The sequence below is a fragment of the Eretmochelys imbricata genome, chromosome 27 (genome assembly GCF_965152235.1).
Source record: "Eretmochelys imbricata isolate rEreImb1 chromosome 27, rEreImb1.hap1, whole genome shotgun sequence".
NCBI lineage: Eukaryota > Metazoa > Chordata > Testudines > Cheloniidae > Eretmochelys > Eretmochelys imbricata.
Genome location: NC_135598.1, coordinates 9586062 through 9658150, shown reverse-complemented (window position 1 = coordinate 9658150; position 72089 = coordinate 9586062). Strand labels below are relative to the sequence as shown.

Genomic DNA, 72089 nt, shown 5'->3' with positions numbered 1-72089 from the left:
CTTTGCAAGAGCGGAGACATTATTTTGAGCAGAGAATAGGAAACAATGGAGTTTTTCAACAAGCCCACTAGTAATCAACCAACCACTCTCCTACAGGCCAGGCTTCAGTGAATCCTGGCCTAAGCAACGTCAGAATGTCCCACAAGAAATATCCAATTGCTTGTAAAACCAGACTGCACAAAATACTAGAAACACGGTGTGGGGAGAGATCCTGCACCAGCTCCAGGGACACGGACTGGATGATTATGATTTGCATGACAGTAGCACACACAGTGCTAGGTACTGTACAAACACATAGTACAAGTAAGAGATGACAAGGAGTTTTTACCCACGAAAGCTTATGCTCAAATAAATCTGTTAGTCTTTAAGGTGCCACTGGACTCCTTGTTAGTTTTGTGGATACAGACTAACACGGCCACCCCCCTGATAGTCAGAGATGGTCCCTGGCCCAAAGAGCTGACAGTTGAAATAGACAAGACAGAGAGGGGAAAACAGAAGCACAGAGTGGGGAAGTGACCTCCCCACTGTCACACAGGTCAGTGGTAAAGCTGAGAATGAAACCTAGGTCTCCAAAATCCCAGCCCAGCACCCCTCCCACTGGACAAGCTACCTCTCCTAAGAGTGCTTTTCCTTCTCCAACTTCCACACCTCTGTCCATTTTTAAAATGTCCCCTGTGAGGAGGGTCAAGGCCCCATGGTGTGAAATGAATTCAGCAGGAAAAGGGAAGGAGTATCTTTCTCTAGATGAGGAAGGAGTGGGTTGCCACTAGAACTGGCCACATTAGAGGAATCCATCAGGACTAATTCCAGAAAGCCTCTGGACCACCCACCAGGTGGCTCTGCAGCTCTGGATTAGACAAACTGGTCCTGAGCCCTGCTCAACCAGCGCTTCTGAAAAGCGAATGCCTCTACGCTGCAACTCTGCAAACACAACGGGTGAAATGATTCGGGATGTAACATTGCACCAGCTCTTCCTGCTTGCCAGGGGACACTCTCAACGTCCTCCACCTCCCCTCTCCACGGACTCCCACCGAGGAAAGAGCAACAATTCTCCATATGAATCATAGTGGTTAGAGACATGCAAGCCATGAGGACATATAATCCGCCCACCAGGGGCGAGGACAGGATCATTCACAAATGCTCTGTCCAATGAGGTTTTAAATGTCACACTTCCACCATTTCTCTTGGATGAGTATTCTGCAGTTTAATCTTTGCTAGGAAGATTTCCCCCAGGATTCATCCTTGGTTGGGTCCCATTGCTCCTGGTATATCTACTAGGATCATCCAACACAATTCCTCCCTCCCCTTTCAGTTTAGAGGGTGCTCTCGCCCACCTCCTTCCTCCAAAAGAAAATCTCAACACTGTCTGTAAACTCAACACCAAAACCATAACATGGGGCATTAAGCTTCCATGACAAGTTGTCACCCTAACTAAACATCGATGACAGGATGACTCAATCCCCAGTGAAACTCCCTAGGCATCAAGGTGAGATTAAAATGTCCCTTATTTATTCACCTTCATTTAAGGTTTAAAAACCCACAAGGTTATATATCCCCACACAAGCAGCAGAAAGAGCACTCTGAATGCATGACTAACTCAGCATCTGCTAAAAATTATGCCAGATCTTTGTCCTTTTTGATAGGTCTCAGGCCCTTTGGGGCCAGGGGCAACCTTTCGAGAGACAGCCTCTCTTCCTGTGTCACATTGCCACAAGGCAGCACCGGAGCTGGGGCCCCATTGGTATAAAGATGGGGCTGCTGGCAGGGCATTTTCCACAAGTACCCCCTGCCAATGCCTTTAGAATTCGCCCTCCTTGAGCCATAGTTTGTTAACCTTCAGGATGTGCTGCGAGGCTCATCTTTTCTACCTGGTTCATGAGGAGGAGAGAGATTAGTGAGGATGCAGAGGGAGAGAGAGGTATTTCTGGTGGGATTATTGTGGGAGACACTGTGGTTTAGTAGCTAAAGCACTAGATTGGGACTCAGGAGATCTGAGTTTTATTGTTGGCTCTGCCACTGCTCTGCTGCCGTAACCTTGGGCAAGTCATTTTCCCCCTTTCTGTGCCTCAGTTTCCTCATCTGTGAAATGAGCATAATGATACCACCTAGAGCTACTGATTTAAAACACTGCTCCGTTTTCTCTCTTAGTTGTGGCTGGAAGCAATCAGTGGGGGCTGTTTATTTTACTGGAGAATTCTATATTTTTAAAGAGGGTCAGAGTCTGGGGTGGCTGCTTTAATTTTGGGATAATATAAATACAAATAAAGTGGCTTTGGGGGAATTAAGTTACATTTCTTCAGTTCCTTGCCTCTTGTGAATTTCAGACACAGGAGGGAGAGGAGATCAGGCCAGAGCTAAAATTACGACAAAAAATGGAAAGAGGAGGGGTCAAAGTTATGATTGTGCATTGGGGTAGGTTATTCACTATGCTGATTTCCTGTGGTGTTTTCCAAGCCAGTCAGTGATCAGCAGGGCTTACAGCTGAAATTCAAAATACATAAAGTCTTGTGAACCTCTAGTGGCCAGGTCAACTACACAAAAACACCACAAAAGTTAACTACTGTTCTTTCAAGGTTTCTGGACATTGGAAGATATGGTAAACTAAGCTCTCCTAGCTTTATCTTAGAGCACTTCATATGTTATGAACAATTGACAAGCTAAATGACAAGTTGAATAGATGCCTACTTTGGACCTGATCCTATGCACATTGAAGACAATGGCAAAGCTCTCATTGGACTTTGATAGTACAGGACCAGGGCTTTCATAGGCAATATATTCACTAGTGGTAGTATTATGGTAGTGCCTGAAATCAAGGCTAGGCGCTGTACGTACACATAAAAGAGAGACACCCTGCCCTGAGGAGTTTATAAATAGACAAGACACCCAAAGGGGTGGCAGGGAAAACAGAGGGGGAAGTGACTGCCTCAAGGTCACACAATAAGTCAGTGACACAGCTGGGAACAGATCTCCAGACTCTCAGCCCAATGGGCAAGGCACTGGACCGCACTGCTTCTCAAGTCTCTTAGAAGAATACAGGTTCCATTCCTGGACTATTCACCTGGAGATCATCTCTCTGAATTTATTCCACGCTTATTTTTTCAAATCTCTTCCCTCCCCAACTTTATCCGCTCTTGTGCAAGAAATAGTGACAAGGAACAATTATATTGGGCCCAGTTCTGCACTTCCATACACCTAAATAAGTCACTTACACCTGTATGCAAGGGGAGTTTAAAATACCTCAGAAATCAGAATGACTGCATTTTATATCCACACTGCAAGTGGCTGCACAAAGCAGTGGCGATTCAAGAACCAGTGATTTTAGAGGAAGGTTGATTTCTTATTATTTAAGCACTGTTTACATTTCCCCTCTTTCCATTCCTATAGAATCTCCCCTGAATGAGTCAAATAGCTTCTAAACAACACAACTACCCCTCCCCAAAGGGGACAGGTTTCCTGTCCTGCAAAAATGTCAAATGTTTTTTCACCATCCTGAATGGGACAGAGAAATAAAGCTCAAAAAATTTCATGAACCAACAACCTAAACAAATAACCTGCTTTTACTGTAATTAGCTTAAACCTCTAAACAAAAAGTCATTATGAAAATGTCAAAACATTTGAATAACTGATACTTTCCCCCCAAGCCTAATCATTCACCCAAAACCAACCTTTTTTCCTGAACAGTGTCCATTTCTGTGAATCCCCGTTTGCAGATGAAACACATTTTGGTTGAAAAAATTCCCCACCGGTTCTAACGGTGATCATTGAATTCATGAAATAGGTCCCAGCCAAGTCTTGACTACCCTTCCCCCAGGGGCGCCCCAAACTTTGTTTCCTGTTATGTGGGCCTAGGACTCAAAAGGTTGGAAGTCAGGGCAGCAGGGCAATGGGAGACCAGTTCCTCCAAGTACAGAGCCTAAAGATAAAATCCTGGCTTGGAGGACAATCCGTTGTCCTGGGTTTGCTTTCCCCAAACTTTCATTGGCTTCCTTACCTTTCACAGTTCATCCTCCTTTGTTCAGCATTGGCCTGTTGATCTCATAGTGCCTGGGGGAGCTCAGGCGCACAAAGATCTTTCCTGCTCCTGATTCTCGTGTCCCCCCCCCCGCCAAGATGTTTCAGGCACCGATAGGGACGCCTGGTCTCAAGTCATATTTGGGAGCATTCCCCACACTGAGCCCCCCAAGCCTGCCAGGAACCCTGCCCTCTGGAGCGTCCAGCTGCGGTGCAGGCAGGGAAGGGTTAAGCCTGGAGGTACTGCCGGTACCTGCCGGTGGGAGGGGGCGAACAGTGCCCCGGGGGGGTGTGGGCTGGGGGGGGGGGTGGAGAGATCGTCACATGGAGGGAGCCAGCGGCGGCAGCAGGTGTAAGGGGCGGCCGCTGGCGCCTGCCTCTGCCCAGCAGCGAGATCTGGAGGGGAGTTGCCAGACCGATCATGGGATTGGGGGTGGGGGGGCCGTAGGAGCCAGGAGCCCCGCTTATAAGAGGACCCACACCTCCCCGCCCCCCTTCACTTCCAGGCGCCGGCTGAAAATGCAGCTGTCTGGCTCCTGCCTGCTCTTCCTGGTCCAGGGGAGCATCTCCCTGCTGGTGAGTGATGGGGGGGGGGGCAGGGGGAAGCTCCCGGGGGCCGGCTGGGGAAAAGGGATGGGAGGGAGGGGGAGAGAGACTCTTTAAAAGTATAAGGAGGCATTTGCAAGAAGCCTTTAACCCCCCCCCACCCCAAAAAAAAAAACAACTTGTGTGACGGTGCAGCTGGTATTGGAGTGGGTGGGTGCGTGGAAGGGGGGAGGGAATCTGGTTGATGGGGAGGGGGCTGTGGGGAAAGGAAAGGAGGCAGCTCCCCCAAAGTGTGGGGAGTTCAAGGACTCGTGTGACCAATTCCTCCCCCCCCTCCCCGCCCCCCAGCCCGAGGGAGCGAGGGCGAGTTGAAGAGGGCGGAGGGCACCTTTCCCCCGTGGGAGCGTGCCCCGTTGTCCCCCCCTGCCTGCCCGCTGGGGGGGGGGGTTGGGGGGCGGCACAGGGCGCTGACCCTAGGTGGCTCCCCCCATCCCGGGCATCCTCCTCCGCCAGGTGAGCGCGGAAAGCCCGCAGGGTCCCAGCCAGCCCTCCCGTCTCCCCCGGCGGACACGCACCGAGCGGTGTGGCTGAAATCACCACGGCAACCTGACATCTGCATCTCTCACCTGCCTCCCGGCCAGATGTTGCCCTCCCCTCCCACCAGCGAGAGCGCTCCGCGGGCCGGGGCAGAAAGCCAGCCTAGGGCTGAGCTGGTACCAGACCTTGCAGGGGGTTGGGGGGAGGGGGGGGGGCACTGCCCCCCCCCCCCCCCGGCTTCAGAACTGGACCTTGCCAAGGACTGGCTCTGTCACTGCCTGTCCACAGCTGACCCCTGCTTCTGTCTTTCCCTCTCACCCACTGCCTGACTGCCACAGCAGGGCCAGGGGATGGGGCTATAGTCAACTGAACCATAGGGGTGGTGGGGGAGGGAGGAGGGGGAAGTCTGGGTAACTGAGGAAAGGCTACAAGACCAGCATTCTTAAAACAGTGATTGGTGTTAGTCCATTACATCCAGCCAGCACTAACCCAATCCCCTGCCCATCTCTTCTACGCCCCTCTCCACCAGCTTTAAGCAGAGATCCCAGGGAATTGACCTCAGCTGACATTTTTGGAAAGTCGGAGGGATTAGGTTTCCCGCTAAGCAAAAGGGCACACAAAATCCCAGCGTCTCACGGGGAAGAAAGAGAGTTACTCAGGGCAGAAAGGAAGGATGAGTGGAGAGAGAGAATAAGGTAGATGGACTGACAAGGTTATTCAGAGGAAGGTCAGAGAAAAAAGAAGCATGTAAGAGAAAGGGGATCAGCAAACCAAGAAGGAGAAAGAGGGGAGACTTGTGATGACATGTCTAGAGGTAAGTGGAAAGAGGGTAGAGTACAAGAACAGCAGGAGGAAGAAAATACATCTGTTATTCTCACCTCTTGTCTTGTTCAGGTGATCTGTGGACAGGAACAAGGGGAGGATGCTGCGCAAGGTGAAAATGAAATTCAAGACAAATCTCAACTGCAGAAGAAGAGGGAGCACCTCTCCCCGAAGTCTCTACTAACTCAAACCCCACTGCAGAATTTGACTCACCTAGAGTTGGTCTCTAGTTCACAAGAGTTCTGGGAAGTCCTGGACAACCTGTCTGAGCTGGACCAGGGGCCACACTCTCGAGGACGCAGAGAACCCGTGGCAAACACAGGAAAGTTTAAGAAAATTTTTGGCTGGGGTGATTTTTATTCCAACATCAAGACAGTAAAACTGAACCTCTTGATCACTGGGAAGGTCGTTGATCATGGTAACGGTACCGTTAACGTCTTCTTCCGGCACAACTCCACTGGACAGGGGACTATCTCCGTCAGCCTCGTCCCTCCCACCAAGACAGTGGAGTTTGACCTGGAGCAGCAGATCTTCATTGAGGCCAAAGAATCCAAGATCTTCAACTGCCGGGTGGATTATGAGAAAGTGGATCGTGCCAAGAAAACCACACTCTGTACTTACGACCCTTCCAAAACCTGCTACTATGAGCACACCCAGAGTCATGTCTCCTGGGTCTGTTCCAAACCCTTCAAAGTCATTTGCATCTACATCACCTTCTACAGCATAGACTACAGGCTAGTGCAGAAGGTGTGTCCTGACTATAACTACCACAGCGACGTACCTTATTACCCCTCTGGATAATAGACCTCTTCCATCTCAGGATAGCCCAGAGACCTGTGTCCTGGGGAAACGGTTTTGTAAGCTGAAGCAGAGTGCAGGGGTCTCTAGAAACCAGAGTTCTGATGCAGGACAGAAAAGGAAGGAGTACTGATTTTCCCTAAAAGCCTAAGCATTGAAGAAAGGAATTCTAGACTCAGGGTACTGGCGTTTCTAAACCTGACCCAGAGCTGTGGTCTTTAGAGACTGGGCTATGTAGAAGACACCTGGACATGAAGTACAGAAATCAACATCAGGATTTGGGTTTCTCAACATAAGAATATTTGCCTGGACCTAGGTCACATGGCCAAGAAATGAAGGCCTGGACATTGGGTCAAGGGATCTTCAGACACATGCTTTAAAAACCAAACAAACTGTGGCCTGGCTCTAGAGTAAGAGGTCTCGCTGGAGATGAGGATATTAAAGGGGACTCATGCTAGTGTATTAAAGATGGCTGTTTGACATCAGTGGGTAACCATGTACTTAGAACTCTACCAAAGTATGAGCTGGAGTTGACTATTGGGTCTTATGTGTACAATCTGTATTTGGGAGTGCAGGTGCCTCCAGAGACTAAGAACTAAAAGCTCAGAAGTAGAAATGTTTGGAGGATCCTCTGCCACAACTAGGCAGTAACCAAGAAGGGAAATTAGATTGTCTGGGGATGACAAGTTTCCAGATGAAGTGTCATCTCTCCTCCCTGGGGGGTTTTCAGACTTAGGCACTCCTGACAGCTGGAGTTTTTACAGAATCTCAGCCCTGTGGATTGACAGATAAAGAAAGCCTCGTCAACTCAGTCAAAATCGCTGACACAGTATATAGGATTCACAAATTTCCCTTCATCAAATCCATGACCCACATCACTTCTGTTCTCCCCTTGTATCTGCATTCTCAGTCATGTCAGCACACCACATTCTTCCTGCTCTCCATTATTGGTCTACCTCCAGCAGATCTCTTCCACCCGTCACTGAGCTCCATAGCATCTCAGACCTATACACTACGTAGCTTCTGTATTATTATTTTGGTGAAAAGAGGTAGGGTGTGTGTGTGTGTGTGTGTGTGTGTGTGTGTGTGTGTGTGTGTGTGTGTGTGTGTGTGTGTGTGTGTGTGTGTGTGTGTGTGTGTGTGTGTGTGTGTGTGTGTGTGTGTGTGTGTGTGTGTGTGTGTGAGAGAGAGAGAGAGAGAGAGAGAGAGAGAGAGAGAGAGAGAGAGAGAGAAGTCAAGTGCTGCCTATATCATTTAATTTATTTAAAAAAAAAAATCTTGTCCTTGAAATGGAGAATAAAGTTTCCCCAGTGCTAAGAGGGCAGGGTAAGTGTTTTCACTGAGAACCATCTGGTCTTTAAGAGAGTCTCTTCCCTGGCTAAAAAACAAAATCTTCACAGTTATGAATGAGAAATGCAAAATGCACAATCCATTCTCCTAGCATGCCCTCTCCCAACCCCACTGCCCATATATACTATTCTGTTCAGGTTCTTCCCCTACACTCATTTTTCTACTATCTGAGCATTGGATACATTTTTATTAGCCTGCAGGACTTGAATGTGTGACCTTTAGCATTTTAAATCAAGCACAGTATGGGGTTGAAACTCTGCAGTGGATGTGTGGCTTCTGAGTTTCTAAACGGGGCTTCATAGCCTCAAATCTCTCTGCCTTTCCCCATACATTAAAACCACATAAAGTTCACCTTGACGCACAGAACGCACAGACCCAGCGAGCACTCCATTCTGTCCTGTCCCACCCCCACACTGTGCCAAGGTCTCACATTACAAAGACTTTATCACATCAGTAAACTCCTATTCAAGTACATTTACTACTGTATTATGCATTGAAACTGACTGACAGTTAAAGTAGGTTTTGTTATCCAGTGTGGTGCTGTTTTGCTTTTATTTTTAAATGTTTCTTTACCTGGTTGCTAATTCACGATGGATCTTCTGGTTATTACAGAAAGTCAGCGAGGCTCTTTATATGTATCTGAACATTTACAGAGTAACACAGAGAATCCAGCCAGACTACATCACTCAAAAAAAAAAAAAAATTAAAAAAATTTGCTTTAGTTGAATAACCAAAGAATTTTTACTCTTCACAAACCAGAGCACAAAATACCTTGAAAGTTCAGTTGTAAAAACCAACACAAAAAACAAACAGTCATAATATCTGATATTTTGAAATGATTGCTTTCATCTCTCGGGGAACAAGCTGAGGTACATCCCCAGAAGATTTCATGCTTCCTTTGAAAAGAAATAAAGAAAAATCTGTTAACCCCTTCCCTCCCACCGTAAGAGGAAAAAAAATACACAAAAGTTGCTCACTTGGAGATATTTCTGAAAATTTTAATTTTCAGAGCATCAAAAACAGACAGCCAGGCTATACGGGATGCAGTATTTTAGAAAGCAATCGGGCAGTTGGTGGTTACTAGGAGACCAGCACCATCTATTATTCTAGATTAGAATCATCTCCTCCCAACTAACCAAGCAACACAAGATGTTCAAAAGAGAATTTCACTAAACTAAACGGCAAACAAAAGAAGGTAAAACACACAAGCTAGATACACATTCTATCAACTATGTGGCTCACCCCTCTTTGTTCCAACTAGATCCGAATGAGACCCTTTGTAATAATTTATTCACCTTATGTTCAAGGAAATGTCTGAGAATACATGGAGATTTCCTTGAATTTATTGAGCTCTATTTTGTAATTAATTTGGTTTGCTCTGTGGCTTACTCTTCAAGCTGCACTATGAAGTGGAGATTGGCCACACAATGTTGTTCTTGTTCCCAGACGAGATGAGTCTAGCACTCATGATGGAATATCTGCTGCAAATGCATACAAAAAGCAAGTGTAAGTTATTTTCCCATGAGTACATACACTTGAAAGACACTATTATTACTGCAAATGCGAACAATAAAAAGTCAGTTCCAGGAACAACTGTGGAAAGCAAAACCAAAAGTCATGCATCCATGACAGGGGGAGTTCATTAAAAAAATTCATAGCAATATTTATGAAACATTTTTGCAGTTAATCATCCATCTCTGTTTATAAACAGACTCCCACCATGCAGAGTAACTCAATGGGAGTGGAAGCTGATATCTATGTCTCAGGAGAAAGAACAGCTCTCGATTGCATCTGCTATTGGCTGAGATGTAGAACCACACAGTACATGGCAGTGATTTCCTCCATCTCCAGTATGGAATTCCCAGTTGGCTAATAGAGTCTCTTCCTTCCCCACCAAATCCTTCTAATTGTTTTAATGAGTCTCAAAGATGCATCTCAACCTTTGCTTTAGCTTGTTCAGAAACTCAGCCTCCCACAATGAATTGCCCCATGCCAAAGTCAACCACCCTTGCCCTGCTATTAACATAACTCATTTTTTCAACAGTCAACATGGTCAGAACTCCAGGGGAGAAAGAAGCCAGCTGGCCACTGCTCCAAGGACAAGAAGAATCAGGAAAATCAGAAGCTACTGAGAAACAAATCAAATGTAGTTATTACAGAACAGCGACATGATACTTTTCGCTGATGAAAAGGGTCTACAGAATCACAGGAATTGGAGATGGAGACCACCTATAGTGTTGTCATTTTCTCTATTCCCCCTGCCACTGAGGGCTTCTTCTCTATTCCCCCTGCCACTGAGGGCTTCTTCTCTATTCCCCCTGCCACTGAGGGCTTCTTCTGTGCACTGTAAATTCTCTGGTTCTATCCTGTCCATTTTCAGTGGTTCAGATGATGGGGCTTCCACCATTTCCCTTACAAGACTATTTTACACTTGAATAGTTAGTACGTCTTCCCCATCCCTACATTCAGCCTAAACGTTCCTTTGTTTAGTTTCTCATCTCATTACTCCTAATTACATCCCAGGGTACCTGCCTAAACCAAACCCTAAATCCATCTCCTTTATTGGGGAGCATTTAGACCCTTTACATACTTGTAGACGTAGCTTTCCCTTGCCATCATCTGATCAATGACACATTTTTAATTTTTTTGGTCTTTCCTCTCAAGTCACCACACTCAGCTCTGCCACTGCTAGTTTTGGATATGTTAAATGGGATATTTACTTGACATTAAGGGACTGATTATGCAACCCTAAGTCATATTTACCGTAGTTCCTTACTCTGAGTGGTCTAATTCAGTGTTTTCCAACAACTGGTCTGTGGACCAACACCGGTCCCAGAGATGTCCCCAACACAGTTTAGGAAGGCAGCAAGCCGGTCCCTAGTACCAAAAAGGTTGAGAAATGCTGGTCAAGTTGATTACAATGGGACTAGTCGCAAAGAAAGGCCCATTTCAACGTAAGGATGGCAGACTCTGAAGCTTAACGAAAATATGGAATCCCTTGAAACACCAAGGCTCCTATTATAGCCCATAATGTCCTCAAGACTCTTCAATAAATGTTCTACAAATATTCCAGCCAGATGCCAAGATTTTGAATGAGAAGGAATTATTAGTATTAATTTGTAAGTAAAGCTTTTTTGCCACAAGCGTCATAGTTAATGGGATACAACTTCTTTTTATAATCCTAAAGTTGATGTGTTGCCAGTTGTTGTAATCTTATCATCAGTCTTGCAGTATTTGGGGTTTTTTTTGGCACAACTCTGGCTACTGGAGTCATTTTATTGTCTAAGAATCTCAACTTTCAATTAAAAAACCAAAAAGTTTCTAGCCCTGATGGCTGCAGAAAAAAAAAAAGCCCGAAAGTATATATAATTATTATATAAATCCATGGTACGCCCACATCTTGAATACTGCATACAGATGTGGTCTCCTCATCTCAGAAAAGTTATACTGGCATTAGAAAAGATTCAGAGAAGAGCAACTAAAATGATTAGGCGTTTGGAACGGGTCCCATATGAAGAGAGATTAAAGAGGCTAGGACTTTTCAGCTTGGAAAAGAGGAGACTAAGGGGGGGATATGATAGAGGTCTATAAAATCACGAGTGGTGTGGAGAAAGTGAATAAGGAAAAGTTATTTACTTGTTCCCATAATATAAGAACTAGAGGCCACCAAATGAAATTAATGGGCAGCAGGTTTAAAACAAATAAAGGAAGTTCTTCACACAACACACAGTCAACCTGTGGAACTTATTGTCTGAGAAGGTTGTGAAGGCTAGGACTATAACAGGGTTTAAAAGAGAACTAGATAAATTCATGGAGCTTAAGTCCATTAATGGCTATTAGCCAGGATGGGTAAGGAATGGTGTCCCTAGCCTCTGTTTGTCAGAGGGTGGAGATGGATGGCAGGAGAGAGATCACTTGATCATTACCCTGTTAGTTCACTCCCTCTGGGGCACCTGGCATTGGCCACTGTTGGCCGACAGTATACTGGGCTGGATGGACCTTTGGTCTGACCCAGTAGGCCTTCTTACGTTCCAAGTAGCACAACTTCAAACTACACAGCTCGCTGAACCTCAGCAAGGAGTAGTTATGCTAATTTCATTTTAAATATTGAAAGATTTCTAAGCAGTTAAAATAGTTCACTGAATTTATTACTTAAGATTTCTTTGGGGGAAATGTCCAAGTCTCAGTAGTCGCTGCCCCTTCCATTTTGACCTGGCTGGGGCTGAGAGCCATTGTTACAATGTAAGCTCTTTGGAACAGGAGCTTTTTGTTTTGCGTTTGTACAGCATGTAATATGTTGCAGTCCTGGTTCAAAATGCGGTTCCTAAGTGCTACCACAATACAAATCAATGTATGTGACTGTTTTATATTCTTGAAATATCCAATGGTTAAGATAGACTTTGAAGATCTATAGTCCATGAGAACTGTAGGAAATATAATAACCCAGTATTTTCAGTTGAGATTGTTAGCTTGTATTTATGAATTGTGCGGTTATTTTGTTAGTTTTGTTTTTAAAGCTGTAGGTGTCTCCATGAATTTATATTCCTTGCTTCAGTTGTTTCTCTGGTAACTTATTCTACCCATTTATTACTCTGCATAAAGCAGCTGTGGCCAAGTTTGTTTATTATTAATATTACCATAGTGCTTTAAAAACCCCAACCAGAACAAGGCCCTGTTGTGTTAGGCACTGTACATATGCACAATGAGAAAGTCCCTGCCTTGAAGAGCTTACAGACAAAAGAGACAAAGGGTAGGAGGGGGAAACAGAAGTGACTTGCCCAAGTCACACAGCAGGTCAGTGGCAGGACTGAGAATATAACCCATGTTGCCTGATTCCAGCCACTGAACCACACTCAATTTATCTAATTGTAAGGCTAAATACTCTACTTTTGGTGAAGTGACAAAATGGTGAAAGTTTCTTTTAGGTCATTCTGGAGTCTTCCCTGTTATTTGATGTCATCCCTACCCTCTTCCTCTGCATTGTCCTCTAATAAGGCAATATACTTCCTTTTCATATACCACATCTGCTGCAATACCTAGGCATAACCAGGACAGCATTTTATTAAGTCAGTGCCGTCTAGTAGTTCAAAAAGCACAGTTCCTGGGCCCTATTCCTGACATAGTTACTGGCTTGCTAGGTGACCTTGGGACCAAGTCATTCTGTTTGTGTGTTTCTAGTTGGCCCCCATCTATATGGGGATAATACTCGGCTGCTTTCCAGGGATGTGGTGAGCTTTAGCATTTGTAAGCATTTTACAGATCCTCAGAGAAAGGGGGGAAATGCAAGGACAAATTATTTCTATTAATAAGACTCCAAACACGGTGGCTTGCTATTCCACACGTCAGACCCGAAACGTGCTTGTGTGTTGGAAGTATGGCGTTTGATCTAAAGAAATGACTATGGCTTCGTCGCCAATTATACTGAGGTACAGTCCCCAAGTAGGACTGCTTCCACTACACCGCTTAGCACCAGCTGCTATCTCACAGACACAAGCTTCCCCTCATGCTTTAAACAAACTCCAGCAGCAGCAGGTTTCTGATCGTTTTCTCTCCAATTAACAGCCGAGCACACTGCTCACTGAGAAAGAAGATAGGAGGTCGCATTACGAAAACAAATCATCCCATCACTGGAAATTCTTCCCGTGCAAAAAACATACCCACTGTTGGGTAGGATCAGGGTGAAAGAACAGTCCCCCGCCATGCCACCCAAAACCACCACACTCTGACCTGGAAGCTGGGGTGTTTGCCAACCAAGCCAATTTCTGCGGCAGAAAGGACAGAAGTTGACAGTTAAGAAAACAGCCTGTTTGCTGTTTAATGCATTGGTGGCATGATGGCACTCATCCAAGTGCTAGAGGGATGGGGCATTCTAATCCCATGGGAGAGCTCAGCTTGTACTTCTTGTTCTGCAAAATGAGGCTTGGAACCCTCCTGGTGGGAGGAAAGAATTCACTTTTTGTGATGGATTCCCAGACCTCACAGAGCACCCATCTGGTACCAGAGTCTCCTCTTCCTGGTGACTTGTGCCCAAGGAGGTTGAGGGAGGAGAGGCTCAGAAACGTGACCCCTGGCTCTCCTTCAGATCCCCAGCTGCACTGTGACTTAAACAATGCTAGAAATAACGGCTTGAGCAGATGGTGTTAGCAGGATTGTAGCATGGGGTTCTCTTGTTTTCTTACATTGTAAACTAACAGTTGAAGAGTGTGTGTGTGTAAATAAATCACACTACCAGTGACAGACATATCCTTATTTAAGCATCTTTCAGAGGTAGCAGCCAGCCCTAAATTGTCAACACACTATCTTTAACAAAACTGTATGAAAGCTTTGGAACTGACATGGGTGGGCAGATCAAGTGAGAAAAAACTGTCACACACGAGCTAAAACCTGCCCATGGGACTGGACAAGAGCCAACTCCAACAGATCTTCAGGCTCCTGGACAATTAGAATGGGTTCACAGTGGAGCTGCACTCAGCATCCTGTTTAACTGGCATCTGCATCACGCAGATTTTAGGGCTCCTCTCCGTACTCCAGTACAAATAGGCACGACAAAGGGTGAAGAGTGTGCTGCCTTCAGTATTCCAGTTACTGCTTAAAGCAGGTTAGGAGTGTGACGGGATCCCACCACGGTCCAGCCTGGGACTGTGGACCGCTGTGCCCCCTTAACTCTCCGGCCTAGGGGTAGTCTCTCACAACGCCTTGCTAGTGACACGCATGCAAACCCCTCCTAGGTGCTGCGATCACTCAGCACAACTGCATTTGGAGCCCCCAACACTCAGCTAGATTGCATGAGTGCTTCTCACAGCATCTCATGAATCTCACAGAAAAAAAGGCACCAGCCAAATCCCCCTCCAGCTCCCAGTTACTGTACCTCAGGAATTATACTGTCTAATTTATTAATTGGTTCACACTTCAACAATGGAAAGTGACATACACCAGCCTGTGTCACACCTGAGCAGATTTGCCCCCACACTTCATACCAACTCACTGGTAAAGATAAACAGTTAAACAAATTATTGACTATAAAAGATAGATTTTAAGTGATAGGCAAAAAGTCGTAGTTACCAAATAAAATAAAATATAAGAACGCAGTCTAAACTCTCAACCCTATTAGACTGGGCAGTAACTAGATGAAGCAGTTTTTTCTCACTCCACTGGATATTGCAGTCCTTAATATACAGATTTGCTCCTTAAAACTGGGCCAATCTCCTCTGTTGGAGTCTTGTCTTCTTCTCAGATGTCCTGGTTGCGTGCAGCATAGGTGGGGGCAGGAGAAGGGCCCAGTATGTGTCCACGGTCTGTTTTATACCCTCAGTCCATGTGCTTGGAAAACACAAGTCCAGGCATGTCTGGGGGCATTGCTGAGTCTCTCCACCCAAGGTCCAGCAATTCCCCTGGTGTGGCCTCATGCAGGTGAGTCATTGCATTATAGCTCCCTTGCTGGACAATGGTTGTTGATGGGTTGTTTGACACCCCGCCAAGGGGCTGGTGACTTCCTTGCTGGTGCCTCTGGGGAGCTAATGTCTGGCTGATTCCACAATTTACAGCATGTTTTAGTGACACACCATACTACACAATTCTCACAACTTCATATGCATTTATGATACACGTATATGGATAGAGAAATGACTTCCAGCAGGTCATTACCTTTCCCTGATACATATAAAGCATGCCTTGTAAGGTAAGATCACAATATTATACAAATAAGGAATATGGGGGTTCCAAGATGCTCCCCCACAAGGTATAAAATGTCACTAGGTGTCAACACACCCCCTGACTCCTCCCCTACCAGCACTCAGTTAATAAAAGACACTTCTTCCAAGCCATCTCGTCTTTGGAAGTGCTTCCTCCCTTCACAAAACTAGATGACCTCCCTCTTTTTTCTAATCCTTCCTTAAGGGAGGAGAGGGAAGACCACCACTTCTCCTGCCAAGCCTTTTGATATCTGCTCAATTTCTAGTTGAACTAGCATCGATGTGTACAGTTGAACTGCACTGTCAGAGTCTGCATTAGATCGCAAAGCCCCCTGGGACAAGGACCACATCTTCTAATGTTTGTACAAAGCGTCACGAATGCTGTCAGTGCTCAACAGATCGTTACAACAGCTTCAGAAGAGTTGTTTCAGCAGGTGAAGTATCAGAAGCAAATACACAGAGTGTGAAGCTATGGTGGGGAGTAAGATAGGGAAGGAGAATTCAAAAGAAAAGGTTGTCTAAGAGGAGTCAAGAAGGCAGGGATGAAAAACCTGTCCTGTTCTTTGAAATCCCACAAGGCACTAACCTCTCCACAGAGGATTCCAAACCCAAAACTGTTTCACAGTATGCACCTGCTTGCACTAAAAAAACCCCCCAACATGCTAATAATTCAGTTTTCCTTGTATGCTCTGAGCTGTGGAATTCTCCCAGTTCCTGATGCATTTGGATGCTTGTGCAGTGTTTTGATGAGAGACTGGATAAATGATTAACATTTTTCACTGGGGTGAAGGGGGAGGGAGAGTCAATGCATCTGGTCAATAAAATGATCTATGCCAGCAGACTGGTTTGTCGTCACTGCTGTTCTCTGACAAGCTATGTAATGTCCACATCAGTGTGGTGACTTACACATGTAGGGAGTAGAGATATATCATGCATACGATAAAGCAGATCGGGTAGGGAGGACTCGTGTTTTCCACTTGCCAGGCTTATCTGATCTGGGGCAGATGTGTTTCTGCTTTCACACTGCATCAAGAAATGCCGACTTTTATCTATTTTCCTCACTGGGAAATAGTCCCATACATTAAAAAAAATTCTCTTCTTTATGCTGCATCTACTCTATAGGGACACCAACATAGCTACACCAACATAATCCTGTAGTCTAGACTCATCCTACAGCAGCAGAAGGGTTTTTTCCATCATCCTACGAACACCACGTCCCCAAACAATGGTAACTACATTGACAGAAGCATTCTTCTGTCAGCCTGCTTGTGCCTACACACTGGGGATTAAGTCTGCACAGTTACAGCACGAACGGTTGCGGATTTTTCACATTCCTGAGTGCCCTAAGTATGTCAACCTTAAATTTAAGTGTGGACCAAGACATTCTACTCAAAGTATCTTGCCTCCAAGGTCATGTGCCTGGAACTTCTACACATTCCTTTATTACGTTTTTTTACCCAGTGGTTCTCCATTTTCCCTGCCCTTTTGCCAACTGTTCTGAAAGATCCCCTTCTTGGATCCCACCCTTACCCTCTTCTTGCTTCCTGAAAACACTTCATTCTGCAGGCCACCCGGAAATCCCTCGGTGGATACTCTTAAATTTGTTCTTCCTGAAGACTAGACACTGATTCAATGAATCATAGAATATCAGGGTTGGAACGGACCTCAGGAGGTCATATAGTCCAACCCCATGCTCAAAGCAGGACCAATCCCCAACTAAATCATCCCAGCCAGGGCTTTGTCAAGCCTGACCACTTAATGGTCAGATCAAATGGTGCCAAAGGGATGCCAATTACCACCTACCCCAGTGTAGAGACCACCCTCTCTACCAAGGCTTATTCCCCTCCAGAACTGACAACAGGATGGAGATTTCTGCTTCAGAACAGGGACAAACTGGAGAGCAGAGGGGAAAAGCACTAATACCGTAGCACATTGAGAACTGCACTGGGTTAAATCCCTAGGAAATACGTAGGCTGTGTCTATACTAGAAGCTCTTGACCAGTCTAGGAATACCGGTACACTATACTGGCAAATCGCTGCTATTGTAGACACAGCTATACTGTCAAAGCTGTGGTTGGTACCAATAGAGTAAAACCATCCTCCCTTTCCCCCCATATGAGGGAAACAAGTTATTCTAGTAAAAGCAGTTTTGCCATTACAACCATCTACACTATGGGCTTCTCCTTGCACAGTTATGTCAGTCAGGGATCATGCCTCTTTATGCCTCTGGCCAACACAGCTATAAACAGGAGAACTCCAGACAGTAGATATGCTCATACTTAGCTACCAAATCTGAATCTCTCAAGTCAGAAATGGAGCTTCACACAAACCATAAAACAACCTGGGGGCTTCCCTACAGTCAGGAACAGTATCTTTTAAGTGGGCCTGTCTATATCATCTCGTTTACATACATCCTCTCATCAAAAAAGGATCAAATCTCTGCACGAACTGCACACATTAAGGAATAAACTTGCATACACTACTGAAATGCAGCCACCTCTGAAGTGTAACAAAGCAGCTGTTTTAACAGATCACAGAAACATTACACAACATTTTAGGATCTGAAACAAAGAACACTGCATCCAACTGAAACTATAGGAAGGAAATTAGATGATTAATCACATTCTACCTATATTGGAATTTAGCCAGGACAGCTAGGTTAATACTATCTCTTGGGGAGAGTTTTGCTCAGATACCACAGTGATAGGCACTGCATAAATCAAGTTAGAGATCTTTATCAGCAGGCAGACCGACTCTCAGTTTTCTCTCTCATCTGAAAGACAGTGAGCACAAGGTGTCCAGAGGAGTCTCTTCAATAAATACTATAAAGCGATGTTGGACTGAGTTCTAAATAGGAGAGTGAAGACAGCACAAGGTAAAATAGCCTGGGAGCCTATCACACCTGATACCAGCCCAAGAGTTCGCTAGTGGTTTATGAGTTTTTCAGAAAGGCTACCTGAAGAGAGAGGAAAGCAAAAAACAGTGGTTGATATTTTCCACCTCAAATCTGACTCTGGCCCACTGAGACAATGGTCTAATGCGGAAATACACCCATTGCTATCTGACAGATTTACTGGCCGAGCCATCTCCATTACTACAGGAGCCTCTCTCTGAGCACGCCTGCACTCAGCTGGAATAAATGTCGGTTTACAGGACCCGAGCAGGCCTAGCTGCTCTCCTAGTTGTTACCACAAGAAAGTGTTGCTTACCTTGCGTGTTCCTTTTTTTGATCTCTGTAGTCCTCTGGACGTCTGGCAGCCTCTATTGGGAGGAAAGCTATTTGCTTATACAATTGGTAACCAGCCTTCTGCTTCCAGCCTCCATTCCAAGTTTTGAGCTGGGAGTGATGTCTCTGCTACACTCAGAATTACTGCTGGGACCACTGGGCTGTCCCCCTATGCTTCGATTTAAAATTTTTATTTCATACCAGAAATAAGGCATAGAAAGAGAAGGAGGGAGGATGCACATCACTGGTTGAAAGCCTCTGGCTCTCAGATTTGGCTAGCACAGAACTCTGCGTCACTCAATCCTACAGAAATAGCGTACTGGCCAAATGAACATTGCCAACTTTTGTTTTGCAATATTATCTACCCAACCATCCATTTTCAGGAACAGGTGCACTTTGGGCAGTAGCAGTACAAGCTTCCCCCACCTTATCTATTGCAAGGAGTGGGTAACGGTCACCACGATCCATTCAAAACTTGGCCTCTCTGCTGAGATTTCAAGGGGACCATTAAGCACCCGCAGTTTTCTGTGACCTATCAAGGACAGAGACCCCCAAATTATTTCAGGTAAGCCACTAAGGCGCTGAAACTGAGTATCAAATACCAGTAACATACAAATACATAATAGGTTTCAGAGTAGCAGCCATGTTAGTCTGTATTTGCAAAAAGAAAAGGAGAACTTGTGGCACCTTAGAGACTAACCAATTTATTCGAGCATAAGCTTTCGTGAGCTACAACTCACTTCATCAGATGCATTCAGTGGAAAACTGAATTCCACTGAATGCATCCGATGAAGTGAGCTGTAGCTCACGAAAGCTTATGCTCAAATAAATTGGTTAGTCTCTAACGTGCCACAAATACGCCTTTTCTTTTTGCAAATGTATAATAGTACTCCTTCCCGTTCTACTTACCAATTCCCTGGGCTCTCCTGCTGCTTTCTGATTTAGCATCTATTTCTCTTCCTCTCAATTTCCCACACACACACACACCATATGTACATTACCCCTAGATCACATGGCACGAATACCTGATACTTGTTCACTCACAGGACAAGTTTTCTTAGAGCTAAAATTTGGGAGACAGCTTCTTCTTCTGTTTGCAATGAGCTGAGTGCGCTACCCTGAGTAGCAGTTGCCATAGCCAACACTAATGTGCGAGCCCAAACAGCTGTGGTTTTTTTAACTCACACAACGCTTTCATCTCCTTGATGCTACCCACTGCCAAGTCCTGCTCTGCTGACACTCCAGAATACATAATTCTGCATCATCAGAACTTCCATTCTAGCCCCCGTGGAGAGCAGAGCTGGGTCTCAGGTAAGCGGCATTTATTATAGAGGATGGTTTTGCAAAATTAATTCCAACCACAAAGGGTATATGACATCTTTCAAAAACCACATCAATATAATAAAAATGCCACTTACCTTAGCTACAAATAGCCTGGCTCCATGCCATAGCATGGCCCCAGGGATAATTATGACATCACCAAATGATGCATTCTAGGGCATTCTAACAGCCCTGGAGTTGGATGGAATGATTTCTGGGGGGGCTGAAATGAATAAAAAGGTTGGTTTAGAAACTCACTGCATGCTAAATGCCCCCTTTTATCTTTACTGTTTGAGGCTTCAGCACCCAGGAATACATTTAGCTCATTAAAGAAAATTTTGCAGTTCAGCTTTGTTTACAGGCCTCAGATAAGAGACTGCTGCTGCCTAATTTCAGATTTTACCATCTGCCGTATCACATTAGAGATCAGATCTGCAAGTCTGTTTGTTTTTACTTTTGTTTTAAATTGAGCAGGATAAGTGGTGGCATTACCTAAGCCAGAACAATGCAGGAGACGGGGGAAAGCCACGAAGAAAAATAAACTTCAGGACCACTAGGAATGGAAAGGATTACAATCAGCAACACTTACAGCACTTTTCATCCACAGACCTCTAAAGGCTTTAGAAAGGTATCATTAGCCCCATTTTTCTTAAGGAGGTATGAAACAAAATAGTTTGCCCAAGGTCCCACAACGTAAGACCATAGCAGAAGTGGGAATACAAACGCCCAACTTCCAGTTCCCTGGCCTCTCTGCCGGACAAGTCGCCAACTCCAGAAGTTGTGCTATATCATTGTGTCATTACTACCAACGTGCTAGCTAATACAGAGGAGCACACTTCATTTCTGGGGTCATCTGGACTCTTTGTCTATTGTCTATACGCTACAGTTTTATACCATTTCCAAATACTAATGCTGAAGCTCTCACTTTAAAGTGTCATGCTTCATCTAGACTCATCTTGCAAATCAGATGAGAACTTCTGTCAAGTTCCATAGTCCTAATATATTTCATAGATGTTAGAGGCAGAAAATACCTATTCGATTTGGCTGATAATTTTCAAACCCTGGTCCATGAAGTACTGCCAGGTGCCTGCAATGTTACATCTGTTGCAGTGGTGAAGTATCCGTTAACTTCAATGAGTGATTCATCCTGCTAGTTGTAACCCAGTGCAGGACTCTTTCAGAGAAGTTAATTAACTCAAGATCCTGTGTAGCTGGTTTGTGTCTGTCATGTGTTTCCTTGGCATAAGTTGAACAATGAGGAAATTTGACAATGACACCAAGACTAGAAGGGTAGGGGGGAAAAAAGGTGGGGGAGCAGGACCAAAGTAACATGGCCTGGATAGATTAGTTCAGGAGGGGCCACAGGCAATGAAAGAAGATTCAGCCCTAATAAATGCAGTCCTGTTCTGGAAGGACAAAATAATACAAGTAAAAAATGGAGGGGGGAGGTAACAAAATACCCTAAATCAAGGAGCCATAACCATCTTAATAGAGTTCACGTTCACATTGTCTCCCCACGACTGTCCTACTGGTATTTTTCCAGATAACCAAATACTGTTGCCATCACAGAAAAGATGTAAGATAAAGGGAGGAGGCTGATGCATAAAAGGATGAGCTCCACAGTATGAAAAAAATCACTGGAGGACCACTGTTTTAGGTAGGTCACTACGTCCATCCAAGCCAGCTTCATCCATTCCCCACTGTATACTGAAGTGCTTTGTCTAGTCTAGTTTTGAATTAATTAAAAGCGATGGGATACCCCCCGCTTCTGAGAGACTAGTCTAGAACCTCAGTAACAGGAAAGGTTTCCTGACAGTCAGACGAGGTTTTAATTTGTTCAGTTTCATCCCATTAGTCCTAGTTATACACCCCTGCCTGTCTGAACACTGGATTCATCTCCTCCTTGCTCTTTGTACAAACAGTAAACCGTTACATTCCCAACATTCCCTTGCCAAATGGCAATCATTTTAGCTAATCTTTGAGTTTTCGTCTCAGAATTCCGTCCAAATCAATGTGTTTCTAGTAGCTGAGGTAAATATAGTATTCTTAGCTTTCGTCTCATCAATGCTGGTGCAGAGAGAACACCATGGACACAGCCCATGAAGCAACACCTCTGCTCATGCAACCCAAAGTCGTCTTTATCTTGGTTTCCTTACTGCATTGTAACCTGCTATCTAAGTCCTCCTTTTCTTTTTGCGAATACAGACTAACAGGGCTGTTACTCTGAAACCTATCCAATACACTGTTCACCATCTCCCCTAGCTTTCTTTTGGCATCATTATCTTATCATTATCTTCTTTCCAAAGAATCTCCGAGTTTCTGATGATTATTGCCCAGGTGCATTCTCTTGTATTACCCCTGACTGAATGACAATTGCCTCTGTCCCCTCCCAATACTTCTATTACAGTTCTTCTTCCAGTGAATTTAGTGACTGAGTCCTGGAGACTAAAATCCTAGGTACCAAATAAGTACAGCAAAAATCAGTAATGCAAACTTCTTCAAACCACTCTCTGCCAAACAAATCTCAACTCTGACCTGAAGGGACAACTTCTATTGGAAAAAAGTCTAATTCACAGTTCTCATTGGGTTATTTCATGTCTATATTTTTAGCCTCTCTAGACCCCTATGTATTATTTCTCCAACTCCATGACATTTTCCACTGTCTCCCAATTTCTTTGGCCTAGTTTAATGTACAGTCAAACTTGGCATTAATCTGCTTAAACCACCCATTCCTGTGCACACTAAAGCAGAACCACTGGTGCTTTTAAGCTTAATTTTGTGATAATTAACACAAACAAGAATTGCCAAGTCAGAATTTACTGCTGCATGTGTCTGGAATCAAAGGCAAAGCTCCAAGTGGCAGGAGGTTGGGGGAGGAGGAGAAGCAGGGAGAGACACCTTGTATAATTAAATACTTTCATATTAAATTAACTGAAAAGTCATTCGAAATAAAGAATTTAAGTAATTCTGAATCACAAGTTTGAAGGAAGTCACGAGAGAGAGAGAGGGGAGATCTGCATGGCCCAAATTGATTAAACAAAATAATTATTTTAGCAAAGTCTTTGCAGAAAACATGGCACTGAACTTGAGAAAGTCTTCTGAAACAAAGGAAAGTGGAAGGAGCCATAACAGATATTTTACAAAGATAGTATGTTATCCTTAACAGCAGTTTTAAAGCCAGAACAAAGCAAGAGACAGTTTCAAAGCACAGCATTTCTCCCTGCTCAGTTGTTTTTTTCCAGATGAAAGGAAACAGCTTGTCTGCAAACACTTACACAAAAAGGAGAAAAATACCTCAGTAGACTCTAAAAAGAAAAGGAGTACTTGTGGCACCTTAGAGACTAACAAATTTATTTGAGCATAAGCTTTTGTGAGCTACAGCTCACTTCATCGGATGCAGTGAGCTGAAGCTCACGAAAGCTTATGCTCAAATAAATTTGTTAGTCTCTAACAGTCCTCCTTTTCTTTTTGCGAATACAGACTAACACGGCTGCTACTCTGAAACCTGTCAGCAGACTCTGACGCTATAATAAACAGAAAGCCCAAGGGGCAGTCGGTGAGAGATCTCTTTGGCCAGCAACGGATTATTTTGTGCTTGGATGCTCAGAAAAAGCAGACACTGCTTCTGGGCTTAGGCTGATGTATACCTTACTGCTGCCTGAAGAAGCTAATAAGTTCATGCAGGTATTTCTCATTCCCCCTGAGAAAGTAGCAGCCCCTAGCTCAGTGTGGAAGCAACTGGAGGAAGTATGAGCAGGGAGATAAAACGCAGATGGAGACAGATGTGTGACTACACAAAAGCTTGGGTATATCCCTGTAACGTTGTATTAAGGTGGGAGAAGTTGGGGGAAGGAAGAAGAAATTGGGGCCACAGGGCCAAGACCAAAGACTTAATTCGGCCCTCAGCATAGCCGCACTGTGGCCGAGAAGATTCTGTAAAAACGTCTCTCTGAAATATTGTTTTGATAAAAATGCCTCTCCTTGTGGAATTCAAATCTCCAACTGTTCCACTGGCACCAACATCTCTGCAGTAACGACACATGCCACAGATTGCGAGTTAACTCAAATTACATTTCAGATCTGGGGAGGGGAGGATGTCAGTGGGAGGTTTATGAACAGTATGCTCCAGCTCTGATGTTGTTATAACCAGATGGCTTCAGCTGTATCATTTACAATTTAAAAAAAAAAAAAAGAGAGAGTGAAGTTGACAAATAAAGTGTTAATTCAACTGGAACAATCTGAACAAGTAGCCACTTTCATGCATCTGAATTCAGAGAACTTTCATGACACAGAGCGTACCCTGGAGACACATCTGGCCCTACAGGAAAGGCTGGGACAGACAAGTCCCAGAACTGATTATCTTCCTGCAGGTATATCTCCATCCCTCTGGGAAAGAGGCTGCCAAATCTGTATTTGCTTTCCAGTAAGTACCTCCCCAAAGAAAGGATGGGACCAGTGACGCCAAGACCCATTTACCTTCTGGTAGGCATGTCTGAATCCCCAGGAAAGGCTGAGCCAGGGAGACTCCCAGAACAGTTGGTCATGCTATCCCAACAGGGTTGAAAGCTTTGTGGTTTTAACTTTTCAGTAAACAATAAAGCTTCCTTAGAATAATTAGACAGCTTTATGCCTCTCAATTAGCTGGCAGCAAACTTTTAAAGTTAGAATGTAGTTATAACTTGGGGATGCCAGTTTGCAGCTCTTACAAGGCTGGAGCAGTGGGAGAATGTGAACAGTTGGCTCCATGCTTCACTCTACCTAAAAAGGAAGTGCATACTAAATCCCACACAGGTTGAGTCAGAGTTTAAGCAACAGATATATTATGGGAATTTACGAGCCAAGTAAAATGTGGAAAAGGCAGCGTGTATGGTAATGACCTAGCAAACAGGGGAGGATGGGGGGAAACACTTTCCTGCAAGTCACCATTTGATAAAAATATAGACAGCATCAGGATTTAAAAAAAACAGAACAAAACAAAAAAAAACAGGAGCATTTGAGTGGAGGTTCTCTCTTTCACACAAGGGACAAAGGCTGTGAAAGGGAATCATAACAGAATCAGAAATTAGAAACAAAAGTCATCTAATCCATTTCCCAGACAAAGCTAAATTGTTCTCTATAGTATATTTCATGCCTTAGTCTGGACATCTTGAAGTCACAACAGTTTCCCACCATCCTGAAGCAGTGTGCTTCAATTTAATCTCCCTGGATATCTGGGCCTAAAGATGGCCCAAACAGATTACCTCTCTCCCCTGCATTCAGCCATCCAGCCTTTCATACTGCTGTTATAAACCAGATCAGTTGAACAACTGCACTCCCTTCCCATATTTATATATAAATACAGACACAGGTAAGGCTAGGGATCAACTTTATGCAGCTAGTATTAAAACAAAATGTTAGCAGATATTGTCAAAATACCTGAGAAGAGGAATAAAATGTAATTTGGCATTGCAGCTCTGTGCACAACCTCCCTTAATAAATCCCATTTGAATTCTGGGAATGGCGTGTCAGTTTATACCCTATAGCAGACTGAAACGGAACCCTTTGGGAATTGGTTTTCAACTGGGAAGAGTCTAAAAATAGAGGGAACAAGAAAGACAAAAAAAAGATACCACACAGTACAAAATAGTAATTATTTATATTTTCAAAAAGAAAAAAATTACCAGCTATTTTGGAACTTCTTCACTGTAAGAAGAGTGACTAATAGAAAGGAACAGGACTGGCTCCTAGACAGTCAGCAAGTCAGGTACAAACAGTTGATAAGAATCATTTAGCAACTCAGGACAGGGACCTTTGACGCAGCATTCATGAACAATAAAACTTCTCCTTTTTTTTTTTTTTAAAAAAAGGGGGAAAAAATAAAGCAGGGAAAAATGCCAAAAAACATTTCCCACAATATCTAAAAACAGGTAACCATTGTCCTCGTCAGACAGCACACTTCAGAGCAAGGATTTCCCGGTCCTGGAAAGCCAATGTAGATTTGCAAAGGCTGCCTTTAGTCTATTCACATCCTCCTCAGCACACAGCCTTTTGCTGTCCCTTTTCACTTCAACTTGTCATTCAGTATAAAGATTTTTTTTTTTTTTTTTTTTGCTATCAACATACAAGTGCTACTAACAGAGAAACTGATCTTCTTGTTGCTGAATGGCATTAAGGAGTTACACAAATGTCCAGTTTTTAGCACAACTGGAAGGACTTAAATTCTTTTATATAAATACTACTGGAGCTCCCACCATGTATTTCCTCTTCGGAACCTCACTGGAAATTCTCTTCTTTTCCGACTCTCTCCAAAACTAAAACGTCCTCTTTGCTCCAGGTGTCTGACGATTTGTTCTGTGCTGTCAGACACAGAAACGTTATTTCCCGCCAGTACCACTACTGGGATAGTCTGAGTGGGCAGGTGCTTATACAGAACCCCGTAGTTTTTGACTCAGCCAAGTCGAAGGGAACACACAGACGATGCAGCGACAGGGATTCGTTAGGTTGAACAGCCCCTGAGCCCCAGGCCCACCCTCCCCCCTCTCCCCAAGTTACTTGGTGCTGTTTTTAAAAGTCTGGGTGTCATGAAGCAGTCTTTCCCCCCACAACAGAGTAAAAGCTCCTCAGATTGCGCTGTCTACCTGATGGTCAAGGTCAGAGCAGCAATGGCTGCTGCTGCTTCCAGAAAAACATGGGGTCATGTGACAGGCACGGCCTTATGATTGCTTCAGTCGCTTACGTGGTGGTCCCAGGAAGGGACACTGTGCAGAGGCCAAAGAGCGATATGCCTCAGCCACCAAATGGGGATGTGATACCACCATAGACTTCCAGCCTGAGGTCTCCATGACATCAGAAGCATGACTAGAAAGAAAACAGAACATTACAAATCTGGAGTTATTGATTTTGCTGGGTAAACAATATTAAAACAGATTTTTTTCACATGCCCTGAGGATGTTCTCTCTCTCTTGTTTTGGAATCTCTCTTGTTTAGTGCACATGTTATCACTTACAGTATGTTCACAAGTTTTGGTCCTGCAGGTTTAGCTTTTGCTTTGCACTGTCCCTTCAGCATGATAAGATTTAATAATTCAAACATGAATGTTCCAAGGCCAGAAAGACACAATGCATCTCTTTTAACCCCCATACATGACAAGAGATATGATTTCTCCACATAGCTGGGAGACAAGAGAATTATCAGCTAGCACCACAAGAGATTTCAGACATCGATATAGTCAATTTTACTTAGGAAAATATCTGCTATATTAACATTTACAAATATTAATGACTTCTATTTCCCTCTAGTGGTATTTTACATTTTAAGTTCTCACCAACACAGAAATGGCAAGACAGTTCGATAGTCTACAGAAAACTCCTCCCCTGAACTGACCCAGAGATAACTCATTAATTCATCCTTAGAAACAACGGCATTTTCTAGGATGCCAGACAAATGTATGTTTGTATTTGGGTACTAAAGACCTATAAGGTTAAAGAAGATCACTAGTCCCATCCTCTGGGTTTATTAATCACAAGAAGACTGGAGTAAATTTAGGAGTTTGTTTTCTCCTCCAAATGTGTTTCATTCCTGCCCCAAGGGTAAGACTGGAGCAAACTTACTAGTTAATGAAGTCCACAGCTTGAGTTTTTAGCTGATCAGCACTGTGTAGGTCAGCCAGGATGAGAATCTCAGCTGCGTTTTCCACAGACAGGTTACTGCACAGTGCATCCTCGCACATCACCTTCAAGCGTTCCAGAGCATACTGTAAAAAAGAAGCCAAATTATGGTTACAATGGAGAAAGCCTTAATTTGATCTGCACTGAAGCTTTATTTATGTTGCTTCTCCCTTCAGTTACAAAGACTATGCTATCATGCTGCACAGACCTCTCCACTTTATTAGTTACACACACAATCTGTATTCATAAGAGGCTTCTGATCAGCAAAAGAGTAGAGTAATTATGTGCCCACCCTGAGTAGAGCAATGGACAGGCATCATATCAGCCATAACTCTTATCCCGGCCTTCTTGTGTTACAGCATTACTGGTGTTGTCATGCTTAAGGATGACCTGGAACTCTAATTTTAAACTCCTATTATCTCAGATATTTCACACCACGTATTGCTGAAACCTAGTGCTTCTCTTACCCCATTGCTACACATTTGGTTCTTGTTCAGTGGACAAACCTATTCTGTGGTAAATGCTCCATAGGTGTTCTTATGTTCCAGTAATGCTTTGGCAGCTTTCACTCAGTTTGTTTGCCATTAATGCTCTGCAAGTCAAGATGAACCTTGCTCAAACACAAAGTACTGCTTTTATATTAAGATGTTAAACAGAGGCCCTTTCTACCTGTTTCTTTTGGTAATCCAAGTAGAAACTGAAAGTATCATAGCACGTCTGAAAAGCATGGTCGAAAGCCCTACTCTAGCTTCTGTTTCTCAAACAGTTTCTAGTCATCCTGTGTTGCAACAGTCTCAGTAGGGCCAGGTCAGTAGTCTGATAAGAAACTGAAAGGGAACACTAAGAAGAAGAGCAGCTATCAAATCTCATACACCACTTTCTGCAGCACCTGAATCTGAACTGAAACAATCTGTAGACACTATGATCCAGGTTTTGAAAAGCAACCAGTGATCTGGAGTGCTGAACTTGACAGCTTAAAAGAATCTGATTTTTAGAAAGTGCTGAGCATCCAGCCTCTTAAAACAAGACTTAAAGTCTTTCAGTTGGGCACCAAAAAGTTAAGGTACCTAGAATCACTAGTTACTTTTGAAAATCTTGGCCTGTGTGATCTGATCCTGGAGTTGATGTCTTTTGGATGAAACAAAACTGAGGTTCTAACTCATTATGAATCTCATGATGCCCTTCACAAGTATAAGGCCAGGAATCCCAGTATTCTGCCCAAATTCTAACTTGCGTAGTTACATTCAGACTACATAAATTCTCCTAATACTTAAACATGGTAAGGTTTCCTCACTTCTTATCTTAAAATGATGAGTATCATTACTGAGTGTTGTTAAAGAGATGCTGCTTTTCATCTGAGAGGTAACTACACTTCAGTGGTGGATACAGTGATCCTTGTGTATAGTTTATAATGCTTTTTGGAACCCTTTGGGATGAGAAGATGTATTAATGGCAGATCCTCATTAATATGTGAGAGACTGTGTATGAACTACTTCTGGACTCATAAGGGCTGCTTAGTTTACCTACAGTCACTACAGTGCTGGTGTCCACCTCACTTTTGAAGCTCACAGTATGAAAAGCATTGTGTAAAACTAATTTTTAGACATTCTGGTGGAATTTATTCCATTACAGTTAAGGTCAAAATCAATGGCTTCATATGAGAAGACGTCATTTTTCATTTATAAAAAAACTTGATCATAATGGTCCTTTCAGTTTGAACCATGGCACTCACAGCAAGGACAGTTTTCCCCTGCCAAAGAATCTAAGCGAGGATGGCAAGTCTGTTTAATAGTTTGACCTCTCTGTGAGAAAGGGAAATATACAAATTAATCTAGTAAATTCTAACAAAGTGTTTCAACTAGGGGTCAAGGAGGACGTTTTGCAAGCAGTTATTCCATATTACTGTCTGTGTTAATAGAAGCTTAAAATTATTGTGTATACTGAATAAATTTCTTTCCCCCGCATACAATTTTCATATGGATTTTCACTACGAATAACAGCTCCCAGTTATGTAACTGGACACAAAGTAGACATTCTGGTCTCTCAGGTACAAAGTTAGTTAGTTAGTTTCTTTTTCTTTCTTTCTTACACTTTTGAAAAAACTGCCTAATAGCATCCTTACTCAAGAGACTGAAATAGGGTCTCCTGGGTTTAGAAGACACGTTTTGTTTTGTTTTGGGTCTAATTACATGTTTTCTCCCAAGAGACTGGAAGAGTTCAGAAGAAGCTGTTTCAGGTCTCTTGGGCAAATATTAGATGTTTTATATGCTTTCACGAAAGATTCTGTTTCTGCTTTTAAAAAAGACACACGAGGAGTTTAAAAGGAAAAGCTATATTAAAAGCCAAGAAATTCAAACGTAAAGCTGACTCTCTGCCCTCAATATACTTCTGCTCTTTATTTACTCTTGCCTCAGTTAAAGATGATATATGAGCTTTCAATCAATACTCTTTAAATACAGAATAAAACACATGGCAATGGTTATACTGTGCCCGTGGATCTGCTTGTATTATTCCCCATTTTAATTCTAGTTATGGGGTTACGAAGTCCCCATACGGAGCATTTCACCTCCACATCACCGGTTTCAATTAGGCCCTGGTCAGTAGCAACAGGAAGTAGTTACTATTTGATGGCTGCATGGTGGTTTGTGTGGAACAAAGTTACATGCATCCACATCTTAAAATCCACCACGCTAATTGGCACCCACAAGAGAATCCAAGGACTGAAGAAGCATGGAGACTGAACTACGCTCTCACCCCTAGAGGTGGTCCCTCCAGGTCAGAGTTGAGGCACAATGGCAGGGCAGTGTGGAGAATCTTGCACTGCTGCTACCCGTGCTGAACCTGTTTGGTGGATAAATAGAGGACTTTAGTCTCCAGTGCTGTCAAACTGGCACCTTTCACCAGCACTAAGTTCACTTTTAAAAGCAAAAGAAAGGAAATAAAAATTCTGGTTATAGATTAAGAATTTCCACCAGTAAATATGACTCATAGGCCAGCAACGCATCTTCTGTCCTTGGTGCTCCAAAGGGAGGTGGACAGAGGCTGGCAGGCTAGGCCACTGCAGTGCTCTTGCCAGACAAGGACTACCACCAGCCCTCTAGCCAAAATATCCCCCATACCTCCCTGCATTAGCCCTGCAAAGTCACAGCAGGGTTAAGGCAAGAAGCTTCTTCCAGTGCATCCATTTCTCCTCAAACTGCAAACATCATTCTCCATCTCCCTTATGTTCAGGGCATCCCTGCTAGAAGCTGCCACTACCAGCCAGCCCAGAGGGAAAAAGCAAAGACTAAGACTATGATCCCTGTCTGGCAAAACAGAATGCTACTTCTGAGATTTAGGGGCCCTGGCCACTTATTTCTGGTTCCATTCTGAACTTGCCTCCTACCTCATCCCCAGCTCATACGCTAGACTATGACAAACGGAGATGAACCCTGAGTTCTAGGACAGTTTTTCAAAGGAGCACTTGGGACAAATATTTATGACCCTCACGAATTTAATAGAACAGAGGTGCTCTATTTCCTCTCACTACTTGAGCTGAGGACAGAGTGGTTTGCATTAATTCCTCTTAAGAGTTACATTTTGTATTTCTATCATTTTTTCTATGTTATATAAAGACCAGGTCCAGCTAATAGGAGCAGTTCAACAGAACTGCCTAGGTGTATTTTTCAGCAATAAACACATGTGCATGAGAGCACGTTCACACACACGCTCATTTAACCTCACCCAACACTCCCTTAGTACAGTTCAAGGATCTCTGAGAAAACATCAATGCAGCCATCTCCAAGGCTCATCATGTAAAACAAAGCATATGTCATTGCCAATCCCCCGAACAACCACAAATCCCAACTGCACCTTGTCTGCAGCTGCCAGCAGATCGTCAGCCATTTTGTCGAGGTTTGGTGCCTTCCCCGTGTAAATAAAGCACATCATTTCCTTAAAAACTTCAGGTTCCACATCATTGATTTCAACCCGATTCTGTTTCAGGAGAATGAAGATTATTAAGATCCTGACATGATGCTAGAGACAGATCTCTTTACACTAGAGTTTTCTGAATTTTGAAATTATTTATACAGAGAACTCTTAAGCAAGATGTACTACTCACAAAAGTGCGTAGAGGGAGTAAAAAAGGTTCTGTTTTATTTAATATCCTCTAATTGTCCCTCTCCTACCGCACACTCTTTCTCAAGGGTAACAAAGATCACAACTGTCTCATTGATTTTTCTTCCTCCCTCCAGGGCAGCTAAAGCAGAGTCCTGTATCCAATATGAAAAAAACCCAAAATGTTCAAAAATTTGCACTCATGAGTTACATCAGCTGCTACCTGACATTCTCAAGTCATCAAGGATATTAAGAATTGACCTGAGATCTAGTCACCCAGCTGAGAAAGCTCCTTCTCTCTTTAGACACTTACCTTTTTACTTTCTTCCATCTCATGTTCAAACATGGCACTGAAAACTGGGGAACGTGCTGGGTGGGGTGGGGTGGGGTGGGGGAAAAAATAAAACAAATACAATTAAAATACTAGAGATATAACCTTCAGCTCCTCTGGGGGAGAAGGGGTAATAACCAATAGCTTTCCCTCCCCAATTTCCCTGGTATTAAGACAGGAAATATTACAAGATAGCAGCAGTCAAAAACTCAAAATACTATTACACCTATAAACTTCTTTGGTTACCCAGTGCCAATGTAACTTCCAAATGTGTAAGTCAGGGTTTCCTGTGGCCCTTCAGACAAGGCTGAAGAGCAAATGCAGAGATCTAATGCAGTCAAATATATTTCATGGCACTGAACAAAGATGCTTCAGAAAAAGCTGGTAACCTCCCTCCACAGCTGCTCTGGGGGACACATTACAGTGTCAGTCACAAACATCCCTCCCCACCATTCTCATCTAGTGAGGAAGCAGGCAATTCCATTAAAGGGGAAGAGAACCCCCACCGCAGCAACATTATGGCAGTAAATTAGCTGCCATATTCAAAGCAGGATCTTTCACTATAGAACTATAGTTGGCAGGGATCTGAGGCACCTTTTGCTGCTATTTCCTGGAGCATTTTCCTAAAAGCAGAAGTATCTCAAAGACTTCTTATGAGAGCACTCCATCTGCCATGATGCTGCTGTCTCCCATCCTGCTAAGACCTGCACAAGTCAATACCGACCTGCCAGTATGGCTTTGTGAGCCTGGAACTCCTGGCCTGCAACACACAGACAGCAGTCCGTGAAGCGAGAATTCTCCCAGAGTCCTCCTAACTCATCCGCCAAGCGGCACTCAGGTACCTTCACCATGTTCATGGTGTTCTGGCCAGAGATATTGACTGAGTCCTGTACCACACTCACCTGAAAAAAAGCAGAGTGTTAATTTGTCTACAACAGGCTTCACTTTCCAGGACATGTGAAGGGAGACAGAGATCAGACCCTCATTGCCCAAATGAAACACAGTGGAACTAGATATAGGCACAATTGAAGAGCCATCTATATCAGAGACAGTCTCCATCCAAGTCCTCCCCTGCTAGATCCCAAACTAAAGCCGCCTCCATCCAATTTGGCAACACCCTCAATAGGGCTGGAAAACAGTCCCCATCTTCTGGACACCACTCCTGACCTAGTTCTTTCTCTAGATCAACTTTTTGGAGTCTACCCCATAGAGAAGCTTTTTCACAGACAATGCTACAAGCAGCTGTCAGAGACAGTGATACACAGGAAAAGTCACAGATGTACAAATGTCTTCTATAATCTAGCACTTGATCCACAGAGCTCATAACAAAAGAAGAGTCTGACCAACATAAGACATATTCTGTGCACCTAATGAGTTGTCTACTCTACAGATTTTTCCACCATTGCCGTCTCTGGTTCAGCTCCAGTATTCCTCTTGCAAAGTTCAGCACCCCCACTTCTTTTACAATGATACATATCTACAAGCAATGAATTTCTATCTTGGGTAAGAAAAATAGTTACAACTAGTGAGAGGATTGGAGAACTCAGGGGATTTGGAGAGGATCCCTGGTCACTAGCTCTAATCTCAGCCAAGTTAGGTAGGAACCAAAAGTAGCTACCATGTGATGGCTGTGGAAGCCTATGTGAAATGAGTTAGTAATGTCTAAGGATATTATTTTGTCAGAGAGACCACGGATTCTGTGACTTTCAAAGACCTCAGTGACATTTTCTACTTCAGCTCTATGCCCTTGGGCAACGGGTGCCCCGGAGCTCCCAGCAGCTGCGGGGGCTATTGTGCTGTTAGCTGCACCCCCCCACCCCCCAGTTTTTAGTAAAAGGCACAGACAGGTCACGGGCAATAAACAAAAATTCACAGAAGCCCATGACCTGTCTGTGCCTTTTACTAAAAATAATCATGACAAAATGTGAACCTTAGTGATATCTTTTCAATTTCTAGTGGATAGGAATCCATACTGCAAGATGACAAATGACACCTTTTTTGGCAGACTCAGATTGGGCAAAGACTGAATGGACCATGGAGATTAAATTACTTTCACCCCATAGCACTACAAAATTGAGGAACACTGATAGGAGCAGCACAAGTGAAACTTGGATGGCTGCAGCTGTACTTGTTTTGTTCTGTCCTGTCCAAGGTAAATTTCAGAACCCTAACAATATCTGACAAGTGAAGATGGACCTCAAGGAAGGGAAGCTTCTTGAGTAAAGAAGAAAGGGAGATTAAGCTTTTGGAGTGAATGTCGGAGAATGTCGCCTTAATAAACCTCTTTCCAGTCTTTCCTTGACAAGGTTCTGTAAAAGAAGACCCTCAATTCTTGTATCCTCCTGACAAGCATTATAGACTCAAGGAACCAGCTTTAAGGAAATAGAGGGAGATCTTCCCTGATAACTCAAAAGGAAGGTTTCATCAATGCAGTAGGTCCAAATTAAGGGCCAACTGGCTACAGGATCTGATGGCTGGACTCAGTTTCTTGACAGCTTTCAGGAAGTAGCAGACACCTAAGTACATAAACTATAACATCTTCTTGACCTGTTAAAAAGAGGTCTTCAAGAACAGTGACTTGAACTCAAAGAGCTATGACTGATGCCCTTCTCAGACTCATGTAAGAGGAATTCCAAATCTGAGCTCAGCAATGAATACTCAGGGTCCAGAATGTTGACTTTGAATCAGCCAAATAAGGTTTTCCAGATATCTGCATAGTGAATTCCTTCCTGGAATGAAGAAAATAAATTATCTGGAAAGAATAACCAAAGGACTCATCAAGGAAAGACTAAACCATCCATTCTCTCCAGGCTGCAAGTATCAATCCTCTGTAGCCAGTTACTTTCCTGGAATTAGAGAGCGATTTAACAGCAAAAGGTAATGCAGTCTTGGAGAGTAAAACACCACTTGCACAGACAGTCCAGAGAATCTCCAAACTGATGAGCAAGTGGGACGTGAATTGAAAATGCTAGACAAGGACCATTATTCTCCTCCCCAATGGCATTCTCAATAAGTTGATATCAGGGGTCAGCCTTAGAGATGAACAAAGGAGTGAGGTCTTTTTAGAAAAGCTAACAAAACACAGAAAGTGCAGCTGAGAGACAGACAATTAAGCAATCTTCTGGTCTATACAGAACTGACCTTTAACCTCCCCCCCAAAAACCCCAACAACCCCAAAACCCTACATACCACTGACAACCCCCACACAATAGTCTCTCAACACCAAGTGTTCCCAATTCCTTAGAGAGCTTCTGAGTGGGTAACATTCTTGCTGAACGAAAGCACAGATGCAAAGAGTAGCACTCAGCACCTGTGGCCAGCAGAGAAGTGTTAGAAGAGCATATGGCACACCTGTTTATGTGGTAAGAAACTTACAGCATCAGCAAAAGCCAACAAAAGTTCCCTCTCAACAACTTTAAGCTTACAAATTACATTCCCTTCCCCTCCAACATCAGCAACCTATAAACTTAAGCTTCTCCTCCTGCACAATGAATATAGACAGACAGACAGAACAAACCATAGAACAGACAACAGGAAAAAAGGTTGCCATGTGAGACCAGGAACAAATTCTCTTTTTCTCTGGGGGAAATGCAGACACTTGGCTTAACGATACGGAATGACAGCTGGGCAAATAATGATTTTTTTGGTTCGCTGGCCATTCAAAAAAGTTTCAGTTCATGTCAAAGGAAAACAAGTTTTGGTCACCAATGTACAGAAAGGGTATAGAGAAACTGGTAAGGATCCAGAGGCAAGCAACAAAGATGATCAAAGGGACTGAATGCAAGCCATGTGAGCAAAGGCTGAAAGAACTGGGTATGTTCAGTTTGGAAAAGAGGAGATTAAGGGGGGGATAAGCTAGCCGTCTTCAGATATTTGAAAGGCTGCCATAAAAAAAGATGGAGAAAAGTTGTTCTCTTTCGCCACAGAAGGCATGACAAGAGACAATGGGTTCAAACTATAGCATAGCAGATTTAGATTAAATCTCAGGAAAAACTTCCTAACTGTAAGAACAGTAGGACAATGGAACAGACTGCCTAGGGAGGTTGTAGAAGCTTTTTCCCTGGAAGTTTTCAAAGGGAGGCTGGATTGCCATTGGTCTTGAATGGTTTAGACATAACAAATTCTACATCTTGGCAGGGGCTTAGACTAAATGACTCTTGTGGTCCCTTCTAACCCTATGATTCACAGAACAGGAAGAGGAGGAGGAGGAGCTGCTGGTACCCTCCTTATAACTTTTAGCCCAGTGATTAGGGCACTCTCCTGGGAGATGGGAAACCTGGGTTCAATTCCTCCCTCTGCCTAATGGAGAAGGGATTTGAAATTGGGTCTCCCACATTGCAGGACAATGCCCCAACCACCAGCTATGGGATTTTCTGGTGTGGGTCTTTCTCCATCTTGTCTCTTGAAGCTGTTCCACTTTTTAGAAGTAATTACACAGCAACTGAAGCAGGAACTTGAAGTCAGATCTCCCACATCCTTGGCGAGTGCCCTAACTACCAGGCTATAAAGTCACACTCATTCTCTTTCCCTGGCCCACTGACTATTCATTGTCATTCATGGCAATGCATAGTCATTCATAATAATAATAAAAGGAAAGAGAAACAAAAATTGCTAAAGCTACACAGGCCTCATCCAAAATATTTTCCCCAACCATAAAAACATTACTACAAAAATTAAAGCATGGATCCCAACCATGACACTAATGGCTCAACAGTTAGCACATAACTGATTGAATAAGTCTCTTAAATGAGGTGTCTGCTGAGGCAAATAGATACAGTCTATAACGTTGGAATATAGCCACCCTGTACAACTGTAATTGAAGTCTTTCCTTTTTTGGTTCAGGAGGCTCCTGCAGCAAAAGCAAAGACTTTACCCTCATGAAAAATCATGTCCATGATACATAGGAAAAGGGGTCCAGCTGTCCCTGCCTTCTGGCAAAGATCCATAGGTACCAGGAACACTAATTTCCAGTAAAGGATGAAGAAAAACAGAATGCTGGGGCTCAAAGAGAGACACTTTAAGAACTAGATTAAAGACGAACATTTTCAGGCCTGGATGTCATATAAAACTATATAACTGTATTTAGGCTCCTAATTTTGGTTTATGGCTCTACAGTGCTTTGGAGGCCTCCAAATAGCTGTAGATAAGAGACTGCCCACAGAAAACAGGAAACTAGAGGACAGAGAACCCACTTGAAAATTCCCCACTCTTTTCCTCAGGGAGGCTAGAACACACTCAGAAAACATAGAAAACTAAAAGGAGAAGCCCTTTTCTAAATCTCACTAGTGAATAATTGGAATGCCCATTTCTTATCAGAGATACTCTTGGATGCACAACATGGAGACTGGGATTTTCAGAAGTACCTGGGTACTTAAAAGCAGAAGTTTCAATGAAAGTCCACAAAACTTGTGTTCCTAAATCAGTGAGGCACTTTTGAAAATCTCACTAAGCAAATACAATACAGATCATGTAATATACTAGAAGTAGGATTTTCTAACGCTCTCAGTATTAACCTAAAGTCTGCTCCCATTTAAATTAATGCTCCAGCTGACGTTAATGGTAAAATGTTTGGAACTAGGACAACACTGAGCACTTTTAAAGAGACCCTCCCTAAATATACTCTTTTGAGAGGGGTCTTCATAACACTCTTGGAAATCTTTCATTTCTCCAAAAATTATTTCTCACGAGCCAGGTCAACAGCAAAAGATTAGTTGTTTGGTGTTGCAAGCATAGGCTCTGGAAGAGTATGTCCTTTTGCACATAAAGCAAAATTTCAAGCCATTCATGATCAGTCTAAGAGCTGTTCAATGCGTCCCTGACGGTTTACATAAATTACCACTGCTGTGTCCTCTTCAAAGGTACATACTATTCATGTGGCTTGTTCTTGAACTCCAAAAGGGATATCGATATCTTTCAGTTTCAAGGTATTTGTGTGCAGTTCTTGCTCCGCTACAGTCCCAAACTGTTGCAGTTTTTAATTCAAATGCACTCTTAACTCACAAGGGGAGTCCCTGCTCAGTTTGAACACTGGATTCGTCTTCATAGTGACAGACCTTCAGAATATTATTCCTGCGTAGCTACCAGTTGAAACATTTTCCCACAGAACTGGGCAACAATCAGTCATTAGCTGAAGTTCTCCCTTCGACTCAGACAGGTATCAGAGGTTTTACTCTATGACAGCCTTTGCAGAGGAGACTAAGTTCTTAGGGACCCAAGCAAGGTATATATTTAACAATCAAAAACTACACACTGCTATAAAGAAATGTTTCCTACTGTAAGAGTGATGTATGGTGGGTAAGTTTAGGAATCTTCACATTACATCTGCTCCATCACCAAATTTATTCGTGGACTCACTTATATTATCAAGTATTTGGGACCAAAAAACCCCTGAGTTGATTACTGTTCCAGTGAGTGTCAAATCATGTGTTGTTGATATAGAACCAGAGCTGGAATGACAAGGAGCATCTGAATGTGTTTGGCTGTTGTCCTTTACCTCTGCAGGTAACCTCAGAAACACAGCAACCAAAAATAAATGAAGGGGCAATATTGTGGTCAGTCACAAATTAATAAAAATAAAAAAAAATAATCCCATACAGCACTGTAAACATAGCCAACACTCCTCCCCCACAGGGGATCCACCTGTGACGCCTTAAAAACCAATCCCGAAAGACAGTTGTAAGAATCTGAAGCCAATAGAATTGCTAGTATTTCAGCTGAACAAAGAGACTTGCCTCACAGAAGAGAGTGAGTTTGTCATCTGGAAGAAGTCCATTGGCCTCATCCAAGAGAAAGTCTCTTCTAATGAACTTCTTGAATCCCCAGTCCTTGCCCTGTACAAATCGATATGCTCGCTGGCTCTCTGAAAGACAGATATGTTGATTCAAACAAATGCTGGTGCTGTTAGCATGAACAAACATAGAACACAAGTGACCCAAACAGATAAGACCTACACATACCCATTGCTTTTGTTTCTTCTCCTTTAGCATTGAGGATGGAGAATTTGAACTTTGCACGAACTTCACTCTTTGGACAGCTAACCAACAATAGGTAAAGGGACAGGTAATCTTTACTTTCTTCATCCAAGCCCTTAGGGTTCACACGCAAACACCTGTAGAAATAGACATCTGCATGAGATGTTCGGAACAGTTTTCCGGCAAAACCTTCACAGCTTTCAATGGAAGAGTATTATAAAGTTTACACAATAAAGTGTACAGCAAATAAGTTCTGCTACACTGATCATTGACTACGGTAAACAAAACAAGAACACTGTGATATTTCTTCTAATTTACAAATCCTGTATTGGCACTTAGATAGGTCCAGAAATATGCATCTGTCTACAAGACAATCAATTCAAAATCATGAAAGGGCTACATACTTATTAACAGTCTCCATTAGCAAAGTATAAAGACCATAAACTACAGAGACAGATCCTGATGTCCATGTTGTATGTACCCAAATACTGTGCCAAGGCAACACTCTCTTTTTCCTGAGTGTATGTTGTGTGTGCCCAAGGGAACCGGGACCCCTCTGCAGTTTAGATAAGCTTGATGTTTCCCAGTCTACTAAGGGCATTAACATATCTCTCTGGTCTGTATATGCTGGGTGATGAGTATCTTCTGCTATGTTTCTTACCATTTCAGTTTATCATTGGCTCCTGATGAAAAGGTTGAACTTTTGATGACCTCACCCATTTCCTCCCGGCAGAAGCTGAAATTGTTTATGGTCCACATGTATGAAAACTTTACCACCTTAATCTGAAGATTCAAAACAAGGAAGCAATTCAGGGTCATGCTTATGCACAATGAACAGGTATAGGGGAAGAACTGAAATAACCACATCATTGTATTACTAATCCAAGGACATCATTAAGATCTGCCCACACCCATGACTGCACTGCATAGCAACCTATGGTGGGTTCTGACAAGGCACTTGACTTCCTCTTCTGTGTGTGAAAAGTAACCCAAGGGAAGCAAAAACTAATCTAATTCTATAATAGCTGCATGTCCAAAATGGACCATCACAACTTTTTCAGTCTACCTCAGGAAGTTCCATAAAAGTGAGACAGGAAAGAAGGAAGGAGATAGAGACACATTAGTCTCCCTCTGACTTGACTCAGCCCATGCTGCTTCCATTCATAGGCAGATCCACAAGAAAAAACAGTGAGTTTAGAGATGGAGCAGTCTAAATATTTGTATCTAAAATCTGATGTAGTCCTAGTTGCATTGGTTTAGTTAGTTGGTAATTAGACTTTCACCTCTGAAAACCTTGGCTCTAAATTTGTTTAGATCACCAATCTTCTTTTTGTATGGTGTAATCTTAGTAAACTGACCATCTGAGCACACTGTGAATTTACCTGAGTGTAGCACCAGCTTTCTGCTACAGGTCCACTCGACATTTCTGCCGGAGGAGGAGGACTCGGCACCCTTGACATCGCCAGTTTGAAGATTAAACAGGATTTCACAATTCAGTGAAAGAAATAGCTATGCTGTCTTCACCCTACCTGGCCCCCCAAAAGAAGAAAAGGACAATTCCATTAGAACTTGCCGATCCATTAGAACTTGCCGGACATTTGTATAAACAAAACAAGAAGTCACACTCACCCCCTCCTTTCAACATCTTTCAACAGAAGCATGGTTAGGGTGTCTACGTAGCATCCAAGGTGTCAGTGCAGCTTGAGTAGACATATCAGCACTATTAAAAATAGCAGCGTAGATGCAGTGGCATGAGCTTCAGCGTGGACTAGCAATGGAAGTACATACCCAGGGTCCTTGGCGTGCTTGTATAGCTCATGTTGAAGCCCATGCTAGCATATTTACACTGCTATTTTTAGCAGTATAGATATGGAAAAAGCTGGCACAGGTATGTCTACCCAAGCTGCAATTAAACCTCTGACTGAAGTGTAGACATACACTTAGAGAGAGAAATCTGAGACAAAGACCATATTCACTCGTGCTTTCAATATATGAACTCTCGATAGGAACAAACCCAGAATATGGACCCTACTCCTAGACTAGGACACGGCACTCCCTGCTTGACCTGGATTTACTGTTATTCATATGGACTAGATGACCTCCTGAGGTCTCTTCAAACCCTAATATTCTATGATTCTCCTAGACTATCAGTTAAGGTCCCTGACATTTACTCCTCATTTTTCTTCTGGCACAGTCCCAAACTGATACATGGCTGTGTGAGAAATGGTGTTCCTGATCTGAGTAGAACATACAAAAGTTAGTACATAGTCCAAACTTATTCCAATTGTGGGGTTTGGCTTTATTGGTGGTTGAAGCACCAACACCACAAAAAACTTCAGCCTAAGTTTTCTCTCAAAGCTTTGCTTAGAGGGACACGCCCCCCCCACACACACCTTTATATGCTGGTGAAGTTCACAACCCACAACCACCATGATGAGTCAGCAGAATTTACTCAGCTGCTGTACAGGTTATGAAAAAACCCAGAATTGTTCTGTAAATGAACAACCCACTTGTTCTGTACCCCCTAGATTTTAGTTAGGATTTTCTCTTTTTTTGTGTGGCGGGGAGGGGACTCTAGGCAGTTGGTAGGATTCATTTAAAAAAAAATGCACCCAAACTTTACTTCATAAACATTTGCATTAACGCATGCATTTCATTTTTTTATTTTTAATACTAGAAACAATAGGATCTAGCTTTCATTCACAGATTGAAATTATTCTGAAAAGTTGAGAGAGAAGTGGTAATGACATATGGGTGGTTCTTATGCTTATTAAAAACAATGAGAAAGTTATACAACTAACAAGAAATTTAGAGAAAAGGGATGGAGGTACTAGTGATTGGAGAAGGGGCATGGCCAGTTTGTGGACTCAACTGTTACTGAATGTTCACAAGAGAGGAGTGGGAAATGTTACAAGGACTTGCTTTGCAAGGATCGATAAGCTTCCGAAAGGTGGTCAGGGCACTTGAAACCATAGTTCTCTTTAAAGCTGGCTTTATTTTTCAGTTTTCATATGGCTGAATTCACTATGCGGTTGTTTCTCATTCTAATTGCAGTAAACATGGAAGCTGCTGGTCAACAGAGTGAATAGAAGATTAGTGTTTAGTGATTACTAAACAGTGTATGAATGTATCTGACTTAATGTCTCTGAAGTTGAAGGAAGCGGTAAAACAAAAACAACTGATTATATAGTGGATGGTGCTTAATAATAATCCTATTATTAACAACTGATTAAGAGCAACATTGTGCTGGGAACCAATCCCTTCCCATTGACTCTAATGTTAATGGGACTTAAGTCACATGCCTGTTGCCAGTATCCAACTGACAACTTTTTGATGCGCCTTCCTTGGCTGCAGCCCTACAAACCTGCCTGAGGCTGCAGGCCGGGCAGCAGTAGGAAGGGGGACTGAAACCCAGATGCTGGGGCCTTCCGTGGGGAGCAGATGCTGGGGATCCAGAGGGCTACACAGTACCTCTCTGTGCTGCATCCTGCTCTTGCAATTGGGCCCTGGGTTTGGCAAATCCCAGCACTTCCTTCCTGGGTATCTGGCTGGTGAATCTTGCCCATATGCTCAGGGTTTAGCTGATCACCATATTTGGGGTCGGGAAGGAATTTTCCTCCAGGCAGATTGGAAGAGGCCCTGGAGGTTTTTCATCTTCCTCTGCAGCATGGGGCATGGGTCACTTGCTGGAGGATTCTCTGCTCCTTGAAGTCTTTAAGCCACGATTTGAGGACTTCAATAGCTCAGACATAGGTGAGAGGTTTTTCGTAGGAGTGGGTGGGTGAGATTCTGTGGCCTGTGTTGTGCCGGAGGTCAGACTAGATGATCATAATGGTCCCTTCTGACCTTAATATCTATGAATCTATGTGCCCTTCTTGATGCAGCCCCACAGACCTCGCTGCTGCCCTGCTCACAGTCTTCCCTTCCAGCTGCAGGTAAGTCTGCAGGGCTGCAGCCAGGGAAAGCACACCCTAGCGCTTCCTTCACTAGCTGCAGCCATGCAAATCTATCTTCCTCTTACTGGAAACCTTTAGATAGATCATCAGCTTTTTTGCTGGGAACCAACAGGTTGCTAATAAGTGGATTCTACTGTAGTCAAAAAAAAATTCTTGCAATGTAAAATGTAAACATTGTCAAGTGTTAAGTAACAAGCTTAAAAAGGGACTCTTGCTCATTTTAAGAAGTGCAGGAAGTCAGCTTATTCAAGATCAAATGCGCCATAACAAAATTGTTTACTAAAGCAGAACAACAAAATATGGATATGTTTGATGAGCCTCAAGTGAGACACATTGACTATCACTGCTGTAATCAAAGACAACCAACATAATAATTTAAGTCCCTGTTCCAGGCTTCCAGCAGCTCTTCAACATTACTTTCATTCAGTAGCAGTGTCTGCCATATATGACACCCAAAGTATGACAAAAATCAGTCTGATTATATCATTAAAAAACCCAACCACAACCCTGAAAGGCTCTGTTGATACCTCCCAGGAGCCCCGGGCGATCTTGAGCAACAATGAGGACATTGTTGCCGAGGAAGAGGAGGAGGAGGAGGAGGAGAAGAAGAATGTGAGACAGGCAAGCAGAGGATCCATTCTCCCAGACAGCCAAGAACTGTTTTTAACCCTGGAGCCCATCCCTTCATAGAACCAGTTGGCAGCGGAGCGTGATGCTGGGGAAGGCAGCTCTGGTGAGTAAACTGTAGGGGTTACATGTTATTATTTTTTAATATTAATCTGAACAAAAAAGTAGGAGTAGTGGATGGCCCGGGAATCCTCCATGGAGATCTCTAGGAAGCTTTCATGGAGGTACTCTGCAATCCTTTGCAGAAGGTCTCTGGGAAGGGCTGCCTTACTTTCTCCACCACAATAGGACACTTTCCGGCACCACTCCAGTATTACATCTGCTGGCATCATTGCAGCACACAGCATTTCAGCATAAGGACCAGGTCTGCTGTACCCAGACACTTGCAGCATCTGCTCTCTTGCTGTGTCTGTTACCCCCAGGAGAGTGATATCGCACAGGGTCACCTAGGGGAAATTTTCAATGCTGGCCCTTAAACCGCAAACAATTCAACAAGTAATCTGGGTCACACAACCACACCTTCCCAAACGTGCCATGGTTGTGGTTGGAAGGGATCACTGTGTAGTGCAGCATTGAAAAAAAAGGGGATGGGGGGAAGTAGCAGTAATGTCTCTCCAGCTGATGATTCTCCTTTTAGCACAACCCACTGTTACCTCCCCCTTTAGCTACTTCCTCACTTGTACTAATGCCTATTTTCTTCATCTTAAATAATAATTACCCATGTGTTACTATATGACTGCTTTATGGAAGTCAAGATAGATTAAGTCTACCACATTTTCCTTGTCTAAGGAATCAGTTATCAAAAAATCAGTTTAGTCTAACGTGACCCAACTTTGGTAAACCCATACTGGTATTTGGTAAAACCATACCTATCTCATTTACATCCATGTCTTTCTTCATTCGTTCTTTCAGAATTTGTCCTAAAGACTTGCATACTATTGACTTCCCCAATGTCTCAGAAGATGTATACTGTGTGCTCTCACATCTTAATTAAAGGGTTACTGGGATTGAGTCTTTATTAAGGATATCTCCAAAATGTTGGTCAGTCACTGAAATTAAACACGTTAACAACCAAAAATAATTTTTGAATAGTGTAGCTAAACAGCCCTTCCTTGCTCAATTGCTCAACTTTCACGTGACTCTGGTAATGGCACCACTTATCTCCAGTCACCATAGAGTTTGAGGATAGATAAAACCTTAAATTCCAATGTAACAACAACAAGAAACACCCTGTCCATTCTTTTCTGGAAAAGCAGCAACCTCTCATGCCTTCCTTATACAGAATAAAAGGGGTGGGGGAGAGGGAGGCGCAGGGCAGGGAGAGTTCCAAATTTTTCCCTCCCACTTTTAAGCACTCCTCTAGAGTGTGTTTGCAACCCAAGTTCTGTAGCATTCTTCTAATGTATGAGAAACGGGAAATGAAACTAACAGACCAGTCTAATTTCATAATACAATCAGAAGAAAGGGAAAAAGGTAAACAGAGCAACATAAAAAAGGTGATTAGAATTAGATTTTTAAAATCGCTTCAGTTTCAAGAGTTTAAGATGCTATTAAATAACACAGCTAAGTAATTTAAGACTTCATCCTCTCGCTTCTTTCATGTTCAGGCCAGAAGTTGATGAAACAAGCATGCTTCACTAGACTGAAACAAACACTTTGCCTTCAGTGAGGAGAAGATGACTACAGTCACACTAATTAATTTCACTTGTATTGGACACCATTGGTAAAGTGCTTCTACAGAGACTGACAGTACTTTAATTCCTTAGTAGCCTCTGTCAGAAGTTGCATGCAGGAAATTTTTTTAAAAGGGTAGGTTTCCTCCTAACTCAGTGTGAGAAATACTGTAAGTTAACAATCATTATAAAAAATGCACTACAGGCTCAAGGCATGCTGAGACAAGACCAACACACTTCTGAAACAGTAAGAGAAAAAAGAATCAGTTTAGTTTTCCTTTTAAACAGAGATCATAACTTTGTGGAATGCAGCAGATACTGATATTAAATATTGACACCAAGAACATCTCCACATCCCTCTTCAAATCAGGATTTCACATTTCAGTGCTAAGCATCAAACTTCAATCCAGAACGATCCATTTTACTGCCTCTAGATAGCGCCTCCTCTCTACAAAGGGACTTCAGAAGCAGTTTATAGTATTCTGTATATACCTTCACAGCACAACTGCTGAAGCCACAGTGTAAAGACATTAACTTGTAGGTTAACAGAAATCTCCACACAAGTATCTCTACAGAATGCTTTCCAGTTACATTACAAGGCCATGGTACTGCTAGCCTTGTAGGACATTAAGAAAATCATCATCTAAGATGATGCCAACATGAAAAGGAACATGTCAGCATGAATCCCAACTACAGTGGAGAGGACAGAAATGAGGCCCTAGAGGTCAAAAAATTATTTTCAACTCTGTTACACTAAATATGGAGAGTGCTTTTGACAGATCTGCACTGTGGAGAAAAGCATTGGTTACAGTAATTCTTTATCTATAGATTTTATTGCTTTCTTAAAGAAGAAAACAGTGTGGATACAACATGATAAAATTGTATGTGAGAGTATCATGCAGAATACATCTAGATATATACATTATGAATATATTAGTTACACTTGTTAGATACAAGGAGAAGTGTTTTCTTAACAAAGTTAAAAGGAATGGAAAGTTTGGGTGGTGAACTGATTTATTTGCCCTCCTAGTTTGCGAACAGGTCACATTAACCTCTAGATACTATAGTCAGTGGTCCTAAATTTTCAAAAGTGGCAAGTGATTTTAGGTGCCCAACACTTTCTGAAAAATCAGATTCCTTTAAAGGTGACTTAAATTGGACACCCAGAAATTTGGGCACCTAAATATCACTAGTCATTTTGAAAAACGTAGGCTACAGACCAGAGAGCTAGTTTAAAATGAAATGTGCCATAAAGCTACGTAAACGTCAATGTGCCATTTTTGGGAAAGGGGTTGGTAAGTTTCTCCATAATTAAACACAGAAGGCAGGTACAGCTCTTTTACAACTAGCAGGCTACTGAATCTCTGATAGTCCTAAGGCATCTAAGTTTGAAACATTGTTTATTTGCCTGTTGTATTGAGTATTATTCAGTGCAAGGCCTTCCAGATTAAAAAAGAGGTTTAGTGGGTTATAGATCTGATTTGGCTTTTCATGTGATCAAAAAAACTGAATGGCTAGTAAAGTCCACCAGAAATGGTAGAGGTCCCCTCTAAGGTTATACAGTTTCCACAGAAATACTTTTTAAAGCTCTTCTGCTCAAGTTCATTTTTGTTCCACGGTCTCCAGGTAATGAACACCAAAAGCAGAGTTACATTTTGAAGCATCAGCCATTTGAGGGGCAAAGATATAAGACACCACCAAGAACGTATATAGCTATCTTCCATCTGTGTATCTCAAAATGAAACTGCTTAAATTCATTTTAGGAATCATCTCCACTTCACCAATAGGGAAAGGATCAGCAACTTGCTCAAAAACATAAGCAATTCTGTGGCTGAGCTAGTAATAAAAGTCAGGAATCCTTACTCCCAATCCCCTTCTCAAAGTATAGACTACACCTTCTCTCTTTGAGAGGAGTAAGTTCCATCTTGGTTGTTCTCTAAGCTACCAGATTTTGCTATTACACACACTATTTGTACACTCCTATTACAGAAAATTGTTTATCTTTTATCAGATCTAGTAGCCTTTATACGAGAGAGCGCGAAACTAAGCATCAAACACATGAACCTAAATATAAGTGAAATAGCCCTACATACCTACCTGTTAATTTTACACGATATAATTTCCCCCCATAAAGCTTAGACAAGCAGGGTAATAAAGTTATGACAAGATGCTAATAGAGTGCAGATGTGGTCACCCCATCTCAAAAAAGATCTATTGGAATTGGGAAAGGTTCAGAAAAGGGCAACAAAAATGATTAGAGGTATGGAACAGCTTTCATATGAGGAGAGATTAAGAAGATTGGGACTTCGCAGCTTGGCAAAGAGACGACTAAGGGGGGTGGATATGATTGAGGTCTATAAAATCGTGACTGGTTTGGAAAAAGTAAATAAGGAAGTGTTATTTACTCCTTCTCATAACACAAGAATCAGGGGTCACCAAATTAAATTAATAGGCAGCAGGTTTAAAAACAAACAAAAGGAAGTATTTCTTCCCACAACACACAGTCAACCTGTGGAACTCATTGCCAGAGGATGTTGTGAAGGCCAAGACTATAACAGAGTTCAAAAAAACTACATAAATTCATGGAGGATAGGTCCATCAACGGCTATTAGCCAGGATGGGCAGGGATGGTGTCCCTAGCCTCTGTTTGCCAGAAGCTGGGAAGGGGCGACAGGGGATGGATCACTTGATGACTATGTGTTTTGTTCATTCCCTCTGGGGCACCTGGCATTGGCCACTGTCGGAAGATGGTACTGCATTAGATGGACCTTTGGTCTGACCCAGTATGGCCATTCTTGTGTTCTTATGAGTTGTAACAAATGGCCTACTAGATCAGTGGTTCTCATACTTCTGTATTGATGACCCCCTTCACACAGCAAGCCTCTGAGTATGACCCCCCCCTTATAAATTAAAAACACATTTTTAAATATTTAACACTATTCTGAATGCTGGAGGTGAAGCGGGGTTTGGGGGTGGAGGCTGACAGCTCACGACCCGCCACGTAATAACCTCATGACCCCCTGAGAGGTCACGACCCCATCTTGAGAACCCTTCTACTAGATTGCAATACTTTTAAAATGGCCCAGTGGGGGAGAAGGATCTAGATTTCTCTTTATTTCAGAAACAGTTTTAGTCTGGTATTTGTGAATATGAATCTTTCTAAAGACTCTCTGCATGCCAATTAAATGGTTTAAAGACAGCCAGTCTCCCAGGGTCAGTGCACTTCACCCCTAGCTCAACCCACCATACCCATACTTATCGACTCTGTAGCAAACCATAAAGAAAAGAAAAAAACAAAACCAGGTACAATCTCCACACAATTGAGTAACAGATGTTAAAAAGGTAGGAAAACCTTGCCACTGTTCTTGCTTACAAAACACACAAAGATACCCAAACATGTCCTTAAGTCCACCTATTTCAGTTGGTGGAACAAGCTCTTTAAATTCAATGGTAAACAGTTTTCTGACATAGCCAGATATTAAACTAGTTTTTAAAAGAGCTATAACTACATGTTCTAAATATACCTAGTATACAAAATCTTTAAACATTTAGAATATTCATTGCGCTTATTTCTATACAAATACTCACCAATATGTAACACTATTGCTTAGTTACAATGCTGGTGTCTCTTGCGCTGTGAATACACCATGAAGCCTGGACCAGCTTCTGCTTACACAGAAATTTTAGGAAGACATTTCATAAACAGTTTGGACATCAAATCTTTCCCTGGCAGGCAAGAGAGGGGATAGACAAGGAGGGCGCACAAACAAATGGCAAGTCGTAGGAGTTAGAAGCAGAATGCTCATGCTGCCTTACAGACCCCTGTGAGCTGCCTGTTTGCAATCTGTCAGTATCCTTCTTTCTTAGATATAGAACGACAGCAAGCAACACTTGCCTCTGCAGTTTAGTAGAGTACAATCAGTGCAAAGGTTAAGATACAGAATAGATCTCACTTTGTACACAACTGCTTTTAGATGCAAAAACTTTCACAGGCAATTGTAAACTGATCTCCTTCAAAGCATGAAAAAGTGTTCCCTTGCCATCCTGACCTATTGATTATCTCCTGACCCAGTGGCTGTGTCTAGAAACTCCAGCAGCTCATACCCATTTACTGAGGAGCATGCAGAAAAACTAACTTTGTGAACAGTGGAAGTTTGAACTGGGGGAGAGAACAAAACCCAAACAAAATGAGTCAATCATTCCAGGAAAGGCTACCAAAAGTCTCTACGGGGTTGTTTTTCAAGTAACAGTTTATCAGTTTGTATTTCTTTAGACACCAATTATCACTGATAATCACTTCTATGGCACTATACATTTACAAGGTGTTTACAAACAGTTACATTCGCAGCCCAGAGAAGATTCCAATCCAATCCCCTCCATATATTATATATAATGTTTTTATATATAAAAACAATGACCCAAAAGGAGGATATGGACAGTTACCATTAACTCAAGGATTTAATTAGAGGGGGAATGCTTGGTGGACAGGAAGAGGAAGGATGTTCCAAGAATGACAATGTGAAGAGGAAGGAATTGGGAGAAAACAGGAGCAACAGGACAAGAGGATTGGAAGAAGTAGGAGCAAATGAAAAGACACATAATTGTGAGCAAGATTATGCACAGACTTGAAAATAAGGAGGAAGAGCTTGAACTTGGTGCCATAGAAAAACAAGAAGCCAAGTAATAGACTGAAAGTGGGATGCAATATTATCTAATGAGAGAAGGAACTTTCAGAATTAAATGTAGCTCTTAAACATTGCTGAAACAATGTCAGCTTTTCCCCACTTGGAGTGCACACAGAAGAAAGCAACCATGGATTAAGCAGCAAAGCTTTCATACGGTCTTTGCTAATGACTGTTCAAGTGATACTGCTGCTGCCGATTATTATTATAACCTCTCCTACCAGATAGGAAGGCTAATCTTGCTGCAAAGAAAAGGCAGATTTGAATAAATAGTTTGTAGTAAGCCTCTAGCTGTGTAATTTTTAGAGTTCATGACATGTAAACATTTGTAACGGTGGTATGCAGAGAAATTGTGGGAAGCGAGCATTTTGAATTAATAAAATGGATAGTTTTTCACCTTAAAGCACTTGCCACATTAGACAGATTATTCCTTCTAATATAAAGCTACATCTCAGAAAGGTGAAAACATCCTTTAACAACCAAAGACTTTTCCTTCTGGAAAACTGAAATACAATAATGCACAAAATTCTATGAAGTAAACATGCCAATTATGGAGAAATAAGGGAACTGGGATGTGCAGAAATTTAACTCTTTCCATGTCAGCTAGGGTTCTCCTTTTCTAAGGTAGAGGGAGGGATCCATTTATGTCAAACAGGAGCTGGATAATCCAGTTTAAATTTTTTTTTTTTTTGCACTTCAGCCTCCTTCGCATTCTGTAACAATCAAACACTGAAGACCTTACAGACCTCTTCTTCTTAACTAAGTACCAAGGAAGAATTATTGGGAATCAAAAGGCAAACAGATACAGAGTTTGCATCCAATGTGTTCCAGTACTGGCAACTCTCGTGATTTTTTCCACCAGTGTTGGGATTCTGTCTGGAGCTAGAGTCCACTTCATCACTAAGTGAGCAACTCTGGCCCTAACATGAATCTGAGCCCAGCCTGGGAGGTGGAAAAACATCCTCTGGTTGGCTGCCTTCCCCAACTTCTCACCCACTGGAACAGAGCCATCAATCAGGACTGATGTAGGAAGAACTCTCCTCCTCTCCCTCTCCCCATCCTCACAGCAACCTAAAGCCATTCTCTCACAGAAGAGGAGTCAGCAGGAGAAAAAGCATTCAAGGTACATCTATTCCCTCCCGCACCCTCCTGTCAGCATGGCTCCTCTGCTCATCCTCACTCTCTCCCTGCAACACCAAGCACGGGAAGAGGCAGAAGGGGCTGAAGAGTCCCTGGAACTGCTGCCCCCCAAACCTAGAAGAGGAGAGGGACCCTGCTGCAGCACCCTTCAGACCTGGGAGATGGGGGATGAAGAACCTCAGGAGGTGCTGCAGTGAGGCTGGGGGCTGAACCGATGGTGGGGACAGGACTGATTTGGAGGCTTGGGGGGGGGGGGGGGCAAAATTAATTCTTGGCAAAGGACAGGCGGATGAGGTGGTGAAAGCTCCTGCAGCGACAGTCAAAAATCACCTACCCAATAAATTTGGAAGAGAAGGCAACACTAATTGTTACACACACACAGGACTGGCAGGGGGAGTTAAAAAAATAATCAAAAGACAACACACACACAAACAAATTTGTGGTCAATCTCTCGATTTTTAATCTTTGGAGGTTGGCAATAGTGATGTTCACAGGCAGAAGAAGAGATTAGAAAAGTGATATCATCACACTAAGGAGAGAAGTGTCCTTTGAAAAATTCATTCCACCTTGATGCATTGCACTACTCCCTATTTGGGATGTAAAATAAATTCAGTTGATTATTTGCATTAATCAAAACATGAATGCTCTCTCACAGACCAAAAACCTCTGCATGTCACTCTACGTTCCAGTGAACTGGCTGCCAGTCTCAGTCCAATAGTCTCTCTGAATGTATAAGCGAATCAGAACCATTTGCTAATGATATTCCTCTTTACACACTTAATGACCCTACAAACATCAGGATTTTTCATCAACGGAGAAACTGAGTATACAGGAGGAAGAGTGAACAAACTACACAGTTTGTTTTTGTGCTAGTTTCTTTCAGTTAGTTATCCAGGTCCAAAATATTCAGAGATGTGATTAAGTTGAAGGTGCGCCCTTAAATCACAACTGCCCATACATGCTATTCTGTATTGTTAACGGTGCTTTAAGAGCATTGGATAGACACCCTGTTGTTATTTTAATTTATTTAAAGTAACTCCATGCCAATTCATTTCTATAACAGTCCCTGGCGTAGTGTGCGATAGACGCTTCCCTCCTCTATTAACTAGTCAGCTGAGTTACTGAGGTAATAGGAGAGTCTGGAAGCTGCGTGACTTTAAGATGCATAAAATAAAATCTGCAACAAGCACATGTAATTTGGTTAAATACATTGCATTAAATTCTTGCCACCACCTAGTCTGGACACACAGAATTATTTTTTTTATTGAGAGAGCATAGGAAGGGAAAGAGGATCAAATTTACCAGAATATCATCAAGACAGAACCCAAAAATGTGGGTTTCCTTGGACAGTCCTAAAGACTGGCAGCCCATTATAATTTCATTTGCTAGTTTTCCACCTTTAAAAACTTAGTTTAAGAATGTCAAAAAACCTTTTTTAAAAAGTTTTCAAGCTTTTCTATTAACTGCTCCTCTTCCTTCAAAGCACCCATCTGTAGAGTCCCAGAAGGCTCAATTCTCAAAAGTCACATGAATTCGTTAGAACTGGGGAGGCACCATAGGTTGGAGCGTGCAGACAAGAGTATGCAGACAAGACCAAATTCCATATCTCTTTTACATCAAAGGAAATAGCACCACAGCTTCGTTTCCTTGGGGTTTAACTAAAATCAAAACTGGGCGAACAGCAGATGACTAAAGCTAAACTAAGGCAAGACTGAGGAGATCGATGGTACGAAGAAGGAACCTGCCTCCTTATAACAATCCTGCCAGCAAGGGCTTTTTTCTCAAGTTGTTAAATTAAGCCACAGCCTTGGGCTTTTTCTGGTTTCCTTTATGCTACTGGTTGCAGAGGGCTAGAAAAGTGCATCACTTCCAACTGCACACAGACCTGGCAATGATGCAGCATGCATTCAAGATCTTCGGAATACAATTCTAAAAGTAAAGGAGTACTTGTGGCACCTTAGAGACTAACCAATTTATTTGAGCATAAGCTTTCGTGAGCTACAGCTCACTTCATCGGATGCATGCATCCGATGTAGTGAGCTGTAGCTCACGAAAGCTTATGCTCAAATAAACTGGTTAGTCTCTAAGGTGCCACAAGTACTCCTTTACTTTTTGCGAATACAGACTAACACGGCTGTTACTCTGAATACTAAAAGTGATATATAGGAATGAAGCAAAACACTATAAAAAAAAAAAATGCATGCATCCGATGTAGTGAGCTGTAGTGAGCTGTAGCTCACGAAAGCTTATGCTCAAATAAACTGGTTAGTCTCTAAGGTGCCACAAGTACTCCTTTACTTTTTGCGAATACAGACTAACACGGCTGTTACTCTGAATACTAAAAGTGATATATAGGAATGAAGCAAAACACTATAAAAAAAAAAATCCAGTGGTCCAAAATGAGAACACAACTCACTGTTAACATATCTCCCCACAGCTCTGTCTTCTGCATGGGATTCCAGTTAAGAGTCCAGTTCAAGGTCTCTGTCCCAATATTCAAACCCCTCCCTGGGACTGGCTTCTGTTACCCAATAAATCACCTCTCCCAACAGCTACATTTCACAACAACAGGGTGGAGGCTTGCGAGTGTTGGAGACAGAATTTACAGGGGCTGAGCTACATGAACTTACTCCAGCACAAGAGTGACCAGGAACATGACCATTTTTAGAACTAAACTTAAAACTAATTTCATTGATGTGGCTTTTCTTTGAATTTTTCCCCACACAAAATAGAAAGTCATATAAACTAATTGAACTATTTCCCCCACAGAATAGGAAGATAGACTGTTTCTCTTTTGAAATGCTTGGGAGGTGCTCAGATACAATCAAGTCAAACTAAAGCTACATATTAAGAGAATTTGATGTTTACCTTCTGCTACTGCACTGTTCTACCACTTCCTAAAATTCTGTGGTAAGTCTTTATATGTAGTACAGAAAAAAGAGGCTCTCCCACCTTTCTCCCAGGTTGGACCTGAACACAGAAGAGTCAGATCTTAAGACTACATCAATGTTTCCAATGGCAGCCTCTTTTAGAAGCTAATAATTCAGTTATAAACTTTCTGTGAACGATAATTTTGCAAAGAGACGGGTAATTTTAAAGCCACTTGTTTCACCCGCAAAGTCATAACTTCGGGATCTACTGAACTCTACTAACAAAGGAGTTTTCAGAAGCCTATTGATATTAGACAGAATAAGTCTATAATAATATTTAGGAAAACAAACGAACAAAACCTAACTAGTAAACTGAGGTATTGCTGCTGGTTTCCTTCTATTAGTTTCCAACAGATCTTCTATTTAAGCGAGTTTCAGGCAGAGCTGATCAACATCTAACAAAACAAATATTATCGGAGTACAAACTAAAGAAATATCCCTGCAAGTGTCTGCAAAACTATCTGCAAGAGCTCAAGTCTTCTCTCAAACAAGCAACAAACAAGATAAAAGTGGTAGAAAAACAGAACTGTCCACAAAACCAATTTTGTCACAGCTTTTAAATCTGGAACTAGAATGTGTGATCAGTCGTGGAACAACAAAAAAAAAAAAATTGTGGTTTCTTCATCACATTTGTTCAAAATAAAATGAATATCCATTTTACAGTAATGATGTGGGATCTGGATTATATTGTTTGAGTGCTTTTCAATAACTAGATTGAGGATTGGGTAAATCCTAGCTAACCAAGAGTTTGAAAAACCCAGGTGAGTGGGCAGAGTTGGACTAGAGAAGCCATCCACGCCCTTGAAAGATGGGAGGAACAGAATGGCACTTGAGCCACGTGCTATTTTTCAGAAAGGAGGCAGAAATCAGGGTTGCAGGAACTGCTCCTCTTTTGTAGAAGGGCCAGAAAGGAGCAGGGAAACAGAACAGAAGGCATCATTTTTCCTTTAAGAGGAAGGACCAGAGCTGCTGTGTGTTTTTGTTGTGTGGTTGCTGGTGAGTATTTGCTTCAGGTTGGGGGGCTGTCTGTAAGCGAGGACCGGCCTGTCTTCCAAAGTCTGTGAGAGTGAGGGATCGTCCTTCAGGATAGGTTGTAGATCCACACAACAAAAAACACTAACGCAGGAACCAATGCCTGCAACAAATCCCGTTGCCAACTCTGTCCGCATATCTATTCAAGGGACACCATCATAGGACCTAACCACATCAGCCATACCATCAGGGGCTCGTTCACCTGCACATCTACCAATGTGATATATGCCATCATGTGCCAGCAATGCCCCTCTGCCATGTACGTTGGCCAAACCGGACAGTCTCTACGCAAAAGAATAAATGGACACAGATCAGACGTCAAGAATTGTAACATTCAAAAACGAGCAGAAGAGCACTTCAATCTCCCTGGACACTCAATAACAGACTTAGAAGTGGCAATTCTTCAACAAAAAAACTTCAAAAACAGACTTCAACGAGAAACTGCAGAACTGGAATTAATTTGCAAACTGGACACCATCAAATTAGGTCTGAATAAAGACTCTGCGTGGACAGGTCACTTCAAAAAGTAATTTTCCCTCTGTTGATACTTAGCCCTTCTTGTCAACTGTTGGGAACGGGCAATGTCCACCTTAATTGAATTGGCCTCGTTGGCTCCCACTTGGTAAGGCAACTCTCATATTTTCATGTGCTGTAATACATATACTGCTTACTGTATTTTTCACTCCATGCATTTGATGAAGTGGGTTTTAGCCCACAAAAGCTTATACCCAAATAAATTTGTTAGTTTCTAAGGTGCCACAAGGACTCCTCCTTGTTTTTGCGGATATAGACTAACACGGCTACCACTCTGAAACCTAACACAGGAATGACTCACTGGCCCAAAGCATTTCATGATTTGATTATGTATTAGTCCAGTAAAGAATGTGTTCATATTTTTAAGTAACCCATGTCCAATGCATCTCTTAGAAGCATTTTATACTACAACACAGGACAACCAAGCCCAGGAAAATCATAGGCTCAATGGCTCCTTCAGATGGAAGTGGAGAAGCAACAGTCTCATTTTATATAGTAAAGAGAAGGAAGTTAATATTATCAAATAGTAGCACTATTATAAAATGAAAAACCACATTAAAAAACTGGAGAAACATTCTTCTAAAATTAACAGTGAATGACATCTGGCTCCCAGAAGAATTCCAGTAAACCTGAAAGAAAATACTGAGTCCTTCTCTTGGGGAGGTGACATATACCCTTAACTGAGATCAAGCAGAAAGAAGTAGAAATCATATTTGGAATCCAAGCCACAAGAAAACACCCCACATAAAACACAAAAGCCTTTAACCACCAATAAGAGCGAACATATAGCAAAACTGCAATGCCCAAAGCCAGTGAAAACATACAAAGAACATTATTAATGTAAAATTTAGGCATTCTAGGTATAAACCAGAATGGAGGAAGTTCTGACCAGAACATAATGTTTTTAATAATTCAGGCTCTTAATGGTGAAAAGGTAAATTTCGTATGGTATGTATCATCACTAATCTTGCGAGCTTCTCTTCTAGACCTAAGAACAAGAAGGCAAAGTGAAGGATGAAATGTTAACTTAGAAGATATTTGCTTTGTTGGGCTAAACCATAGTAGGAAGTAAAAACCATAATCATTACTCTCACAAATAAATAAGTAAAAAGAAATCAAAACCTAAAGAATGGTGAAAAGTTAAAAGAAAGTTTCAAAACTAACATTAAAGAATTTCCGTGGCTAACTCACTATTTTGTTTTTACCAGGTATTTGCCTTTTTCTTAAGCTCATCCACTTGAATCTTTTTAACACTCTCAGGAAAATGCCTCCTTCTCCTAAAGTCTTCTCAAAACTGTTTCCCTCTCACAATTTAGTCTTCCTCATAATTTCTGAGATCAGACCGTAAGGGCTTTTAAAGAGAGACAATTTCACTTTTGTCTCCTATTTGACACTCTCTAGTTACATTCTCTTCCTCTTGCACAGGCACAAACTATTCTCAGACTGTTTCTCTTCTCTTGTTAAGCAACATATCAATCCACCTCTTAAAAGGGCAGTCAATTAAAAACGAGAATCCTGTTTAACAGGAGACTGGATCTTTCAAAAAAGAATAAAGAGTTTGGGTTGGGCTGTGCTATTTTCTGTGTTACTGTTAAATGTGTGAGCGAATGTATCTACAAAATGCTACTATGGTTTCTAATTAAGTTTTAAGACATTAGCTGTTAATTATCAAATGTGGGCAGAGTACACACATTCATTACTTGATGTTGCCAATTTGAGATGTTACATATAAGCTTATAACAAAAATCTTGTTAATAAATCTTGACCATAAATTGCCCAGGATACTCGTTTCCCCCAGAGCACATTTCTACCACAATATTCCCCAAGGTGGTAGGGAGGCCTCTCAACCTGGAAACATACTGGTAGCAGCAGCCTCTTCCTCTGGTTCCAGTATATTGTTCCAAAACTTTCTACTCTTGCAAGATCACCACCTTCAGCCACACATCAGCCTTCAAGATGCCCAACAAACTCCTGCCACTGAAAACCCCTCAATGTCACGTTAATCAAAAGCATTCAGAGCTTTTCAGGGACTGGAAATTAAGCTTGTCAGAGTTCTGAAATTTGCTATCAGCTAGCACTTTGTTGGCCCTTCTGCTTTATAGGGCATAAGAGTTCCTTCCGGGGGGTGGGAGGGCGGCACCCTCCCAGGTTGCATGTACTTTTTTTTTTTTATGTGACCTTATCAGTCACAAGATAGAAAAATATCAAATTGGCCAGTACTTTCCACTTCAAAACTTCCTGAATTTACTTCAAATCAGTAGTCTTGCTTTCCTTACACAAAGGATCTTAAGTATGCCCATGTTCGCTAAAAAAACCTGTGTTTTTCTAACGAGACTCTAGGGTATAATGCCCAGTCCACACATTTATATGTATGATCACATTTCAGAACTGAACTAAGAACCCTGCAACTGACACAAAATTGTGGCATTCACATAGATCCAAGTTTGCAGATACTAATCAAGCAACGTTGTGTCCAACTGGCTTAACAAAGGTAAGAACTGACTTCAGGAAGTACATGCTCTGTGTGTATTACTTTAATGCATTTTTAGATAGTTTCACAAAAGACACTGCACAAGAGAAACTATTGTATTTTTCCTGCAACTGTTTATATCATTAACACTTAAAGCAGAGTTTGGTGCTGCAATCTGTATACTGCATTTGGCATTAATGATATTATCACTCGTAGAAGGGATAGAAAACCATAAGGGACTTTCCTTACCTGCCAAGATTTAAATTATGGGGAACTGATTTTCCAGCTATTTTTATTTTAAAGTATTTAAGTTTTTGCCTGCACAAAGAATTCAGTTCACCTTTCTAAAGCAAAAAGGACAGCATGGAGATCATTGTGATATTCTTTTAGTCAGATTCTTTTTGTGTGGGGAAGGGGGAAAGGGTGACACTTAAGCTTTCCTCCTTTTTTCTTACGTCTAGCCTCAAAAGACTGCCCCATACCAATCCAGCTTGCTCTTTTTTTAAAAGAAGGCTTCAAAGTCCATTTCTCCATCATTCTCAAACAGAAAGCAGAATGAATTTTTACTTTTACATGTCTTCTTCCTACTTCTCTTTCACACCCCACTAAGTCCCAATGTTATATAGCCATGTTGCATGTTATATAGAACTATAGACACCAGATGTCTGCTAACCACATACATGCAACATAGAGACTAGATATTACAACTGTGAACATCAGGTTTCAGAGTAGAAGCCGTGTTAGTCTGTATTCGCAAAAAAGAAAAGGAGTACTTGTGGCACCTTAGAGACTAACCAATTTATTTGAGCATAAGCTTTCGTGAGCTACAGCTCACTTCATCCGAAAGTGAGCTGTAGCTCATGAAAGCTTATGCTCAAATAAATTGGTTAGTCTCTAAGGTGCCACAAGTACTCCTTTTCTTTTTGTGAACATCAGGTTAAACATAGGTTAAAAGAAAAGTTTCCATTCGCTATCAGTTGCGGTAGGACTTGTAATTCTCTTTCTGCTCTCTTGACAATAGTGGGCAAGTCCATCATAAATAGTCTCAAAATACTTTGAACGTTCCATTTGCCTTTTAAAGGAGGAGTCACTAAAATTAAGGTTACTTTAAAATGCTTTTATTCAGGAGGTCAGGTTAGAACTTACTTTAATTTTCTTGCTTAATTCTAAACGTAGCGTAAATTGAATGGATGTCATTTCGTTCTGAGTTGGAAATTTAATTTGCATACAAATGCACTGCAATCTTGCCTGAAGGAGAGCAAATATCTATAAGGCAGATACATAACCGTACCAGCAAGACTCCAACCAAACCTTTGGACTTCCAAACACTTGTACTGACTAACTATGCTCCTCATACCTAGAAAAGGTAGACAAGATTCTCTGCCCAGTGAAAGATATTTCAGAATGTAATGACAGACACTTAATAGCTACTGTGAAAAATGGCAGGCAAATTCAAACTAAAAACTGCAATACAGTTTTCAGATGTTTGTAAACGCTCCACAATGGATTCTAAAAATCTCTTTACCTGACTGGTTGATACTGATTCAATTATTATGCACTACTGCTTGAGGTCTGACACTTTATACACAGTGCAAGCTTAGGTGGTGAAAACACGAAGGCTATTGTGTCATGTAATGCAATCCTGAAACTGAAGAGACAGGACACCAGAGTAGCAATATTTAACCCACAAGTGGTTCTCTTCTTGGGTTTGACTTAGGCAAAGGTTTCCAAACTGTGGGGCGTGTCCCCTAGGGCGGCTCGGGGAGGGAGCACCACCTCCACCCTCTAACTCACCTCAGTGGGCCACCCAGCCTTACATCTGTCTATTTTTGGCTGGGATGTGGGGGGAGGGTGCAACCAAAACTTGTAACTCAAAGGGAGGAAAGGGGTGTCAGCTCAAAATGCATTGGTTTACAGTTAACTTGTTATTATTCTTTGTTTCTAAGATGGTATAACTCTTCTATATCTCTCTGACTCTGCTGGAAGATAAAATGGTTTTTCAATGTTTAAATGACAAGTGTTAGTGCTAAAGACCATTACATCACAGTTCACCTGTCTCACTTACTACCTCACTTATCTGTAAAAGCCTGTTTATTTGTGTAGATCAGTGGCTCTCAGCCCACCACTGTGGGCAGCATATCCAGCTCTCTGTGTGTTACGTGGGCCGAACTCATAAAAATTAAAAATATAAATATATATATATACACACACACACACACGCCCTCCCCCCCGTATGGCCCTGAGGATGTCACATGGGCCGTAGCGGTGTGCTGACTGGATCACAAGTGGCCCGCAGGTTGAGAACCACTGGTGTAGATGTTGCCAGTGGGGGGTTGTTTCAGATTTGATAGCAGACATCTATTGTGGATTTTCAGAGAGGTCTGACCCTCTACCAGTACAACTGTCAATTTTAATTGCACCAATCCCAACAGAGAAGAACATGTGATGGGGTCAGAGTGACCCAAACCCAGTGTCTTTTTTAAGTATACCATAATTTCGAAGTCCTTGTCATAATTTAAATAAATTTATACCTCTGACGACATTTGAGTTATGAGGCTCCTGAAAGTGTGACAGTTGCAAGAATTCAGTCTTTTTCAGATTCTACCATATTTCAGAAAAAGTGCAATTTAATGAATAATGAGATTCCAAAATATTTAAAATGGTTGTAGTAGTAACTAGTGAGCATGTTCACCTGCTATTTTTAAGTGTAAATATTCTGCTTTATTTTGTAGTCCATTCTCCCAATGTCTGCATACATAACAAAAAATCCTTTTATGTAGACGTTATTAGAGAAAGCTGAAGCTTTGTCAAAAGAGCACAGGAAATTGCTTTAGATGGACCATGTGAAATACAGAAGGTCAAATTAATTCAACCTTTTCAGTACCAAAAAATGATAGTCAACACCAACAATGTACACACTGGGTCTATTACTAATGCAATTTGAAGCGACTATAACCGTACTGTGTAATGGACAGAATATGATACACATTACAGTCTAAGAAGTAATAACACTAATGTCTACAGAAGAGTATAGAAATTCTAATACTTGTTCCTACAGTGGTAGACACCACTGCAGTTAGCAATATTTTGTTAGCCTCTTCCAAAGCAGTAGCTAGAACAATATGTCCAGTTAAGGGTTATTGTTTGAATGTCTAATTCCTTCTGTGCTGCTAGCTTCTTTATTAATCCAACACTCCCAAAGCTGTAAGACCAGCTCTGCCATACATAATGCAGCTATGCAACTCCTGTAATCAGCAACAGAATTTACTCACAGTGTAAAAATGAACTCCCAAGTCTTTCCTGGGCATTTGCTGCACAGTCAGTGGGTCTGCATCTTTTCTGTCCTAGACATACGGAAAAATAAATTAAGTAAATAGCACATTCAGTGTCTGCTATGTATTTTCTTGATTTGTCGTCATATCACAAGCACAGAAAGATAGGTTTACAGAACACTCTTTCTTCCACCCCCAATCCCAACAGAGTTCAGTACAGGGCCAACAGTAAGAATGTGAAACCAAGAAGTGGAGACACCCTCTGCTAAATCTCTGGAGAGGAGTTTCTGAAATAGAAGACTAAAATTGCCTGATCAACAAAGGACATATGTTAAACCCAGACTAGAGTATTTTTAATCTTATGTTATCCTTCTGCACTGTCATGTGTCTTTAGAACTTGGGATACATGATGCATTAATAAGTCTCTTGAGTTCACTGTTCCTGCTAGAACCCAGTAGCATCCTGCTAGATTCTGAATTAGAAGTGAGGCAGCAAGCAATGCATCAGAAACTGAGTACATAAATCATTTCTATCATAAATAAATTTCTGTTTGATTCCCTTTTCATGCTGAACAGCAAGCAGCAGTAGTAATCAGAGGCTGGAGCATTACAGCAGGATCTTATGTAATACTTCAATTGTGCAGAGAACTAAGCCAAAAGGTTGGGGGGGGGGGGAGGGAAGAGGAGAGAAACCTGTGCAGATCTTCATCAACACATGTTTCCAAACACACCAATTTGAACCTAGTCATTTTGAGCCTTCTATCACTCTTTCAAGCAAAGATCAACACTGCTTCTTATTAGTTCAATAAATATACCTTTTGCCATCTCTGGGTCAAACTTTTACAGAAATAAAACACCCAAGAAGAACTGAACCCGATAGTTTGAAGTGTACAGGTTGAGAATACGTGTGAGGCAGTGGAATGGCAAGTCACATGAGCCAAATACTAAACAGTAGGGTGAATACCAAGAATAAAGCTACTAAGTCCCTTCAATTGTATACTGTATTTGGATCTAGAAAATTCACAGAGGACAGACACACAGCCCACAACAAATCTAACATTGTACATCTAAAGCCTGGGCTATGCTACAGAAATGTACATTCCCATCCCCACCCCCCAAAAAATTCCACTAGCACCAACACTGGTTCAGTTGAACACTAATCTAGGGATGGTTCTGGTAGCTGGAACTGTTTTTACTTTTCAGCAGGTCTAACTGACACAGTAGTGAAAAAAAGGCTCGTGGCTAGAGCCTTATATACATTAGATCATGGACCAGTTCTAACATCCATTCAACTGAACTAGTGGGAATTTTTTGTAAGTGTTCTCATTGTTGACACTGCACAACCTTAACATGAGGATCAGCAATGGTACCACTCGTAGAAACTGTTTCCAAAAAAAAAAAGTGTCCCAACTACAGTTCCCACCACAATTTGAAGATGAAGTTCCATTATATAAAGTACAATGACATCATACATAAAGCTCCAGCTACAGAAGAGGGGTACTGCTGACTACACTGACCACATATAAAATGATCGGGTATGTTCCTAAGAAATTTACTATAATTGTAATGTTAAAAAAAGGTGCCAAAACCATCTTGGAACTTTCTATTATGCCTTTAAAAAGTATATCACCATCTTGATAATAGAAATACCAAAGAGTAAAATACGTGGTTTATAAAAGTTGATTTTTCAATATCAATTTTATTAGAATAAGGAATAAGCGTTCCTGAAGTCCATACATCAGATTTTACAGTAGTTACTGAGGCTTATACTGTGTGTCTGTTTTTTTTATTACTGACCATTTCTGATTTAGTAACAGGCTGCCAGTCTTCAGAGTAAGAGCCGTGTTAGTCTGTATTCGCAAAAAGAAAAGGAGTACTTGTGGCACCTTACAGACTGCCAGTAATGCACTGATACTGCCTTAAGTTTGAGGCCTCTAGATAAACCACCCATAGCCACATATCTTCACTCCATAAACTACAATGATGCAAGTGACATCATCAAACCAAGCCATTTTCAGGCCTATCACTTGGTGTTATACATATATTCTACCATACACACACACACACACAGAATCAAGGCTCCCGCACATTGTACTTGAATTTTCCAGAGGAAACTATTCATTTTCATAAAGCATATGACCATGAATATTGATAATTAGGACTGCAGGTTTGTCACAGATACTGTGATTTTTCTGTTTGTCTGTGACTTTTCTTTGTGTCTTTGATTAACTCTGGGACACAGCCTGATCATGTTTACTACCGTAGCTTGGGGCAAGTGATCTGGCAGCACCATGGCCAGGAAGGGTGGGGGCAACATGTTCTAGGGGGAGCGCCCCGCCTGCACAATGTGACGAGAACCAAAGGGCTGGAGCAGAGAGCTGGGTCAGTCCTGCAGGACAAGAGCCATTGCTGAGGGCTGAGAGCAGGGCACTCATTCTGAAAACCACCTCTCTTCCCCCCTCCCTAACCCCCAATGACCTCCCAACCCAGGGACAGGACCTGACCTCCCCACATTGTGACTTTATACACCATTTCCTCCTAAACCCATAACATGTACTAGATTTACCATGACTGCAGTACGATTTTTTTATTTTAAAAAAATGCTATGACAAATCTGCAGCGCTAACGATAATTTGTCATACTGCTTACAGCAAGCCATCTCAGACTGACAACACACAGAAACCAGCAAACATTAGTTTACAAAAAAAGTCATTCCTTTTCATAAGCCATGATGATGTCCTGACATCACAAAATCACATCACATCTAACACCCTCTGGTAACAGAAATATGAAGACACGATCAAGTGACACACATTTTAAAAAGGAAATTTTCCTTTTACAAAAATACCTTCCTTCTCACAGACCACAGCCATGCAGATAATTATTTTACACTTGTAATAGGGTACGTCACTAATCAAGGTATTCCAGTAACAAATACCAACACATCTAGCAATCAGCTTGTATTATAAACATATTTAACATGAGCAAAAGGAACTCTGTTGCCTCTTCATCAACTGTGATGATGCACTAATACAGTCTGAGGCCTGGGACATTCTGCTAAGAGAAATATCAATACCTATATGATGCAGTACTAAGCAGATATAAAAACTAACATTCCCTGCCGGTTTAGCTGTTTTCTTCACAATTCTCATTAGTTTAGCTAATACTGGTCATTTCCACCCCCTCACCCCCAACAACACACTCTCTTTGTTTGTTTAGCTGCTGGTCATCTCACTTTCCTTATGCCAATCCTTGTCCCCCTTCTCCCAACTCGAATTCGTTGACTAAACTATTTCCCTCCTCACTACTGGTCTTGCCACCCAATCCTTAAGTGGGTGGTTACCTCTCTCCCTCACTTTGCTCCTTGCTGATTCAACAGCTTGTTCCCCCTTCGCCATTATCCTCACTGGTTTAACTACTGGTCCCCTTCCCCAAGACTCTTACCTCCTGGCTTCAGTGAATTACCCCTACTGCTGTAGGCAGCTTTGTTCTACAGCACGGTAACGAGTCAAAGGGGCCCTAGCCCAGGGCCAGACAGGTGCAGTGGCTAAGGATAAAGCCCCTCCCCCAGGACTCCTACCCACACTTTCTGCAGCCAGCCCCCTGTGAGAATACAAGCAGCCAAAGCTCACTATTTGGCAGCATGTCTCCCTTCTCCAATGCTCCCCGCGCAGGTGCAGAGGATCATTATTCCGCAGGTCCCTGCAGCGATGTTCTGCGCAGGCGCTGAGCACACGAAGCAGCAGGATGTTGCTGCTCCTGGCTCTTCCCTTCAAGGTGCGCGTGCGTGGTATCTTGACTGTCCCTCCTCCGGCACCCCGATCGAGACTGCGCGCGCACACGGCCTCATCTCGGACTCTGGCGGATGCCTCCTGTTGCTGCGCACGCGCCTTCCCAACACCGACTGGAGTTCCGCGCGCACGCGCGCGCCCTCCTCCCAACAAATGCGTCCGCGCCTCCCCGCTGTTTCGGCTCTCAGCGGCTCACACTTTGGCAGCGCTGCGGCGCATGCGCTGTTCTCCTTCTGTTCCCCTCCACAGTGAGAGCTCACTATTTAGCAGCGGGCTGCCGTTGTCGCAGTGCCATTTGAAGAGCCACTATGGAAAGAGGGGCAGTCCGGAGCGGCTCTCTCACTCCCAACCAGCTGGTCAGTCCCGGCTTGGGGCTGCCCTACATGCGACTCCCGGAGGGGGTGTGGTGCCACCACCACCTCCCTGGGGAGATCCTCGGGTCTCGCCCCACTCCGCCATCCGGTGTCCCCCTCCTACCTCACCTGAGGTTGCGCCGCTGGTTGTTGCTGTCCCCTTGTGGTCTCCTCATGCTGCCCCAAACCGACACATCCGGGCCTCGCCGCGACGCCGTCCCTCAGCGCCGCGACGCCACGCTCGGGGAGACGGAGAGGGGGAGGGGTGGGGGTGTGTGTGGAGAGGGACGCACTGAGCATGCGCACCCTGCCGGGCGGCGGGAAAAGCGTCGAGCAAAGCGGGAGCGTGGCGGCCGAGGCCCGCGCGCGGAGGTGAGGGCGAGCGGGGAGAACGCGGCGCGCGTGCGGGGGAGGCTGCTGTTGGGGGGCGCGTCGCGGGAGCAGGGTGGCTGGGGTGAGGGGGCATCGTGTGGGGAAGCTGCTGTTTGGGGGTGCGGCCCTTGAGGAGAAGGGAGGCTGCTGGGCTCCATTTTGGGGAGGTGCCTGGCATGCTTACAGGGCAAGGGGCACCGGCGTCCCCTCCTGGGCGTACAGCTAAGCTAGGGGGAATTCCCCGATTTTCGCAGCCTTCGACCGGGCTTTGGGCTACAATCCCCCGCGTATTGACCTGCCTTACCTAGCAACTTCGGACGCCCGCGGTTCTTCCCTGCAGGAGTCTGCCCAGCGGGCTGCGGTCTGCCTGACGGCCACGCCGGGTTTGCTGGAGCGGCAGGAACAAGACCTCGAGAGAGAAGGGTTCTAAAACCACCCTCTTACCTGCGTATCGCCCTTCCCTAAAGGCGTCCCTGTCTGCTGCCGGTAACGCAGGCAGGCCCGACTTCTTTAGCCACCCCCAGCGGGTCCGTGTGTCTCCCTCCGAACGATTACCACCCTCCTCTTCAGACGATGTTCCTTTATAAACCTCCCCCAGGACTTTAGGTCTTTTGCCTTTTCCTGAGTTGGTCCACACTAGTGTTGTAGTTTAGTTAGAGAGGCGGCAGAACCAACAAAGCTGATAGTCCTGTCATTGTCCCTTAGCAACTCAAGCATTTGCAGAGAAGTAGCTTATCTTGAGCCATTCTTTTCCTTCCTGCCTGTGTGATTTTTTTTTTTAAGACAATCTCCTGTTATTGTAAACTAATACAGTCATATGGAAAACAACCCCAATGTAGAGTATTCATAAGTTGTTACAATGCAGCTCGAAATCTGTTGTGGCGTCACCTGAGGGAAGGAAGCAGGGAAGCTTTTGATGGAAGACCTTGTGCAAGGAGAAGGAAGGCTTCCAGTTACCAACCCAGGCTCAATTTGAACTGGAATCCTACAGATGGATACACTTTTGTATCCTGTTTCTAATTCTCTGAAATATGTAGTTCCTTATCTGACTATTTTAAAAATTCCACTTCTCAGTGAATGGAGAGAATGGCTAGATGAAAGCTGAAGGCCAGCTAAGACAGAGTCTACAATGTTGTAAGTTATCATTTTTGATTATTCTAAATAGGGATTGTTTATTCTATCACTGAAATGCAGGTACTTCTGCATTGGAACACAGCAGGTGCTTATCAGAGATTAAATGGATTGTAAGCAACAATAAATAAGGAATTCTGTTTCTAATTAAAATTGTAAGCATAATTAGGTAATTCTGCAAAACAGGTTGCATGGCTAATGTGCCTGTCATCGTTAAAAGTACTTCAGCTCTGTATTAAACGGAAATTATCAGAGCACTGGCATTTTATCTTAGTTGAAGGATGGTATCATCAACAACACAGGTTTCAGAGTAGCACCCGTGTTAGTCTGTATTCGCAAAAAGAAAAGGAGGACTTGTGGCACCTTAGAGACTAACCAATTTATTTGAGCATAAGCTTTCGGGAGCTACAGCTCACTTTATCGGATGCATTCAGTGGATTTCACTATTTTCCACTGAATGCATCCGATGAAGTGAGCTGTATCTCCCGAATGCTTATGCTCAAATAAATTGGTTAGTCTCTAAGGTGCCACAAGTCCTCCTTTTCTTTCTATCAACAACACAGTGCCCCATACTAGGACACTTGTCCAGTATTAACTCAGAGTGTCGTCTATTGTATCACTTCCTGCTGGGCTTTCCTTTCTTTGCAGGGGTCTCATCCAAGTAATTATCAGTTCTTGGACCCTGTTTGTTTTTTGTTTTCATAAGCTGCTGCCCAAGGTGACAAAGCAGCAGGTCATGCTGCTTGTTATGAAGAAATGGCCATAAAACTGCATTCTGAATGGCATGGGATTGCAATTAGCATTCAGAACTTGTGGAAAGGACACACTTACTTTTTCCCAAAGAACTGTTTTCTTATAACTATAATCCTTCCCTTTGCCCCACCTTCTACATGCCCAGTAAAGACTGATTGGTTTCTTAGAGTTTAAGGCCAGAAGGAACCATTAGATCATCTAATTTGACTTCTTGCATATCATAGGTCATTAAATATCATCCAAGTTCCCCTATATTGAGCCTGATTACTTTAATTAGACCAAAGCTTTTCAGTTCTCAAGAGACTAAACTGTTCTGTGCCCCATGCAGAGAACAGGAGAGACCAAACTACCACCAGTGCCCGAGGCCTCTGCAGAGGTGCGGAATTAAGTGAGATGTGTTCAGATGATCCTAGCAGGTAAACAATAGCCCAGGTTGCTGAGGAAGGCGAACCCCCTCCCTCAGAGTCCCTGTCAGTTTTCTCTGGGGGAAGATTCCTTATAAGCCCTACATCTGGCAATCATTATAACCCTGAGTATATGACCAAGACACCTCTGTCAAGCATCTAAGAAAAAGGATTTTCTGTATCACTAAAGAGCACTGGTCCACCTCATCTGGTGTCTTGTCCCCAGCTGTGGTCAATATCAGATGCTTCAGAAGAAGGAGGGTGGGGGGAAACCCAGAATACATTTGGCCAAGAGAGTAGGCCGGGGGAGGGGGGGATGAGAGGGGGCAGAAGAGTTCCTTTCTGATTCCTGCTGACTGGCTGATGCATGAGATTTAATTATAGGGTATGTCTACACTTCCATCAAAAGTGTGACTGCAGCATGTGTAGAACAGAGCTAACTTTTAGCTAGGTAGCTTGAATAACACTAGCAGTGAATACAGTTTTAAAATCTCCATCTTGCAATGGACCGATACCTGACTTTTGTTCCAAATATGTCTAGAAATGCTGAGTCTCCAGTGATGATCTCAATTTCTTGTAGTGGGAGTGCTGAAAGACTAAAATACTACTAGTGAATTGCTTGCAGTGTTGTTATAGCCATGCTGGTCTCAAGATATTAGAGACACAAGATGGATGAGGTAATATCTTTTATTAGACCAACTTCTGATGGTGAAAGAGACAAGCTTACACAGAGCTAAAGAAGAGCTCCGTGTAAGCTCAAAAGCTTGCCTCATTCACTTTATAGTGGAAGCTAATGGAGATGTTCCTCTCAATCACCTGATTGAGCAACTATATTTGGATCCAAGGGTTTCTGGTTAGATCAAGCAGACATGGATTTCTCACACTTTCAGGATTATCCATGTCATTTAGATAGGTATTCCTTTTTATATAGCTTAGGAAATGTTGGGAAACATGGATTCTTCATGTGGTCAAACAAGTCTGAAATATCAGTTTTTTATAATTGGGAATTTAAATCCAATTGAATAATGAAAAAGATGGAATTCCCTCTATCCTTCATATGAAATGTTAACTTAGGTAAGTCCTGCCCTCTGCTGTGGCTGTGCATGTGGAAGTAAATATGCACATATTCAAAAGAGGACACTGTAGTGAGAGTGCTGGACATTTCCCAGATGTTGTAACTGCTCAGAGCTTGAGAATTTGAAAAGTGGTGCACTGATGTGAGTTTTGACACTAGTGTGCATGTGGGAGTACTGAACCCTCCAGTGCACAAGTGTGGAGTATAAATTCCCAGTGATCATCTGAATGATATGAAACAGATTGTTTTTTCTGCATGAAAAGATGCAGAAAATGCTAATGTAGAAATGGCTTTGGAGGTGCTGTTTCTATAGCCTTTGTGTACATAGATGTTTGGTTTGATATGAAGCTGATAAAACTGATGCCCTTGAAACAGTTGTGTGTAAGAATCTTAAACAGCTCTGCTTTTTAATATTCACTTCCTCTTTGGTTTTAATTATTGTGTTCCTATATTTTTCCCTTTCAATTTACTAAAATGTAGAAATGTAATTAGAGGGAGGCTGGGCTCAGGGAAAGCTGCCAGTGTTTCTACATCATGATTAAATATATCTTTTGTGAGACTGAAAAACTGAATTCTTATCATTATCTCCATGTTATCCAGGAAATAATCGGTAACACATACAGATACAAACTGATTGAAAATGCAGTACTAATTAAAAACTCATATAGGCTCCTGATGATCAGGAGGGTATGAAAACAGTTATTTAATTATTTCCTCTATTTGCTATCTTTGTTACAAAACCAAACAAAACCATTCCAAACAAAACCTATCTTCAATCGCTGGAGAGACTTAATGAGGCTTTTATCTATGCAGCAGTCAAACACACAATGGAAGTTATTTCATTCACTTCTTATGCCGGGGGAAATCTGCACAACTCATTTTCCAAATGTAATCCCAAAGGAATGCTTCAGTGTATTCATGAGCAGTGATGGGCTTATTCCTTGCTCTGAGCATACAGTTATTGTTTTTTAAAGTAAAGGTTTTAAAAATGAATCTTGATATTACTGGTGTTGTGTGGTTTCACAATGAAATTTTGGTAATAGTAACATAGACTCATAGATCTTTTTTTAATCTAACATCCATTAGGGTGTCCACTCCATCCTTCTGGAAATGTAGGATCCTTCCTTACCCCTAGACAAAGCTCACATCATACAATTTTGGGCAAGATAAGTAATTAGCTTTAATGAACTGGTTGAATGCGCCAAGATGTGGCAAGTGTCTGCACAATCTGTGATATAACAAAGAGCTGCTGAGATTCTGGTTGTCCCAAGCAAGCCTGTAGCTTTTATAGACTAGATTTTTCAAAGGAAAGGAAACTGGTGGACTTTTTCTTCCGTAGCCCTCCTTCCCCTAAATTAAATTCATAAGAGAATAGTTGATAGTGAGATAGAAAGGCTCCTGTATTCCAACATTTCCTTCATGGGAAGCTGAATAGTAATTAGCACTTGTATTTTCAGAATGCTGTATAAATATTAACTAATCCTCAGTGTCCCATGAGGCAGGAAGTTAAATATTATTATCCTTTTAAAGTTGAACCACTGAGCGATTCAGAAACTTACTCAGGCCTCTCAGCAAGTCATTAGCAGATTCAGGATTTCTTTAGAATTTAGGAGTTTCTGGCACTTAGTCCTGTGCACAGACCACTAGATTGCATTTTATGGGTGACATTCATCTGGGACTCTAGATGTAGAAAGAAGAGGTTCTGAGGTTTTATATGTGTGAAGAGATGGTCAGCATTATGTTAATGGTTGGTTTCAGAGTAGCAGCCATGTTAGTCTGTATTCGCAAAAAGAAAAGGAGTACTTGTGGCTCACGAAAGCTTATGCTCAAATAAATTGGTTAGTCTCTAAGGTGCCACAAGTTCTCCTTTTCTTTTTGCATTATTTTAATGTTTGAGCATGAGACCAGGAGCCACAATTCCTAGGGTTTATTTATTCTCAGGTCTTCTACCAACTTGCTTTGTGACTTTGAGCAAGTCATGTAACCTCTCGTTTCAGTTTACCTATCTCTAATATGGGATTATTAGCTATCTCACAAGATTGCGATTTATTAACAGATTCTAAAGTGCTTTGAAATTATCTGATTAAAGGCATTGTATAATGACAAAATATTACAGTATGTGGTGGGCTGCAGCAGCTTACTTTGCAATAAACAGAACTGCTTATGTCTTGGTGCAAAAGATACATTTAAAATACAAACCAAAAGGATTTGTAGTCTGAGTCTGATATGAGACACACACTATTCTCTTAGGTCAGAGTATAATAGTAGGATCCCTGTACCAAATCACACACCCAGATATGAGTGCACTACTGCTTGTAAGGATTCACCTTCCTAGCTGCAGAACACCACAGGATACCCAAACCAGTGCACTAGTGTTATGTTTTGAACTGGCAGCCTTATTTGTGAGAGGGCTAATCTTGTTAGCGCTAGTCTCCTTTAGAGAAAAATCTGATTTTGAGATTTTAATTGCAGGCAGTCAGTTTATGGTTCTATTTTTACACCTATTGGAAAAATATCAAAGTTAATTTCTTAGTGGAGGAAATCATAC

The 72089-nt window shown here is 42.4% G+C and overlaps 2 protein-coding genes across 8 annotated transcripts; one reads left to right on the top strand and one right to left on the bottom strand.

Annotated features, from left to right (window-relative positions):
• Positions 1-4530: 4530 nt before the first annotated feature.
• Positions 4531-6717, top strand: NXPH3 (neurexophilin 3). The gene is made up of 2 exons (XM_077806490.1): positions 4531-4587; positions 5989-6717. The coding sequence occupies exons 1-2, from the start codon at positions 4531-4533 to the stop codon at positions 6715-6717; spliced, it is 786 nt and encodes a 261-aa protein (XP_077662616.1).
• Positions 6718-25917: 19200 nt separating this feature from the next.
• Positions 25918-66081, bottom strand: SPOP (speckle type BTB/POZ protein). Of its 7 annotated transcripts, none has more exons than XM_077806395.1 (11): positions 65936-66081; positions 61664-61735; positions 40730-40876; positions 40009-40130; positions 39333-39484; positions 39108-39235; positions 33101-33278; positions 32359-32414; positions 31800-31922; positions 27891-28033; positions 25918-27138 (listed from the first exon to the last, which is right to left on the bottom strand). In XM_077806395.1, exons 3-11 carry the CDS (start codon positions 40805-40807, stop codon positions 26994-26996), a joined length of 1125 nt encoding a protein of 374 aa, XP_077662521.1. In that variant the 5' UTR covers positions 40808-40876; positions 61664-61735; positions 65936-66081; the 3' UTR covers positions 25918-26993. The 7 variants fall into 7 exon arrangements, with proteins under 7 accessions (XP_077662521.1, XP_077662525.1, XP_077662527.1 ...); XM_077806399.1 differs by having other exon boundaries at positions 40730-40872; XM_077806401.1 differs by having other exon boundaries at positions 40730-40872; positions 65931-66080.
• Positions 66082-72089: the final 6008 nt, after the last annotated feature.

What these genes read in the sequence shown, in the direction of transcription:
- NXPH3 (XM_077806490.1), top strand. Translation starts at nt 4,531, where the DNA reads ATGCAGCTGTCTGGCTCCTGCCTGCTCTTCCTGGTCCAGGGGAGCATC. An exon ending in AGGGGAGCATCTCCCTGCTG is followed by an intron (nt 4,588 to 5,988) that starts GTGAGTGATGGG and finishes TGTCTTGTTCAG; the next exon opens with GTGATCTGTGGACAGGAACA.
- SPOP (XM_077806395.1), bottom strand. Translation starts at nt 40,807, where the DNA reads ATGTCAAGGGTGCCGAGTCCTCCTCCTCCGGCAGAAATGTCGAGTGGA. An exon ending in TCACAAAGCCATACTGGCAG is followed by an intron (nt 32,415 to 33,100) that starts GTCGGTATTGAC and finishes CACCCCACCCAG; the next exon opens with CACGTTCCCCAGTTTTCAGT. An exon ending in AGATGGAAGAAAGTAAAAAG is followed by an intron (nt 31,923 to 32,358) that starts GTAAGTGTCTAA and finishes CTCCTGAAACAG; the next exon opens with AATCGGGTTGAAATCAATGA.